General features: G+C 35.4%; 1 protein-coding gene across 2 annotated transcripts; it reads right to left on the bottom strand.

Annotated features, from left to right (window-relative positions):
* Positions 1-14,265: 14,265 nt before the first annotated feature.
* On the bottom strand, positions 14,266-71,812 carry Slain2 (SLAIN motif family member 2). 2 transcript variants are annotated; one of them, XM_046458524.2, is made up of 9 exons: positions 71,220-71,812; positions 52,532-52,680; positions 45,629-45,793; positions 43,756-43,917; positions 40,565-40,924; positions 39,963-40,100; positions 31,634-31,711; positions 18,558-18,870; positions 14,266-17,243 (listed from the first exon to the last, which is right to left on the bottom strand). In XM_046458524.2, the coding sequence occupies exons 1-9, from the start codon at positions 71,606-71,608 to the stop codon at positions 17,177-17,179; spliced, it is 1,821 nt and encodes a 606-aa protein (XP_046314480.1). In that variant the 5' UTR covers positions 71,609-71,812; the 3' UTR covers positions 14,266-17,176. The 2 variants fall into 2 exon arrangements, with proteins under 2 accessions (XP_046314480.1, XP_046314549.1); XM_046458593.2 differs by lacking the exon at positions 31,634-31,711 and having other exon boundaries at positions 71,220-71,804.
* Positions 71,813-72,089: the final 277 nt, after the last annotated feature.

The raw sequence follows: 72,089 nt of genomic DNA, 5'->3' as shown, positions 1-72,089 counted from the left end.
AGAAATAGGAGGTGTATATAGAGAAAGGTTTATTTTTAAGGAATTGGCTCATGTGATTATGGAGACTGGCAAGTCCAGGCCTGCAGGGTGGGTCTGCAGACTAGAGACCCAGAGAGAGACAGTGTTGCAGTTCAAGTCTGAAAGCTGCCTGGTAGCAGAAGTTTCTCTTGCCCAGGGAGGTCATTCTGCTCTAGTCAGGCCTTGAACTGACTGGAACAGGATGACCCAAACTGTGGAAGGCAATCTGCTTTACTCTAAATCCACCTCTATACATGTTAATCTCACCCCAAAACACCCTCGCAGAAATTTCCAGAAAAATGTTTAACCATATATCTGGTATTGTGACCCAGCCAAGGTGACACATAAAATTAGCCATCACAGCTGGGTTCAGTGGTGCATGCCTGTAATCCCAGTGGCTTGGGAGGCTGGGGCAGGCGGGTGCAAGTTCAAAGCCAGCCTCAGCAACACCAAGGTGCTAAGCAACTCAGTGAGACCCTGTCCCAGTACAAAATAGGGCTGCAGATGTGGCTCAGTGGTTGAGTGCCCTGAGTTCAATCCCTGACACTACCCCCCAAAATATTAGCCATCACAGCAAGGGAAGAAGAGAATAGCTTTAAACTCTCAAGGAAGGCCTCCTTCAAAGGCTACCTCCTATGTGTCCTCTCCTGTCTACAAGCCACTTAGGGATTTTCAGCCAAATGAGGAGTAAACTAAGAAAGAGAGAAAACACAGATCTAGGAGAAGGTGCTAACATGGGCAAGTTTCAGGACAACAGCTCTGCAGAAGGCCCTGGAAACAGCCTGGGGCAGATGAGAACCTGCACTATGGAAAAAGAAGGAAAGGAAAGGTTGTCTGGTAGTTTTAATTGCTTTTTCTTTGGGAGTCTCTAAGGACAGGTTGTCAAAAGCACAGGCTCTGGAGCCACGCTTCTGGGGTTAAATCCCTATCCCACTACTGTGTAGCTAGGGGATATTGGGCAAAGTACTTAATCTCCCAGTGCCTCAGTTTCTTCAAGTGTAAAATGGGGGAAAATTATAGTATATTTTGCTTGGAAAGAGGTAGGTGGGCTTTATGATAGTCAGGATGAGCTAGGTTATGCTGTGGTAAATAACAATCCTACAATCTCCATGCTTAGAACCATGTAAAAAATAAAAATTTGGTATTTAGATTTCTATCAGCAGAGGAAATGAAGCAGGAAGAGGCTGTCAGCACAGAGGCCATGGAAACACGCTTGTGGGCTGGGAGTGGGCTCCACATAGTCCTCACTCAAGCGTGGAAGCTGATAGGGTCTGTACCACCTGGAATGGTGGTGGGAGGAGGGAAGGTGGGGAGTTACCCACTCTCAAAGGCTTTGGCCCTGGGTGTGGTTTCTGCTTATGCTCTTTTCCTGAGGCCAGGGAATGGTTAGGATGTTCATCTGACCTTCTGCCCATGGGAAGAGAATTAGAAGTAGGTGGACACCCTGATGACTACCCCCCAAATATCAAGTTTTCATTTTTTTACATTTAAGTATTTTAAATGCATCTTAACCTATTTAATTAGTTCACTTAGCACAGGTTTTTTTTTTTTTTCTACTAATCAACTTGTCTTACATTATAGTCTTGTCAAAGTATTTTTCATGGTTCCAAAAAGAGGTAAGATGGAAATTAGGTTCTTTACTCATTTTTAAATTTAATTTTATTTTATGAATCTACATATGTATGTGTTTATTTTTTGTGCTGCTGGGAATCTACCACAGAGCCACTGCCTCACTATTTTTTTTTTTTTTTGAGATAGTGTCTAAGCTGCTTAGGTTTGCCTCGGACTTGCGATTCTCCTGCCTTACCCTCCTGAGTTGCTGAGATCACATATATGCACTGCTATGTCTAGCTTAAAATTTATTTTTTTAAATAAACTTTTTATTTTTAGACTTAGAGAAAAACTACAAAGATAAATTTAAGTACAGAGATTTCCTACATACTCTGTACCCATTCACCCCAACTGTTAACATCTTGCATTAGTATATTTGTCAAAACTAATGAACCAATGTTGATAAAATTTTTATTAATCAAATGTCATACTTCATTTAGATTTCCTTAGTTTTTACCTACTGCCCTTTTTTTGTTCCAAGGTTCTGACCAAGATACCACATTTAATAATCACCTATCCTCATTTTATCTAGGTAAATATGAAAATCTCACACTGCTTCTCTTCTATGGAAAAGAAAACAAATTGAATTCAGAGCAAGCAGAGGGAGAATTGAGATTTAATACATTTCAAGAGCAAACAAGGTCTCCCTCTAGTGTTCTGAGTAGATAATAGCACTTAAGCATCAGTTTGCTGAAGAACAAAGATGGAAAAATCTATATATAGATTAATAATGTCAACATGGATTCTTTACTTACTCCTTTATTCATACTCCTTTCTAAGAGAATATTTGTATACTAAAATAAACACATACAGCGTGCCTGAAGACCAGCAGAAGCAAATACACCTCTCAGGAGGCTCTCCCACTCCCTCCTCTTCACGATTTTCTCCTAATTAAAAACCCTATCCCACCCATGCTATGTAAACCACCTTAAATAGATTTTGGAACAAAATGGGCTATAAAAAAGAAAGTCAGTTGCAACCAAGTAGAATTAAACTTTCAATTGCATCATGAATAGAGTTAAACTTTCTGGTAGGAGGGGCAAACCCACAAATGTGATAAAGCCTATATTAGGCTTTGTATCTGAGAGGGGCCTTCCGTTAGTTCAAGAGAGACAATGATCTTCCAGAGTCGGAATCCTCCAAAACGTCTCACAAGGGTCTTTTTTTAATATTTATTTTTTAGAAGTAGTTGGACACAATTTAATTAATTATTTATTTATTTTTATGTTTATTTATTTTTATTTATTTTTAGGTGCTGAGGATGGAACCCAGGGCCTCAAACATGCTAGAAGATTGCTCTATCTCTGAGCCACAATCCCAGCCCCTCACAAGGGTCTTTGTACACAGGATTTTGAGCTATGTAGTCAACAAAGCTCCTGGTAATTTTATACAAGAGGCAGAGCAGGTATTGTTCCTCATAAAACCCTCAATAAAGCCAAAAGAATAATATTAAAGTAAATTTTATGAAAATACTTTTTTGTGGCCCAACCATATAAACTTAAGATAACTGAGAAGGTTAAAACAATAGAGTGTGTCCCACAGACTAGATTCTGCTCATTTCATTAAGACTGGTTTTTAGGGGGGCAATGAAGTGAGGGGTTATTTCTCTTTACTTTTTTGAAAAAGCAGTGCGTGTATTTGTGAACACGGTAAAGAATTCAAGTGGCACAAAACCACTCAGCTAGAAGCCAGTCTCTTTCCTACTGTTAACCTGGTTTCCCACTCCCCTCTCCATGGCTAACCTGATAGCAGTTGCTTTTGCATTCCTCCAGAGATAATCATGGCTAATCAAGCAAATAAGACACATGAATTTGGGGATGGAACTCAGGACCTCATGCACACTAACCAGTCTCTCTACCGCTGAGCTACATCCTCAGCCCCACACAAATCTTTTTATTTCATAAATGACATTGACATCTTTTTTTTTTTAACAATGTATCTTGGGTGTCATTCCACATCATTACATGTAAAGCTATTTCACTTGCTTTTCCTAATGGCTGCAGACTATTTTAGTGAGTAATGATCATAATTGAAACAGTTTCCTATGGATGGCCATTTAAGTCCATCTTTGGCCACAAATAACACTATGACATATATTCGTATGTACAGGAGCACATGTACAGGCATATTACAAGGTAAATTCTTTTTTAAAAAAAATATTTATTTTTTAGTTTTCGGCAGACACAACATCTTTGTTTGTATGTGGTGCTGAGGATCGAACCCGGGCCGCATGCATGCCAGGCGAGCGCATTACCGCTTGAGCCACATCCCCAGCCCCCAAGGTAAATTCTTAAAAAATGAAATCATTGGATCCAAAGATACATTTTAAATTGTATGAGTATTTCAAATCATTCTCTAAAGAGACTCCCCCCAGCAACAGTTTCAATGAGAAAAAATTAAGTGTCTACCACATGCAGGCACTGTTCTAAGCACTTATGATACATGGATAAAATGATCTTTGCCCTGTAAGGCTTATGTGTGTATGTCCATGCACCAGCACTCATGAATGGAGAGGAGAAAGTGGGCATAATCGTGAGCTGATTCTATGGAATGCTAGAAGGAGATGGGTGCTGTGGGAGAACAAAGAGCTTGGTTAAAAAAAAGATGAGGGGGAGGGGAGGGCAAAGTTAGCATTTTCACTGAGGTGACCTGGAACAGGCTGAAGCAGGTGATGGAGCACCATGTAGATATCTGCATGCAAAGAGAGTCTCTGCAGAAAATAAGGCAATGTTTTCTTTGCCTTCTGGTGGGACAGTGCTGGGAGTTTGGCAAGAACAGGGAAGCCAAGTGGAGAGGAAGGAGATGACAGCAGAGAAAGAAGAGGAGTAGAACACACTTGGGCTTTTACCCAGAATAAATGGGAGAGGCCCTGAAGGGCTTTGAGATGAAATTTATAGGATTGAACTGCATTTTAAAGGACCACTGTGGCGGTGGGGATGAGGGTTGAAGCAGGGGAGCTTCTGGGTATATTTTGGATGGAACCAAAAAAGAGTTATTAATAGATTGTGAGGTGTTTGTATGGGGAGGGAGGGAAGGGAAAGGAAGAGATTGGGATGTGTTGGGGGAGAGGGAGGAAATGTTCAATAATGACTCCAACATTTGCCATCAGCGGAGACTGGGGATGCAGTTGTGCAAGATTGGAAGTCTGTTTTCACACATGTACATTTTTTTTTTTGGTGGGGGGGATGAGTACTTGGGATTGAATTCAGGGCCAGTTGACCACTGAGCCATGTCTCCAACTCTATTTTGTATTTTATTTAGTAACAGGGTCTCACTGAGTTGCTTAGCACCTCGCCATTGTTGAGGCTGACTTTGAACTCATGATCCTCCTGCCTCAGCCTCTGGAGCTGCTGGGATTATAGGCATGCACCACTGTTTGGCCACACTTGTACATCTTGAGGTGACTATTGATATTGAATATAAAGATTTTGAGTAGGTAGCTGGGTGTGAACAAGAAGTCTCCTGGCATAGGAGAATAGAAAGGCACCAAATAAATATCCTAACTTTAGATATCACAATCCTGGAAGAAGAAGAACAAATTAACAATCAAAAGCAGTAGAAGACAGGAAATGATTAAAATCAGAGCTGAAATTAATGAATTTGTAACAAACAAAAATAAATTCAAAAAGCCAATGAAACAAAAAGTTGGTTCTTTGAAAAAATAAATAACATTGACAAACCATTAGCCAAACCAACAAAGAGAAAGAGAGAGAAATCTCAAATTACCAAACTTCATGAAGAAAAAGGAAATATCAGCATGGATGCCACTGAAATACTGATGGTAATCAGAAACTATTTTGAAAATCTATACTCCAATAAAATAGAAAATCATTAAGACATTGACAAATTTCTAGAGTCATATGACCCACCCAAATTGAATCAAGAGGACATAGAAAATTTAAAGAAATCAATTTCAAGTAATGAAATTGAAAATGCCATCAAAAGCCTACTAACAAATAAAAGCCCAGGACTAGATAGCTTCTCAGCTGAGTTCTACCAGACCTTCAAAGAAGAACCAACACTAAGGGCCGGGGTTGTGGCTCAGTGGCAGAGTGCTTGCCTAGCATGTGTGAGGCCCTGGGTTCAATTCTCAGCACCACATATAAACAAACAAATAAATAAAGGTCCATAAATAACTAATAAAAATATTGAAAAAAAAAAAAGAAACAACACCAATCCTCTTCAAATTATTCCATGAAATAGAAAAGGAGGGAATGCTTCCAAACTCATTCTATGAGGCTAGTATCACTTTGATACCCAAACTAGACAAAGACACATCAAGGAAAGAAAATTTCAGACCAATATTCCTGATGAACATAAATGCAAAAATTCTTAATAAAATTCTGGCAAATCACATATAAAAACATTTTAAGAAGATAGTGCACTGTGATCAAGTGGAGTTCATTCCAGGGATGCAAAGCTGGTTCAACATACAGAAATCAATAAACGTAATAGACTTAAGGACAAGAATCACATGATTATCTCAATAGATGCAGAAAAAGCATTTGACAAAATTCAGTATCCATGCATGCTCAAAACACTAGAAAAACTAGAGATAGTAGAAACATACCTCAATATTGTAAAAGCTACATATGCTAAACCCAAGGCCAACATCATTCTAAATGAAGAAACATTGAAAACATTCCCTCTAAAACCTGGAACAAAACAGGAATGCCCTCTTTCACCACTTCTATTTAACATAGTACTTGAAGCTCTAGCCAGAACAATTAGAGAGAAGAAAGAAATTAAAGGGATAAGAATAGGAAGAGAGGGCTGGGGTTATAGCTCAGCTGTAGAGTGCTTGCCTCACATGCATTAGGCACTGGGTTTGATCCTCAGCACCACATAAAAATAAACTATTGTGTTCATCTACAACTAAAAAAATAAAAATAAAAAAAGAATAGAAAAAGAACTCAAATTATCCCTATCGGCTGATGACATTCTATATTTAGAAGACCCAAATAACTCCACCAGAAAACTTCTAGAATTCAGAAATGAATTCAGCAAAGTAACAGGGTATAAAATTAGCACCCATAAATCAATTGTGTTCCTATACACCAGTGATGAATCAAATGAAAGAGAAATTAGGAAAAATATCCCATTCACAATAGCCTCAAAAAAAATTTGGGGAATCAGTCTAATAAAAGAAGTGAAAGACCTCTACAATGAAAACTACAGAACACTAAAGAAAGAAATTGAAGAAGACCTTAGAAGATGGAAAGATCTCCCATGTTCTTGGATAGGCAGAATTAATATTGTCAAAATTATCATACTACCAAAAGCGCTATACAGATTTAATGCAATTTCTGTTAAAATTCCAATGGTGTTCTTCATAGAAATAGAAAAAGCAGTCATGAAATTCATTTGGAAAAATAAGAGGCCCAGAATAGCTAAAGCAATCCTCAGCGAGAAAAGTGAAACAGAAGGTGTCACAATACCAGACCTTAAATTATACTACAGAGCCATAGTAACAAAAACGGCATGGTATTGGCATCAAAACAGACATGTAGACCAAGGGTACAGAATAGAAGACACAGAGACAAACCCATATAAATACAGTTATCTTATATTAGACAAAGGTGCCATAAACATACATTAGAGAAAACATAGCCTCTTCAACAAATGGTGCTGGGAAAACTGGAAATTCATATGTAGCAACATGAAATTAAACCCCTATCTCTCACCCTGCACAAAACTCAACTTAAAGTGGACCATGGACCTATGCATTAGACTAGAAACCCTGTGCCTACCAGAAGAAAAAGTAGGCCCAAATCTCCATCGTGTGAGTATAGGAACTGACTTCAACAAGAATCCCAAAGTGCAAGAAGTAAAGAATCAATAAATGGGATGGTATCAAACTAAAAAGCTTCTTCACAGCAAAGGATGCAATCAAGAATGTGAAGAGAGAGCCTACAGAATTGGAGAAAATCTGTACCACTGGCACCTCAGATAGAGGATTAATCTCCAGCATATATAAAAAATTAAAAAAACTTAACACCAAAAACCCAAATAACCCAATCAATCAATAAATGGGCAAAGGAACTGAACAGGCTCTTCACAGAAGAAGAAATATGAATGGTCAGTAAATACATGAAAAAATAAAAACAACACTGAGATTCCATCTCACTTAAGTCAGAATGACAATTATCAAGAATGTTGGTGAGGCACACTCATACATTGCTGGTGGGACTGCAAATTGGTGCAATTACTCTGGAAAGCAGTATGGAGGTTCCTCAGAAAACTTGGAATAGAACCACAATTTGACCCGGTTATCCCAATCCTCAGTTTATATCCAAAGGACTAAAATCAACATACACAAGTGATGCAGTCACATCAATGTTTATAGCAGCTCGATTCAGAATAGCCAAGCTATGGAACCAACCTACAACAGATGAATGGATCAAGAAAATTTGGTATATATACACAATGGAATATTTCTCAGCCATAAAGAAGAATGAAAATATGGCATTTGCTGGTAAACGGGTGGAACTGGAGAATATCATGATGAGTGAAATAAGCCAGTCCCCAAAACCAAAGGACAAATGTTCTGATACATGGGTGCTAACCCATAACAAGGGAGGGTAGAGATGGGAAGATTAGAAGTTTATTGGATTAGACAAAAGAGAATGAATGGAAGAAGGGGGGATAGGAATTGGAAAGACAGTGGAATGAATCAGACTTACTTTCCTGTCCTTATACATGACTACACAACCAGTGAAATTCAACATCATGTACAACCACAAGGATGGGGTTCTAATTAGAATAAGTTATATTTCATGTATGTATAATGTGTCAAAATACACTCTTCTGTCATGTATATCTAAAAAGAACAAATAAAAAATAAAACAGCAAAATGAAAAAAGAAAATCAGGCAACTGATATGAATATAGACTTTATAAAGCAACAATCCAAATAATCAAAAAATGTGAAAAGTACTTAACTATCATAAGTTATCAATGAAATGAAAATTAAAACCACACAAAGATATCACAAAATACTCAGAATTACTAAAATAAAAGGGACTGTCAATACCAAATGTTGACAAGGATGTGGAACATTAGTAGTTGTCATGCAAATTACACAACTTTAGAAACACTTTGGCAAATGGTGAACATATGCACATTGATTTATCCAGAAATTCTTTCAGATATTCAACAGAAATGCTTGCCCATGTCTAAGAAAATACACAGCAGCATTAATGTTGCTTTCACTAATTTTGTTTTGAAATTCACTGATTTATGAATATATCACTTACTGTAAATTTGTTGCTCAATTTTTGATAGGTGCCTTATATATGGGATGATGTGACATAATGAGTTCATTTTTTTTTTTCCTTCAGCTTGTTTTTCTTTTTTCTAGTTTCTTAATGCAGACACTTAGACAATCCGTTTGGGGCCTTCTTTTATTTATTTCCTAATGCTGCTGCAGCAAATTACTACAAACTTAGTGGCCGGAAGTCAGAAATTAGTCTCACTGGGCTATTTCAAGACTTTGGCAGGGCTTTATTCCTTCTGGAACTCTGGAGAATCTGTTTCCTTGCCTTTCTAGCTGCTGGGTGATCTGCACTCCTTGGCTCATGGCCCCATTTCTCCACCCATGTTGATTGTGTCCTTCTTATGTCACCATCTTATTGTGTCTCTCTTTTGCCTCTCTCTTCCAGGTGTATGAATACTCGTGATTATTTGGGGCAGACCTAGATAATTGTCCGTCTCAAAGTAAACTGAGTAGTAACCTTAATTCTCCTTTGCCAAGTAAGCTAATATAGTGATGGGTTCCAGAGATTAGGATGTGGATGTTTTTGAAGGGCCATTATTCTGCTCCTCATGTGTTTTCTCATTAAGCACTTACTACTATACATTTCGTTCTATTCACTTAGTTTCCCCCAAATTGATGCATTGTGCATTCATATTTTTTTTTAGTTATAGGTGGACACAATGTCTTTATTTTATGTGGTACTGAGGATCGAACCCAGTGCCTCACATGTGCTAGGAGAACGCTCTACCTCTGAGCCACAACCCCAGCCCCCTGCACTCATTTTTATTCAGTTCGAAGTATTTCTGATGGTACTTTGTCTCTGATTCACGAGCTATAAGTCATGTTTTAAAATTTCCAAATATTTGTGTTTTCCAGTTATCTTTCTATAATCAATTTCTGCTTTAATTCTTTTAAGGTCACAGTTCACACTTTGTATGATTTCAGTTCTCTTAAATTTGTTAACATTTGCCTTGTGAGCTAATACTTAGGATCCAATATATAATCTATTTCAGAGGATATTCCTCGTGTGCTTAAAGTTATAACAATTACAACAGCTGCCTTGAGGTCTAAAAATTCCAACAGCTGGAATATCTGTGTTGATATCTGTTGTCTTTTTTTTTTCTTAAGAATTTTCACATTTTCCTGGCTCTCTGTATATAAATGCTGGACATTTTTGACATATAGTTTAGACTCCAGGTCTTGTTCAGATGTCCTAGGGAATATGCATTTTTGTTTAACCATCAACCCAGACAGGTTCAGACCAAAAGTTCTGTGACAATCTTCTATAGCTGTGGTTTCAGTATCTATTCACTTTACAAAGGGTTTGTTTAGTAAACCCTATCTTACACATGACTGCTTTGTAGTCTGTGTCTTAAACAGTGGTTTAAAGTGCAGAATTCAGTTTTTAGTCTTTGCCGTGCTCTTTTGGGTGTGTCCAGAATGTGTACAGCTCAGGGGTGAGCTGGGAGCCTGTGCTAATTAAAACAGAATAAGGGGATGCCTCCTTCAGCTGTGTCTGACTTCCCTTCTTGTACCACAAAGTCCCCTTCTCCCTGTCTGCTGGCCAGAAATATGGAGTTTGTCTTGGAATTTTTTGTTCCACCACTACTACTGCACTATTTAGGTAATCCTCAAGGCAAGGAGGAAACAGAAAAATCACCTCCATACTCTTACACTGCAAGGACTCTTTCCCCGTTTCCCCTGTACAGAAAGGGTTCCATCAATTTTAACTGTTGGTACCACTTGCTACCAGGGCTTTCCCGGTGGCTTACCTACCACAAGTCATCAGAGGAGAGAGAAGATAAAAACACTCACTAGTGAGCTTCCAGGAACTTTTTTACTTTTATTTTTTTAATTTTGAGGGTTTTCTTTAGACTTTAACCTGCCAGAGGCGCCACTATGCCATCCTTTGACTCAAGACCAAGAGAGAAAAGCGGGATATTGGGAAATTCACCTTTGCATGAGTCTTCAGCTTTCATAGCCCTCCCCAATTCACTTGCTTCCTCCCACCCCTGCCCCAGTATTCTCAGTTCCCTTTCGTCCAGAAATTTTACTTTATTCAGTGGGAGAGAGCTTTAGTGGCTCAGTCCACTTTGTGTCTAAAAATCCATAGTTGCCTTATTTTTAAGAGCCCCAAACTGGAAACAACCCAACTGTCCTTTAACATTAAAATGGACAAATTTCACTATATCTGTATGTCTGTTATATAATACAGCAACAATGAAAAACTACAGAGACAACAACTTGGGTATATCTTATTTTTGTTGTTTAGTGACAGTCTGAAAATAAACTATTTTCAGCTTTCGATAAAATATACAATTTATATAGTTCTTTTTATATAAAGTGCAAAAGAAGGAGAAGTTATATTCTAATGTTGGAAATGAAGGCAGTTGCTAGAGAAGGAAGAGAAGGAAGAAACTAATGGCATCAGGAGCTTTTGGGGTGCTGTGACCATCCTTTTTTGGGGGGGTACTTGGGATTGAACTCAGGGGCACTAGACCACTTGAGCCACATCCCCAGCCCTATTTTATATTTTATGTAGAGACAGGGTCTCACTGAATTGCTTAGCACCTTGCATTTGCTGAGGCTGCCTCTGAATTCACAATCCTTCTGCCTCAGCCTCTGGAACTGCTGGGGTTACAGGCTTGAGCCGCCATCCTATTTTTCATCTAATATAGATGGAGAACACACATGTACTCACTTAGTAATAATTCTTTGAACTAAACAGTTGTTTTGTGCACTTTTCTGGACTGTGTATGAAGGGGAATTTTTATTTTTTGAGATTGAGGATTGAACCCAGGGGCACTTAATTACTAAGCCACATCCCCAGCCCTTTTTTAGATTTTATTTAGAGACTGGGTTTCACTGAATTGCTAAGTGCCTTGCTAAGTTGCTGAGGCTGCCTCCCTGATCTTCCTGCCTCCGGAGCCGCTGGATTACATCCATGTTCTGCTGTGCCTGGCTGACAGGAGAATTTATAAGGAGGCTATTGAGATGCCTGCTGGAATGGAAGGACAGAGTGATGCTGAGCCTCATGAACAACTGAGCCAAGAGCTCAAAAGCTGTTGGAATCTCCTCACTACAAATGCTTCCTCCAGGATAATATGCCACTGATCTGAAACCATTATATTTTATGCATTCAGGCACTTATGATGTGGATCTACTGTTTTGTTTGTTCAGGATTTGGCCTGCTTATGCAAACATGAAAAATGGCCTACTCCCATTCTGTCCATGTGGTTTTCATGGGTAGCTACTGTGTCATACCTTTAATCCTCTGACTGCACTTAATTAATCTAGTCATGGGCACCTAACCTTAGAAATTTTTAAGTTGGGACAAGAGTTCTGCTTTTTTTTAAAAAAATTTAGTTGTAGGTTGGACATAAAAACTTTATTTTTTACTTATTTTGTGTGTGTGGTGCTGAGGATTGAACCCAGGACATCACACATGCTTGGCAAGCACTCTACCACTGAGCCCCAGCCCCAGCTCATACGATTTCTGCTTTGGAATAAACATTGTTGGGGTGGGACATGGAAATGTTTTCACAACATTACAGGTGATTATAAAGTGGAAGAACTTTAATATAAATGATCTGAATTCTTTATTTGGTTGCCTGTTATATCTTTAAAGTATTTTAAAACTGGCATTATGGAAGCTGGGGGTGCAGCTCAGTGGGAGGGCAATTGCATAGCATGCACAGGCCTTGGATTCAATCCCTAGCACAAAACCAAACCAACACCCCACCCCTTAAAACCTGGCATTGTATTCAACCAATAGTGTCTTTTCTTCTCTTGGAGATTGGGACAGGCACTTCAGCATCAATAAGGGATACTGTATGAAGGACAATGTTAGATTTGTTCAAATTTTGGAATTAATATTTTTATACTTTTTTTTTGGGGGGGGGGTGTTGGGGATTAAATGCAGGGCCTTGGGCATGGAAGGCAAACACTCTACCAACTGAGCTATATCCCCAGCCCTATTTGTAGCAAATTCACCTAAATCATGGCAGTCATCAGTGACTTCAGAGTTAATAGTGTGCTCAGTGGTTTTAGTTTTAAAACACATACACAATGTATGATGATTAAATGAGGGTCTTTAATGTAGCCATCACCTCATTCATCATGCCTTTATGATGAGTTCATTCAAAATAACCCTTCTAGTTATTCTGAAATACACATTATTGTAAATTATTTTCATTGTACTATGCAACAAAACACTAGATCTTCTTCCTTCTAACTGTAATTTTGTACTTGTTGACCAATCATTCCCAATCTACCTTCCTCTTTGGTACTGGGGATTGAATCCAGGGGTGCTTTATCATTGAACCATGTCCCCAGCCCTTTGTGTTTTGAGTCTGGGTCTCACTAAGTTACTTAGGGCCTCGCTAAGTTGCTGAGGCTGGCCTGGAACTTGGGATCCTGCGACAACCTCCCGAGTCACTGCAGTTATAGGCTTGCATCACCACATCTGGTCATCTTTCTTAAGGACCAGATGTGTATTTAAAGAAAGAACTGGTTTGAAATTGGCATGTTTAAAGTGAGTTGTAGTAAATAAGGCTGGAGTGTGATATCTACTCCATTTTCAGACTGGTAACCAGACGGCCACTGAGCTCATCCAAACTTCTATTTAGGATCATTCAAAATGCGTGCAAATTGGTTACACGCAAGCTTTTACTCCATTCCACCAGTTACTTTCTCTAAAAAATCTCTTAACATTTATTCTGCTTTTGTATCTCAAAGTAAACTTTGACATGGCAAATATTTTACAAAACCTCCATGTGAGTTTTCCTGCTTCACTGGATATATAGTAAATTTAGGTAAACTTCTAATTTATTGACTTACAAGTATACTGAAATTTAATTATTATTAAATGGTTCAAGTTTTTTGGTTGGCTTGGAGAAAAATTCAAGCATAAGGGTGTTAGTTTTGTCTGAGAGAGACTGTAAAATGAGGCATAGCAAATACTTCTCCTAAAGCAACATGTAGAAACTCTTTAAACCATGTACAAGTTTTAGTTTTTCCACCTATAAAAGATGTATTTATATTTGGTTTGAATTTTCCCTCTTGGAAACTTAGTTCTTTTTTTTTCTTATTTAATATAATGCTAGATTTTTCTAACTAGACACCAATTCATAGCATCTGAAAAAGTTCCCAGAAAACCAAACTACAAATTTACTCCAAATAATCCACATACGAAATAACCTAGGATAGAGAGAATATGATATAATTCAACATCAAGAAGGCTAAAACTGAAAGGGCAATAAAATTGGGGTTGTGTATTTAAAAAAAAAAAACAACTGAGAAATTAAAATCAGTTGCAGGAATTTGGGGGAAGAAGAAATCTTACCATATCCAGAAATTAATAAAACACGTGAAAAACAAATATAAATTTAATAATAAACATTATGGTCAGGCTGTTTATTAAGGAGCAACCACACATACAAGTTCAGCTATAGAAATGTTTGCAAATCAAACTTCATGTGATCTAAAAGGACCATGCGTAATGTCAAAAATGGACACCTGTACAGTCAATAGAAAGTTAATTTAAACATACATAGTCTAGATCATCCTAGAGTTATACAAACATCTGGGGCCACATATGTATCTCATTTTCTTTCAAAAAAACTTTTTTTTTCTATAAAAGTGATGTTTTGAAATAATTTTAAAAAGTATCTGACAATTATGAATGGTCCCCAGTTTTACAAAATGTGATTTCCAGGGTATGAAAACTGAAAAAAGTCAACTCTTCAGAGAGCGTTTTATATTATACAAACAAGTTTTATAGAAAAATGATCCAGCAAATGCTCGAGTTAAGAATATTTATATTTTTTTCCAATTCTTTACACTTTTATTAACACACTTACAAAAAATAACATTCAAACACTGAGAAAATTAAATAACTTTGGAAGCAGAGTTCATAGCTTTCTGCTTACATATAAATGACAATTCTGGGATGTTGGCACAAAATAATCAACATTCATAAACCCTTACTACTATATATCAAACATAAGTTAAAATCATAGGCACTAGTTTATCAAATCCACATTTCTTCTGTAAGACTAACCACAGTAAATCCTTAGATTTTCCCAAACAGAAAAACTGGCAATACACAAAGGCTCTCTAGTAAAAAGGCATTTTTTTTTTCTCTTTAGGAAACTAAAAGCCAAAAATCTGTGGTAGTACAATAGCAGGTAAAATAATACTTTACCAAACTCAGATCCAAAATATGTTTTTAACAAGTGATGAAACTGTTTAATTAAAAAAAAATAGACTTTTTTTTTTTTTTCTGATGCAGCCATTTAAAAACAAAGTTAAATAACCTGAATATTCCTTTTGAAACTGATTATCTAACTAAAAAGGTAATGGATGTTTCATAACAGGGTTAAAGTTCCTTTTAATTATTAGATTGCAGCATATATTTTTTGAAATGTTGCACTGAAAATGGAGACCTGTTTTGTTTTTTTTATGGATGGTATTTTTAAATGAGACAGTGGCTAATTCTTTATTTACTTAGATTTACATGAGATAACCCCCCTCACCAAAGCAGATGCTTTATTTTCCTCTGAAAAAGCAACATTTTCCAGTTCATTAGCATGTAGAATTCTGGCATCATTCTTCCCAGACCCACCCCATCACCTTCAATTCAAGGATACAATTTCTTCCTTGCAATATACGCCATACTGGCAGTTTAAATCTGCAGCTGCTTGTGCTAACCCAATGCCTTCCTAATGGTCAAGCTATTAGGTGTCAGTCACAGCAATATGGGAGTCTTGGTTTTATTACTCTTTTAACCTATCAACCTCAATGCTGTTCTGAATATTGTCTTCCATTTCTCTCTCAATTTCCTTTGCCAACTTATAGAATGTCTTTAATAGGAAATAAACTTATGATTAAATCTCTAAAATCTTTTAGGTGACCCAACTGCCAATATTTTAGAGCTGTTTAAGTACTTAAAAACAGACCTGATGTCAAAAATGAGAAGTCTGCTACAGAAGAAGTTTTAGTTTGGTAATAATCTGATAAAACAAAAACAGGTGATTTCAAGGATGGTATATAAGAGCCATTAGAAAGCAAGTATTTATTTAACAGATTAGAGTCAGGTACAGTAGGTTTGTTACCAAAAATGCAAAAATTGATGTAAGGCAGAATTTAAGTCAAAAGGGACAGTATTTTCAAAAGATTTTATACAGTTACCCAGTATAAAGTGAATCAACCTAAGTAGGATTTAGCAGGCTATATTTCCTACCACATAATAGACAGTTATGCCATTTAATAGCAATAATTCAACCGTCACCACCAGAGACTTTGTAGGTTAAGTGCATAGATTTTTTTCCCCCTCTCTCACTGTATGGTTTTGTTCCAGGTTGTAAGCACTGAGGTGCTGTATCAAGAATAAAGACACACACTTGTTCTTTCCCATCATGGAAAACCTGCCGATATAAATGAGATATCTTAATTCTGTGACAGATAACAGCATGTGAAGAAGTTGGCTTCAGTAGCAAAGGCCATCTTCCTGAGCCAGGAAGTATAAAGTTTAGAAAGATTGTACAACTGATATTGAGCCCTTTTGGCAATCAAAACAAACACAGATAAGTCTGATGTGTCAATGCAACATGATGGATGCACACTGTAACACTATCTGGTGGTGCTGATGTGAGCTATGTCCAAAATTTAAGATTAAAAAATTTTTCCAATAAATCTGAAAAAAATAATCCATAGATTCTTTTAAGTGTATGTACCATATTTTAATCTCTAGTCTGGATTTCTTCCTCCCATTCTCCTCCCAACCCCAAATCTTAACCTCGTTTTATGGAGAATTCAATCACTTTAGATAATTAGTCAGAATATTAGTTCTCATTAACACAAATATTTATTGATACCATTTATACAGTAAATTAGGTTGAATGCGAAGTTTTAGGTAGCCTAAATTCACCATTTTCTTATGCACAAAGGTACTCTCTCATTTACAAATGGGCATTTCTCTTTGGCATCCATTAGGTATTTGCCCAGATATTGGCCTTTGACAAATATTTAAAAATCAACCAAGGTTCTATTAAACAAAACTAAAAGTGATTCCATGTAGAGTGATTGTATGATTACCAAACACATCAGATGTTAAATGTCATTAAAGTGCTGCTTGATCATCTCTGTCGGTTTGTGCTAATAAGACAGAGAGGGCTGGGATTTTATAAATCCCAAGAGTCTTATCGGAACAGTCTGCATATAAAAGTTGTTTATTAGCTTGGTGAAGGGGTATCCATGAAACCGTGGATCTCTGCATTCTTGTCTTTGCTGGTCAATAACAGCCATCTTTCCAACTGTCATCTTTCATGCTACCATAGGTTTTAGGAGCTGGCAAGGATCTGAAATAAAGCAATTTTATAATGATTTGCATGTCTTTACAAAACACTACCACACTATCTCTCACATATATTATTTTTGAGGTGGCATCCCTTTCAGAAAGCTCTACATAGCTATTTGTACAACCTTTCTTCATTCTGCCTTTTCATAACTTTCAAGTTTCACAGTGACTTCTGTAGCCTCTTTGTTAACATAGCTACTCACTTAAGATAAGGGAAAGATTGTTTCACCTTTTCCACTACATGGATAATGAACCTTTTGTTTTGAGAGGTAGAATGATGATTGTAATATTAGAGGCTCTGTGTTGCGATCCCTAGAGATGCAGTATGGGATAGTGGCTAAAAGGACTTTAAAGTCAGACATACTTCGAACTAAAGGCCCCATAATTTGTGTGGCTGCAGGTAAAATATTTTATCTCATTAGATTTCAATATCTTCGTCTAAAAAATAGAAATAATAAGAGTACCTATTCATTACTGTGAAGATTAAACAAAGTGTAAGTTATTAGCACAGTGCAGAGAGCATAAAAAGCCACTGCACACTACTACTGAATTTGGAAATGTAAACTGTTTACATTAGAATTAAAGTACAGGTAATACAGTTTAAATACTTAGAGAATAAAAGCCTTTTCATAAGCAAATAAATATTTGAAGTTTAATTGTAATTGATACGTAAATTTATTGATGGTGATAATCCTATTCTTGAATGGTAAAAATTAGAATCATGGGTCCCATCCTGGTTGGGATGAGAATCACCTGACGATTAAACGAACACACAAAACAAAGAAACAAAAAAAAACCACATACACAGATTTTGGGCCTCATGTCAGATCAACTAAGTCAGCCTCTGTGGGGGTAAATTTAGGCCTTTACATTTATTAAAAAAAAAAAAAAATCCACAGAAAATTCTGAATTGTGCCAGTGTTTGAAAATTGTACTAGGCTTATAAGTTGTACTAAGACTTGGTAGCTGCAAGTTTTATCTTAAATATCACTCTAGAGTCTATCACATTTTTATTATCTTTATTAAATATAGTTATATTCAAAATGAACAAATATCACAACCAAATTGAGTTGTAATTTTTTTCTAGAAGTCTTTTTGAACATATTAGGAATCTGAATAAATTTAATGTGTACCAAACTGATATCGTGTTCCAAATGAGGATTTCATCAGAGCAATGAAGTAACGTTTTATTTCATATACGAAGATGCTAGTGGGAACCTACTATGGTTCTCTAAGTTCACTATCAAATTTAAGTAAGGCTAACTCCAGCCTACCTCCTTTCATGTGCTCAGGAATGCTGAAACAAGTCACTTACCTGCGAACGGGCTGTGCAAGTTTGCTGCGAGGCACTGGTATACCCCCAGCAGAAGGGGCACTGGGTCTGGGCAATCCACTTCTCATTGCCGTTGTCCCTGCAGGTCTGGTTAACGTAGTGCTGTTGATATTGCTGGGAGGATTTGCTGGAACTGTATTTTGAACCATAGGAGGCCCAGGTGAGGAGGTGGTTTGTGTGAACTGTGTTGTTTCTTGGCTACCAGGAGAACCATGGTTACTAAATGCTTTCACTGGTTGCCGAAGAGCCAAAGGAGATGGTGCTGCAGGGGAGCGGAATTTGCCTGGAGAAGGTACTGTGGAATGGTAAAGAGAAACCAATGATTTGAGTGGAAACCAAGTATAAGTGAAACCACTGCTTTATATTATAGTTGATGATTGGGGACTAGTATGTCCGTATTTACGAAACTTCACTCTAACATATGTGCAAGGAATAAAGAATATTTCTGGGCTAATAAAAGGAAAAAAGATAACTGGTTCCAAATAACCAAGTCCTCACTTGGAAGGTTACAAATTTCCTTAAAAAAATGTTTTAACCAAGCTGGGTGCGGTAGCATATGCCTGTAATCCCAGCAGCTCAGGAGGCTGAGGCTGGAGGATTGCGAGTTCAAAGCCAGCCTCAGCAAAAGTGAGGTGCTAAGAAACTCAGTGAGACCCCGTCTCTAAATAAACTACAAAATAGGGTTGGGGATGTGGCTTAATGGTCAAGTTCAACCTGAGTTCAACTCCCAGTATTCCCCTTCTCTCCCCCCAAAAAAGTTTTAACTAGGCCAGCTTAGAACCCACAATATCAGAAGAGAAATGGCTCTATAGGATTCTGTTTCACTGTAGCAACTAACTAGGGCCACATGAGAACATTTTAGAGGTGTGGGGTAAGGCTGACTATCAGAGTATTGTCTAGAATTTGAAACTCATTTCTCTCCTCAAAGAAACATTCATGTAAACAAATATATCAGGCTGGGGATATAGCTCAGTTGGTAGAGTACTAGCCTCACATGCACAAGGCCTTGGGTTCAATCTCCATCACCCAAACAAAAAAACCCCAATATATCTGGTGGTTGTATCTCCAAAGTCTTCTATCAAAATATAACTAAAAATTTAGGAACTAAGAATTAAACAAACAAAAAATCTCCTAGTGCTGTACCTCACAAAGCAAGGAATTTATGAATCTAGGGGCTTATAAAGAGGTCCGTCTGTGAAGTTACAGAATAAAAATGGTATATTTTTCTGGAATGTCAATTCTACTAAGTAAAACGTTTATATCAAAACAAATACCAATACACAAAAGAATAAAATGTACAATGTACATTGATTTCTAAACCAAAACAAGTCTTTAAAATAAATTTTATTGTTTCAATTGGTTGCTCTGCAATGTACGTTCAGGTTTTCTGGGGTACACATTCATCTTTCTCTGCTTACTTCATGTTTAGATAACTTGCCTCTGACAGGGCACCAGTTTTAGTTTCCTCACATGCCCAAAGGTGGCTACACACAATATAACATGCTTTATCCAAGGAAGAACTCTGGAGTAGGGAATCAGAGAGAATGAAGGAGAGAGGGTGGTAGAGGGAAAAGGGATCAGAAGTAGAAAGATAACTACTTTCACTTTACCTCCATTAGTTTGAGTAGCACATGAATGGAGGTTAAACCTGGGCCATAGAAATGTATTATTCTACACATTTTCATCTTCCTCACTTCTACCAATCCATCTATATGCCAAAAGTGGCAATAAGGTCTATCACAACAATGGCAGGAGACAATGAGTCTGGACACTAATTTCATCTGGTCTTTGGGAGAGAGAATGAACCTTGGCTTCAAAACTTCAAAATAGGAAAAATCCATCTCCTATTTCCCTTTCAATAGTTTTTGTTCATAGCCCTCTTCCCTCCTAGCTGATCTTGCCTGTTCTCTGTGTGACTAAAGTTCCAAGTGTCAGCACCATTGTGTTGAATATATACTAGACCCCACTGCATGATGTACTCAAATTATATCTGTTTGGCTCCAAAACCCGTATAACCATGACTTTCAAACTTGTCTGTGCCTCAGAATCTTAAGCAGCTTTTGAAAAAATATATGGCAGCTCAGATACCACTTTCACAGAAATAAGTCTGAAATGGAATTTAAATATGTATGTATTTAAAAACTAGGATCTTTTACCGAGATAGAGAAATGGGGAAGGAACTTACCTGATAAAAACACCTACAAAACTGGACAAAATATATTAAAGACATTAAAATGCTGGACAACAGGGAATATAAGAACATGATCTCTGTAAGAAGGAAAACAAATAAGACATAGAGTCCCATGGTCTACCTGACTATTTCCCTCCCTCCCCTGAGACATTTTATGGCTATAGATCAGAGAGGAGTATCCTACTGTTAAGTCAGTTTTTTTTTTTTTTTTTTTTTTTTGGTCACTGTGACCAAAATATCTAAGAACAACTCAGAGGAAGAAAAGTTTGTTTGGGGTTCACCAATTCAGAGGTTCATTCCATGGTTGGCCAATTCATTGCTCTGGGCCTGAAGCAAGACAGAACATCATGGCAGAGAGCCAGTGGAGGATGGCTGCTCAGCTTATGGTAACAGAGAAGGAGGCGGGGTAGTGGTGGGTAAGGAGCCAGGGACAAAACAATCTCCTAGGGCATGCCCCCAGTAAACTACTTCCTCCAGGCATACTCCACCTGCCTATAGTTACCACTCAGTAGTCCATTCAAATTATTAATAGATTAATCCACTAATGAGGTTACAGCTTTCATAATCCAATTATTTAATCTCTGAACATTCCTGCATTGGGGACCATGCTTTCAAAACCTTAGCTTTTCAAGGGGCATTTCTAGGTCCAAGCAATAACACCTATACAGATCAAAGCTATCTTGCAGAGTGGAGAAGATAAAAACCAGAATTTGAGGGGCCGAGTACCTTAGAGGAGGGGGCTGAACAGAAGACCTCCTCAGCTCAGAAGTCTGTTTGAATCTTTGGCTGAACTGAATACTAAGCTGGAGAAGTACAGAGTGAAGCTCTGTCAGACTGGGCAAGAAGTCTGGAGCACTGTAAACTGAACAGTTGCCAAAGCTCATACAGAACTACTCCATATTTGGGTTTCAACCTGTTACAGTAACAAGTCCTTGCCAAATATCTATGAGATATTCCAAATGCAGCCAGGAGATATTCCAAAAGGGTCAGGCCTTAAGGGGCGGGGGAGGGGGAAGCGGTAAACTATACGTAAAGGCTACTCTAACAAAGTTAAGAAAAACATGCCTCTAAAGCAGAGTTTAGCAAATTATTGCTGATGAGCAAGTCAACTGTTCTTGTAAATAAAGTTTTATTAGAATACAGCAACACCCATTTCAAAAATATATTGTCTACTTTCAACTATTTTGGCAGAATTAAGCAGTTTTTACAAAGACCATACTGCACACAAGTCTAAAATATGTATTATATGGCCCTTAAGAAAACATTCATTGATCTCTCCTTTTAGAAAAGGTCAAACTAATCTACAAATAATGTGATTACTTGCCACAACAAAGTCTAACACTATTTAAAAGAAGATAAATCTATTACAGAATAATGTAAAATTCTACAATGTCCACTGTTCAATAATTACTAAATAATTAATTCAATAATTACTAAAAGCAGAAAAACAATCATCAACACCAGGAGAAAAATTAGTTATATCAAGAGCCAAATACATGCTATATAAAAGAGACATATTTTAGATACAAAGATGGAGGTTAAAAGGATGGAAAAAGATGCACCATATCAGTACTGATCATGAAAAAGCTAAAATGTCTATAATAATTTTTATCAGAAAAACACTACCACTAGAAACAGACTTTATAATGTTAAAGGAGTCAGAAAAAATGATGTATCAACCCTCAATGTGTGTGTGTGTGTGTGTGTATCTCAAAACAGATAACAACACACATGAAGCAAAGGACATAAGTGAAAAGTGAGGGGAAAGGTCCAAAACTAGAGTTGAGTAATTCAACACCTCTTTCTTAGTAACTGATCAAATAGGTTGAAAGTCAGAAAGGACATAGGCATGAACACTAGTGAGTCAAGTTGCCCTGACATTTATAGAATACTCTGTCAAATAATATATGATTTTCAAGAATAGTAGAACACTCATTCACTAGGCCATACCTGTTGGTATAGAAAAGTCCTAAATATTTGGAAATTTGAAAAACCTCTGTTTTAAACGATGCATGGGTTCATGAAGAAATCATCGGGGAAATTACAAAATATTCCAAACTGAATGAAAATGAAAACAACATAAAATCTTAGGGAATGGACCAAAAGCAGTGTTCAATTTATAGCTTTTAATATACTTTTATTAGAAAAGAAGTCTAAATCAATTAGATAAACTTCTACTTTAAGAAGTGAGTAACAGGGCCTGGGGTTGTGGCTCAGTGGTGTAGCACTTGCCTAGTACATGTGAGGCACTGAGTTTGATCCTCAGCACCACATAAAAATAAATAAATGAAATAAAGGTATTGTGTCTGGATACAACTAAAAAAAAAGTGAGTAACAGTAAATTTAGCCCAAACTTAGTAGAAAGAAGGAAATTATAAAAATAAAAGCAAACATCAATAAGCTATAGAAAAAAACAAAGAAAAGGAGAAAAATGGTAGATCAAATGGTCCTTAAAATGTCAACAAAACTGGTAAAATTTTAGAAAGACCAATGAGGGGAGAGGAATGTTACAAATTACTAGTATCAGGAAGGAAAGAAAGAAATGTTACTGCAGATTTTGACACTGAATATTATACAAATTTTTTTTTCAGATTACAGAGGACACACAGTCCTAAGTCATTGTTATCAGGTCAGCAATGCCCTGATATCAAAGCCAAATAAATAAAAGAACACAGATACAGAAATCCTTAGTAAATGTTACAAAATCAAATCCAAAAACACACAAAAAGATGCCATCATGCCCAAGCAGGGTTTATCCCAGAGATACTAGGTTGTTTAAATACAAGGTTGGTAATAATGGCTGAAAAATCAACCAATGCAATTTTAGACATTAACAGACTAAAAGAAAACCATATGAGCATATGAAACTTTTTAAATGAAATAAAGAAAAACTATGAAAAAACTAAATATATCATCATATATAATGGTAAAGTCAGAAATGACATAGACATTAACACTATGAATTAAGCTGTCCCTGATTAAGGTTGAATGCTTTCATCCTACATGGGGAAGAAGGCAAAGATGTCTATTCTTACTTTCTTCTATTTAACATTGTAGTGAAATACTTAGCCAGTACTGCATGCCGCCCTCTCTTTCAAAAGGCACATATGTTGAAATGGAATGATTATATAATTAGAAATCCAAAGAAATATCAGACATAATAGGCGACTTTAGCAAGATAGCAAGATATAAAGTTTAATAAACATGGTATATATGTATGACACTAAAAAAAAGACATAAAGTTAAAAACAATACTACTTACAATCTAGCATGGAATATAGCTTAGGCATACATTTAACAAAGTATGTTCTAGATCTATATATTTAAAACTATAAAACACTGTTAAGAGAAATTAAAGACAATTTTAAAAAGGAGAGCTGTGTATAGTTCAGGAATCATAAGAAACAACATTGTTGGAATATCAATTATCCCCAAATTTATATATATATTCAGTGAAATCCCAATTCAAACTGCAATAGGGTTTTCAATTATTTTTAATGGTAAACACTGACAAACTAATTCTAACATTATGTGGAAATGCAAAGAACCAAGTATAGGCAGAATAACTTTGAAAAAGCATGAAGCTTAAGGATATATACTACCAGACTTATAAACTTATTATAAAGCTACAGTAATTCAGAGTGTTTGCTATTGTCCTATGGGTAGACCTACAAATCACTGGAACAAAATAAGTCATAAATCACCTGCATGTATATGGTCAATAAATTTTGAATAAATGGGTGAGAATATTTGGAACAGATAGTCTTCTCAATAAATGGTGCAGAACAAGTGGATAGGCATACAAGAAAAAGTGAACCTCAACCTTATTTCACAGCATATACAAAAATTAACTCAGTGCATTACAGACATAAATGTAAAGTATAAAACTATAAATAAATTAGTTGAAACATAGGATAAGAGCTTTATGACCTTGTTGTGTTAGGCAAAGAATTATCAGGCAGGGTACTAACCGTAAAAGAACAGTTATATACTGGACATCATCAAAACCAACAAGAGAAGTAACCACCAAGAAAATGAAAAGACAAATCAGAGTTGAAGGAAATGTTTGCAAAACATGTCTCTTCAGTAGATGAATGGATAAAGAAAATGTGGTGTGTATATATACACAACAGAATATTATTCAGCATTAAAAGAGAATAAAATTATGGCATTTGCAGGTAAATGGATGGAGTAGGAGAATATAATGCTAAGTGAAATTAGCCAATCCCCCTCAAAAACAAATGCTGAATGATTTCTGATTTAAGGATGGTGATTCATAATATGCTGGGGGGGGGATGGGAGGATTAAATGAACTCTAGATAGGGCAAAGGGGAAAAGGAGAGGGAGGAGAAGGGAGGGAGCACAGGGGTAGGAAAAACGGTGGAATGTGATGGTCATCATTACCCTAAGTACATGTATGAAGAAATGAAGGATGTGATTCTACTTTGTGTACAACTATAGATATGAAAAATTGTGGTCTATATGTGTAATATGAATTATAATGCATTCTGTTGTCATATATAACAAATTAAAATACAAAAATTATTAAAATAAATAAGCCTCCCCCCAAAAAAGTGTCTCTCTCTGATGTATATTGTATTCAGAAGGCATAGAACAAGAAAAATTGATTTAAAAAATTGGCAAGAGTTCAACTGCTACTTCATAAAGGAAAATATATGACCGAGAATAAAAAGACACTGAACACCATTAGTCATTAAGAAAATGCATATTAAAACCAGGGTAAGTTATCTACAATAGTTTGAATGCATTCTCCAAAATTCATGTATTGGAAATTTAATCCCTAAAATAACACCTTTGGGGTGGTGGTAGGTCACAAGGGCTCTGCCCTCATGAGCAGATATGGGAGTGGCTTATATGGGAGTGGGTTCTCTTCTCTTCTGCTATTCTGCCATGTAAGCACAGAGAGCTCCTGTCTGCCATCTACCATGTGAGGATGCAGTAAGAAGGTTCACATGAAGACATCAGCACCCTGATCTCAGACTTCTCAGCCTTTAGAACTGTGAGAGAATAAATTTACATTTACTATAAATTACCCAGTCTCAGGTATTGTTATAATAATAGGAAATGGACTAATACACCACTGCATATCTATTCAGAATTTCTAAGATAGAAAAGACTTATGTGACAAGTATTTTTGAGCACTTAGAGAAAAAGGAATTCTCAAACATTGCTGATAAGAATGTAAAATATTATAGCCACTTTGGAAAAATAATCTTGACAGTTTCTTATAAAATATGCTTACAAAAGGATTGAGTGATTTTATGCCAAAGAAAATGAAAACATATGTCCACCCAATGAAAGCACATATCCATACAAATATTTGTATACAACTTTATTAATAACGGCCCCAAACTGAACAAAGCTCAAATATTCATCAGGTGAATGTACAAACAAATCATGTTATATCCATACAATATATACCACTCAACAATAAAAAGGAATAAACTACTGATGTGCACAAGGGTGACTCTCAAAAATTAGGCTGAGTAAAATAAGTGCCAGACACAAAACAGTACATCCTAGAGAATTCCATTCATGTAAAAATGGGATTCTAAAGAGTGGTTGAGTAACCCCTAGGAAGGCGAGAAAAAGAAAGCAGCGAAATTAAAAACAGAAAACAAAAAATAAAATGGCAGATATAAATGGTAGCATCAATAATTGCATAAAATGCAAATGGTGTCATATACCAATTAAAAATCTCAGATTTGCAGAGTGGATTAAAAACTATAACTTCACACTATTCATAAGAAACTTCATGTATAACAACATAGGGAGACTAAAAGTACAGAACATTCTCTTCTGAAAATATATAAGGAAAAGCTATATTAAATAGATTTGGATAATCATAAAAACTGAAAAGATGAAAAGGGATGACCCGTAATGATATAAAGTTCAAACTATCAAGAAGACATACAATCCTAAATGTGTATGTACTAAGCAACAGAGCTGTAAATTCGTGAAGAAAAAAATTGATAGAACTGAATGAGGAGTGGGCAAAACCACCTCTTCATCATCATCTCAACAACTGATAGAACCAGGCAGGAAATTAGCAAGGATACATAAGGACTCAGGAATACCATCAACCATAGCAGCTAATGCACACAGGATCTAACCAGTACTCCACTAACAACAGCACACTGCATACACAATCTTTTCAAGTGCCTACAGGCACTTCCCTGTAGAGAAGTTCAACTCTTCTGCTCTGCTCTTACTTCAGGACCAAGATCTCATCTGAAACTACTCAATACTTCTCTTTTATTCTAGCTCCATTTATTCCTTCTACTACTCCTCCTGGAGTGGTCCCCATCCTAATATCAAGACCATATGCTGAGCCATAAAGCAAATATCAACAATTTAAAAAGAACTGAAGATATAAGAAGTATATTGTTTGATTATAACATAATCAAATTACACACTACAACAAAGAGGTAACAGGAAAATCTTAAACTACTTGTAAATTAGATAATATACTTTTCAATATACTACATAGAACGAAATAAAAAATTAAAATACAACATATGAAAACTTGTGGGATATAATTAGGAAAAAGAAAAGTTTTAAGTCAATAATCTAAGCTCCTACTTCAAGAATCTAAAGAAGAGTAAAATAAACCCAAAGTAAAAAGGAAATAATAAGAAACAGAAATCAATGAAATTGAAAATAGAAAAATAAAGGAAAGAATTTAGTAAAACAAAGTTGGTTCTGTAATATCTATTGCGTTAATAGGGTTTAGGCACTAAGCATCAATGACTACTGACATCATAAAACAAGGAAATTTTACTTTATGTGTTTGCTAAAAACACAAAACTAAATCTAATTAATTGCCTAGATCCAATTACCAATTTCCGAAAAGGAAACTATTAAATGATGCCACAGAAAAGTAAGGAGTAAAATCCAGTCTCTAAGAACCTCTGCAGAACTAATGTCATGGTAAGCAAGCACACAAACAAATGGAAGAAAAGGAATGGAGGGAAACTATATACTAAGAGAAGTTTAAGAAAAGCATATGCTAAAAAGGCAAAACTACACTTATTACTTGGATGATAAAACCAGACAGAAAAGAAATGATTGTCATAAATATTCAGAGGAGTGGCTACTCTTAGTGGAGAGGATAGAAAAGATTTTGGCCTTGGATCTCAGAGGTATTCTCCAATCAAGTTTTACTAGTAATTAAGCAAATATTTAAAATTCTACCTTATATCTCTTGTCTATTTCTCAGCTGACTCAGAGCTTATAGAGGTGGGCTATGTAATGATAATCTCCAAACCACAACAAAACCCAGAGAATATGCAAGCCTGAACTACTTAATAAGAGATTAAACAAAAGAAAATACATATAGGGCCGGGATTGTAGCTCAGTGGTAGAGCACTTGCCTAGCACGTGTGAGGCACTGGGTTCAATCTTCAGCAACACATAAAAGGAAATAAAAATAAAGGTTAATTGTGTCCATCTACAACTAAAAATATAAAAAAATATATAAGAAAACACAATTTTCTCTTCCTTTACTAAGTCAACAAGGAAACTGAAATTCTAGTTCATAGCTAGAGTCTGGGTTGTCTTGTCATCTGATGATCATGGAGGGTAGGCAGTTTGATAACTCAGAGTCATAAAAATAACATAACCCCTCTAAGAAAAACTTTAAGATGTGGCCAGAATTATGGTCTTCTGAACCTAATAGGCATAGTAAAAAAAAATCTTTAAAAATTTGAAGTTATATGAACCTATCTGATTATAAAAAAATACTATGAAGCAGCTTACAAATATAACAGATAAAATTTATATAACGTCACCTACTCAGGCTGGGGTTGTAGCTCAGTGTTAGAACACTGACTTGCCTAGCATGTATGAGGCACTGGGTTTGATCCTCAGTACCACATAAAAATAAATAAATAAGGGGCTGGGGTTGTGGCTCAGTGGTAGAGCACTTGCCTAGCATGTGTGAGGCACTGGGTTCAATTATCAGTACCACATAAAAATAAGTAAAGGCTCATCCACAACTAAAATAAGCAAACAAACAAATAAAAAGGTATTGTGTCCATCTACAACTAAAAAAAAAAAAAAAATGTTTAAAGTCCCCTACTCTCTTGCCTGTTTTAGATATAACAGTTACTTTCCAGTTCATTTTGGTGGGGGTTGGGGGTTGGGGGAGTGCTGGGGATGGAACTCAGTGTCCCACATGATAGCAAACACTCTACCCCTGAGCTGCATACCCAGACTGCTCCTACTCATAGCTAAAGAAGTACTAAAAAATATCTAACAAGTTTCAGAAAAGAAGGTTCTCAAATACTTCTACAAATACCCTGTTTTTTAAAAAAAAATTTATACATATTTATGGGGTAAAATGTGATGTTTTGATTCCTGTATACATAGGGTAATGATCATACCCTTCATCTCATACATTTATCATTTCTTTGTGGTGAGAGCAGTTGAAAAAACTTTGCCTCTAGCTATCTTCAAATATATAATACATCATTGTTAACCAGTCACTCTACTGGGCAACAGACCACCAGAATTTCTTCTTCCTATCCACTTGCAACTTTGTATTCACTAACAAATCTCACTGTTTTTCCTTTCTGTCTCCACTTTTCAGTCTTACATAATCACTATTAGTCTGTTCCATCTCTATGAGATGAACTTTTTGAGAATCCACATGAGATCATACATTATTTGTCTATGCCTGGTTTATTATGTTCCACGTCCTACAGGTTCATTCATGTTGTCCCAAATGATAGGACTTAATCCTTTTTTAATGGCTGAAGAGTATTCCAGATGCCATATTTTAAAAATGCACTCATCTGTTGTTGGACATTTAGGTTGATTCCAAAGCCTGGCTGTTGTGAATAGTGCTGCAATATACATGACAGAGGAGATGACTCTCTGATACACTGATTTCACTTCCTTTGAAAATATACCCAGTAGTGGGATTGCTGAATCCTAAACTCTTTTTTAAGTTTTTTTTTCCTTTTAATATCTACCTCTAAGTTTTCTATATGATAGGTATATATTACTGGCTTGAGTCATCAGTTTTAAACTTTATCTATTGGCTTTCTCATAGATTAAATGAGATCTAACTTTCCTGCTGTCCTTCACTTCCGCTTCCTATCCCCTCTTTCTACAAACATAGCTATGAACATAACTGTTGGTTAAATCTGATTTCAGAGTTTATATTATTATTAGTTTTCGGCGGAGACAACATCTTTGTTTGTATGTGGTGCTGAGGATCAAACCTGGGCCACACGCATGCCAGGCGAACATGCTACCACTTGAGCCACATCCCCAGCCCATAAACATATTATTATACTATGTAAATATTATTCATTACAGAGCCAAAAGGTATACTATAATCATTTATTTTCTTGTAAACTTGTAAATAACACTAAGGTACCCTTTCTTATTAAAGATTCCTAAGAAAGCATCTCCTCTATCAAAAGAACATAATCTATATGGTCTATTATTTCTGTCCATATACCAAAAAATAACCATTTTGGAGAACTATGGTAAACTTTTTATTTTATTTTTTGGTATTGGGTTTTAAACCCAGGGGCGTTTTATCAAGATGTGCTTGAACCACACCTCCAGTGCTTTTTAATATCTATCTATATCTATTTATTTATTTATTTATTTTTGAGACAAGGTCTAAGTTCTGAGGCTGGCTTCCAACTTGTGATCCTCCTGATATAGTATCTTGAGTTGTTGGGATTATAGGTGTGTACCACTGCATCCAGATATAGTAAACTTTTGATACTGAATACACAAACATTCACACATCCTACGTTTCTATTCCCTTCAGATTCTATTCTCAAAAACTAATTTTCAAAATTATATTCAATCCACTAAGTCATTGCTATAACACTCAAAAAGTAATGAATATGCTGAGATATCTATTATAATACTTTTTAAACCATATTAACTAACTTTTTTCAACAAATCAAATCTCAAACTTCTCCCATAATTTTCTTTAGTGTTTATACCCCTTATTTATCTCTGCTATTTATTGTGTTCTAAGACTATCAGGAAACCCACACGTCTTGGATAGAGGAAATATTTTTCTCATTGTTTATTTTTGTTTCATTTTCTCTGAGGTTTCTATTCATTCTTTTTTTTTTTTTAAGTTGTAGTTGGACACAATATCTTTATTTTATTTATTTATTTTTATGTGGTGCTGAGGATGGAACCCAGGGCCTCACTCGTGCTAGGTGAGCGCTCTACCGCTGAGTCATAACTCCAGCCCCTCTGTTCATTCTTATTTCTGCTGATCTACCTAATAATATACTTTTCTCCCAATTCTAATTTCTTCCATCTTTCCATACTCCAATCTCTTGGAACTAATTCCATAGCTTTGATGTACTACTTTCACATATTTCTTCAATATTTAGTTGTTATAAAAGCCACTATTCTATCTACATTCCAAACATATCAACTGACCACAACAATTTGTGTTTTAACTTCAATCAGCTTCTAAAGTAAATATCCCATTTCATCCCACAGGTAAGTAAACAGGTAAGTCTGAGGAAAAAACATTACCATACAGAAATGTCTCATATCTGACACTTTAAAGCACTTTTTATTAGTTCACTCACATTAAAACAATGACATTTGGTTTTAGGTTGGTAAGAAAAATTATCCCTTTTTTTTTAAATCATTTATTCCTTTCAGAAAAGCAATCCAATACATACCTCTGTAGAAAATGCGTTTCTTCTGGGTTTATCCACATGACAGATAAGCAACCCACATTATTTTATTATTAAGGGGAAAAAAGAACAAAATGTGCCTTATGGACATCACTGACTCAGTGATTTAACTACATCATTGTTGCAATTTAAACTTAGTAAGAGGCTGTAGTTACCTCTTTTTGTAGATGAAGTTTGAAGCAACTGTTTGGCTTTGAGGGAAGTACGAGGCAAATTTTTCAGCCTTTGCGAAGCTGTTGAAAAATAAGGAACTGTAATATTTGCCTGAAAGTATAAGATAAAGACTATAGCTTCTGTAAACTTGAATATTTTAATGCAAACTTTAAAATTTATCAAGGAACAGAAACCATAAGGTGAAATGTTAGAATCCTACAAAGCAGAGGAATTTTAAGGTGATGCTTAGTGAATTAAATTGGAAAAGAAAAGGGATGGAAATCTTAGTGCATGGTGCAAACTTTGAGAACTAGTTTCTCGTGGATGAAAAAAAATCTCAAATATATCATCTGTCAAAATAACAAAGAGAAAACAAACCACCAGCAAACATGCCACAGGATGCAAAGAATACAAAGATATAAGTGATGAACACAAGCACACAGTATAGAATAAAATAAATGCAATACTTGTTCAATGCAAAAAAGCGCATTTTGGCAAAGCAGTTACTGTTAGATGAACTGCCCTAAAATGAAACAACGATCTCCATACTCAAAAAGGAGAAGAAAACTCAGAACCAGCAAGTTCTCAGGAAGTCACAATCTGGTGGCTTTAATATGTTTAACATCATCTTATTGTAAAATCCAAGTAATCTGTACCCCAGATTTTGGGCAGAACCGTATCTGGGCTATGCACATATGTATAGGTGGGGTGTGTGTGTGTGTGTGTGTGTGTGTGTGTGTGTGTGTATGTTTTGAGAGGTCTAAATGAGTTGGAGCACATGACATTTAAAGAGATCAGTGAGGAATACTAAACTTGTTTCAAACTTTTATTAGCTACACTGAAACTCTCTAAATTGGCAGATAAGATCCAGATATAGTAAACTTTTGATATTGAACACACAAACATTCACACATCCTACATTTCCAGGGCCATCTAGAGTTAAAAGTGGCTCCACTTATTCCAATATCCAATTATCAGAGTCCTATACCAATCAGTGCAGTCCCCTATTTAAGTGGCTCTGAAATGTCCTTCTATTGATTGGACAGACTTTATATACTTTTAGAATTTATGTGTAAACCAAGACAAAAAACAGACCCAACCTCTACAAGTTTAGTTAGGGCACAAATAATCACTGGGGTGATAAAGGATACTTGACACATCATCAGGGAGAATACAAGGAAGGATTTGTCTTTCCTCTATTGCTTAGCTTTATCAAGCTAAATAACTCATGTTTTTTTTTTTTCAAAGCTAATACACTTTTTTAAAGAAATGTACTTGATTTCCAATTTTATAGCACTCCAAACATTACTATAGCTAAATAATGTTTGATGCTAACTCAAATATTGACAGGCAGACTAGCAAAAATTTCTCATTTAAAAAAAATATCAAACTTTTAATCGGTTACCTTATATCTATCCCACAAAAATTTAGGCTGTTATCATCACTGGATATTCTATTTATTTATATGTTTTCAATCAGTCATATTTTCATCACTCCAACCATTCATTCGTCTATCCCTGTATTCATGCAAATAAGAGAGTTATCTGCTTTCATTCAGGTACTGTTTTGGGTACAATGGTTTCAGTAGCCAACCAGATAGACATAGTTTTTACTTTGATGGAATATTCTAGAAAAGGAGAGACAGACAATAAACAATGTTGTAAAATATAAGGCCTTCCAGATGGTGGCAGGTGCTAAGGAGGAAAATTAAGCAGGAAAGGGGGACAAGAAGTAAGAGATTTAAGTTGCAACTATAAATAGAATGATTGAGAGATTTCCCTAAGATGACATTCACACAAAGATCTGAAGGAAGAAAAGGAGTAAGCCATGTAGATATCTAGAAAAAGCATTCCAGATTGAGGAAAAAGCAATTGTAAAGAATACTGAGATTGGAACACAGTATGTTTAAAGAACAGAAAGGAGGCTCAGAAGGGCAAGGAAACCAACTGAACATATTCTGACAATCTACAATGTTTTTCAGCCATTAAAAATTTTTAATGAGGGCTTAATATCAAATGCCATTTGTAGTAAACCCTTTGGAAAGATCCTATTTGAATTAACAACTACAGTGACTTCAATGGACTTTTTTTTGTTTTTTTAACCTCTTCCATTTCATGGTGACATCACAATGGCATCTACATACAAAGGAAAATTGTCCACCAGGAATTTAAAGAATCAGATTACATACATACAGGATCAGGCAGTAAATAGTAAATCTGCCTGACACAGCATAAAATGAACCATGTTCATAAGATACTACACACATGCATGTTAATCAAATAACAAAACTAAGTTTTTATCTGATTTATCATTCTTAATTTGATCAGTCTTCTAAAGACAAAAATTAATTTTTTTTAAAGTTCTGGGGACTGAATCCAGGGGACCTCTACCACTAGCTACATCCTAGTCCTCCTTTTTTTTTTTTTTTTTTTTTGAGAAAGGATCTTTGTACATGCTGGCCTTCAACTTGTGATCTTCCTGCCTCAGCCTCCAGAGTTGCTGAGATTACAGGTGTGGGCCACTGTGCTTGGTACATCATTTTTTACATAATGAAGTGTTCTAGTTTAAGTGAAATATAATTAAATGTTAACTGTTTGAAAATATTTATGACTTAAGGTTTTCCTTGTTTCCTCATTAAAAAAAAAAAAAATACAAATCTAAACTAGCAAAACCCCTGTGAGAAGCAAGGATGCTACATTAAAACAATTATCCTCCCTACTCCCCCCCCCCCCCGCCTTTTTTGGTGGGAAATGGGAATTGAGCCCAAGGATGCTCCACCTCTGAGCTACATTACCAGTCTGAGGGTCCTTGAACTTGCTCTTCTCCTGCCTCTGTCTCTCAAGTAGCTAGGATAACATGTACATATCACCACCCCTGGCTAACAATTTATTCTTTGATGCTACCGTTATTTAGGTTAATGTCATCTTCCACAAATCAACTCTTCTGAAAACCTCCATTTCTGGGAAACATGTACCATTATTTTAAGTCATTCTAGCTCAAAAATTTGTTACTTAAATTTTATTTATATACCTCCTATAGTTTCTTAGATCAATACCTTCCTTTATATCCTCATGGTCTCCTAAATACTTTCATCGCCCTATTTTTGGATTAGAACAGTGTCCTTTGGGGTCTCCCTACATCTAGTCTTTTTCACTCAATTTATGTACATCAAGGAAATAAGATGAAAGTGCCCAGCACCTGCAGGAAATAAGCAAGTGTATCATCAGAATTCAGAAACAAAATAAAACCAGCTGTTTCTGTTTTTTTTTTTTTTAAACACCTTCATTTTATATGTTTATTTTTATGTGGTGCTGAGGATTGAACCCAAGGCCGCACACATGCGAGGGGAGCACTCTACCACTGAGCCACAACCTGTTTCTGTTTTCTATTATCATGCTCCAGCAATAATAATCAAAGTCAGTGAGAAAAAACACTCTTCCCTGGAGAAAAAAATGGTTTATTGGTCTAAATTATACATAATAGCTATAGAAACTATTGCATTTTAATAACATTATGCTACTTTTAAATTATTATTATTTCATAGTAATCTGAAATCTTTCAAGCTTACTTCAACAGTGTGTGCCTCTTACCCTGTGATACACTATATTACTATATAAGTACACTAGAAACAAACAATGATGATAGAAAGACTATAAAATCAATGAGTTACCTCAATTTTGTCATTACATGTGTCTTTGAACTTGTGTTTAAAATTTTTTAAACTGTGAAGACTTTAAAAAAAATCATTAGACTAGATCTACTCCCTGCCCCCAGCACCACACACACACACACACACACCCCACACACATACACACAAAGCTTAGACAGTATGGCACTTTCTGGAATTTATTGTAAAATGTGATTTTGTGACTCTCTATCCAGCTTAACTTTACACTGAAGATTTTCCGTATACTGCTGTTTGTTGAGATGCAATAGTCAAAGATTAGTTCTGAAGAATCATTGACATTGTTTGAAGAGATAAAGCTGTAATTTTATTACTGTAACAAAGTAATATGTAAAAATATATTTCCTTATTTAGAAAAAGAGTAATGTAATCTTAAATCCCATCATCTTCTTTCTGTACTATAGTATTGATTTTATTATTTTTTACTGACAATTACAAAACACAAAGTTCAATAAAAATATTTCCACTGTTGGCATTTTTTCCTGGCTATTGCTCCTCTAATTAATTTTATTTCATGATTATTATTGAACACAGCTTTATCATTTAGGGGAATGTTAAAAAAGACTCTTCTCCAGGTACTAATACTAGTAAGCATAAGCCACTATGAATGAATTTTAAAGTGAAATACCCTTGGGTTCTCTCACCCATGACATTTTGTTTAAAACCTTTTATTACTTACAAATTCTCATTTAGTCATCCTTTGATGCTGACTCTCCACTTCAGCCTTCTCAGGGCTACCAAGTCGCATATCTTAGATTTATTAAAACAGAAATAACAACACCTAGATTTTATCACTCCTTGTTGAGGTGTCTCCCAAAAACTCAAGTGTGAGACAATGCAATAAAGTTGAGAGGTGAAATGATTGGGTTATGAGAGTCTTAATCAGCTACCCTAACCAGCTGATAGGGATTAATTGTGTGGTAGTAACTATAGGCGGGTAGGGTGTGACTAGAAGAGGTGTGTCCCTGGGGGCACACCTTTGGTTGTATATATTTTGTCTGTGTTAAGGAAAGCTCCCTGTTTCCCAGTAGCTTGTTCCCAGCCACTTTCCTCTACCACACTCTTCTTCCTCACCTCACAGAGCAATGGAGTGGGCCTTTTATGGACTGACACCTCTAAAACTGAGACCCAAATAAACTTCCTCTTCTAAAATTGTTCTTGTCAGGTCTGTTGGTCACAGTAGCAAAAAATTGACTAAAACACTCCCTTCACACACCGCCTTTGTTCAACTCTTCATTTTTGGTCCAGATTATGCAATACCCTTCCAAGTGATTTCTAGTCTCTTCACTTTATTCCTTCTCCATATAATATCAAAATAAAGTTTCCAAGAGAAACCTTGATTAAAAGTCCATCATGACTCCTCATGCTTACAGGGTGAACTCTTTACATGATATTTAAAAACTCTCAGTCTATTTCCTATCTACATGTCTCCTCCCTCATCCATTCAGACCTTATGCTTCAGTCATACAACAAAACACTAGAATCAGGTTGCCACTCTATCGCTTTTCTTGACCGCACTTGGCAACTTTCTTTGGCAACTCATATAAGCTAAGTTGGCTATTTTTTAAATGTCTTTTTTGAAAACTCTTCACACTTTTAATACCTCTCCTCTGTTCTCAAAGAAGTTCCTGCTTATCATTTCCTGCTATTGGAAAGCATTGGCTGTCAAACACATTTATATTTTCAGTGCTAGGAACATAATTTATACCCAGCAACTTCTATTAAATGATTAAGGCACACATAAGTGACTGACTACTGGAGAAAATCTGAGCATTCAAGGTCCTCCACAATTAAGTCCAAATAAGTGATTCTCAAACTTGGATCTGCCCTGAAATCAGCTGAGCCTTTTTTTTTTTTTTTTTTTTTTGGTAATGGGGATGGAACCTAGGGGCACTTAACTACTGAAATACATTCCCCTTTTTAAAAAATTTTGAAAGAGTATCACTAAATTACCCAGGCTGGCTTCAAACTTGCAATTCTCCTGTCCCAGTCTCCCAAGCAGCTGGCATTTCAGGCATGTGCCACTGTGCCTGGCTTCAACTGAGACACTTCTGAAACGAGAGATTCTTGGTCTCCACCTCAAATATATTCAATCAAAATGCCCAGGGGTAAAGCCCAAAACACTACATTTAAAAAATTTTGTGATTTGATAACTGATCCAATATCACTGTACTATTTATTCTTACATTGAAGTTCTAGGAATATTACTCATTCTTAGACTAGCCTGTTAGTTTACTTGTAAAATGATTTATTTCAATTTATGTTTCATAATTATATAAGATTCAAGTGCAACCTTTTAGTGTTTTGTTAATAAATAAAATCTAGAAAGAATTCTCCCCCCTGGGCCTCAGATAAGTCCGGCTATACATAAGCTGAAAACTGCCTTTAGCTCTTACTCTTTACTGAGAGGTTGAGAACAGAATGTTGATTCTATGTTTATTCTCTGGGGGTATACTCTGAATCTTATGTAAAAATATTCTTACACTTTACTCTCTGTGATAATTCAAAATTTATTTACAGTTCAATCTCAAATCATTTCTAATACAGTCATCCAAGAATGTATTCCAAGATGCCTACTCATTTGCAATTAGGTCAGCATGATGTAATCCAAACAATGAGGGGAAGGAAACCAGGAGTCTCAAGGAAGTAATGTGAAGGAGTAATTTGGCCTTAGTTTTGCCACTTTTCTAGTTAATATGACCTTGCATGATTCAAATAATTTATATGGATCTCTGATCCCTTTCTATAAAAATAAGGAATGGATATTTGTGAGATTCATATGAAATAATACATGTCAAAGTACTTTAAACTTTTCAAAATACTAGCCAAATTTTGGATATTTAAAAAAGTCAGTAGATTGTCTTAAGGCTTTCACTCCCCTTCTCCTTATTGTTGAAACAATAATTCCTATATTTTTCTGAAAACCAAACTTTCTGCTAAACCTGTCTCTGGTAGTTTTAGAAAGCAAGGTAAATTAGTCTTTTGGAAAAAAAAAAAAATGCCTCTGCCAAACATTCTTTCCTTTAATTGAAGAAACTGAGAAAATGACCTGAATCCAGGACATGTGCAATGCTCTGGTTTTCTTAAACTTTTTAAGTCATTCATATTTTCCAAATATGAAAGTTGAAAATTGGTAATAACTATAAAAGTTGGAAAACACATTAGAATTCTCATAATACTACATCTGAATGCCAGCATCCACAATAATGCAGCCACAGCAAATAAGCATATAAAAATAGTGATTGGCATAGTAACAAGGCAAAAGAAGTGGTCCCATAGGTGGAAATAAGCAACCTTGCAAAGTTAGCTTCATGCAGACCAGCAAGTAAGAACCAAAGCTCTACCACTTATAGCTGGAAAAATAAATACTTAAAACAAATGCAACATACATTAAATAACTTAAGCTTACATAAAAAAAATATAAAATACCAATTCATTTAATAAAATGCATAAAACTTGCTATATATGCACATAATTACATATCAAAATATAAAAATTTTATATGTAAGACATTTTTATGGAAAGATATATGTAAAATTTCAAGAGAAAACAGATAATTAGGTTTTTGCTTCACAATACACTAACTTTAAACAAAATTCTTCTAAAATCTTTATAAAAGAAATTTAATATTAAGTTTTAGGCTTGCTGATATTCTGGATTTTTTATTTTCCAAATCATTTTGACAATAGTGTAATTCTACACTAACATAAATGTTTGTTGACATTTTTAATTACAAATAAGTTTACTATAGCTAAAAATATAAACAAGTACATGCATACAGGAAAAAAAGGATGATATCAGTCTAAATTCTTCTGTCTGTATATTATTATAATATTGAAATAACATGTTTATGAAACAGCATACATATTTTCCACAAAAGAATAAATTAGTGGGGCTAGAGGTGTAGCTCAGTGGCAGAGCGCCTGACTAGCACATGTGAGGCACTGGGTTCGATCCTCAGCACAATAAAAAAAATTAAAAAGAATACATTAGTAATTAGGATATTCAGATTCCCTATATATTTTCCTTAATTATCAGCTTCTGGGGAAAAAGGAAAAATAATGTGTCTACATATTCAACTTTGATATTGGTTTACTATACTACAAGTATGAAAAATGAATTGTTTATTTTTATTTTGATGTGCTCTAAAATATAATAAACTTTTAGATATTTTATTTTTTGCAGTGTTGGTGATTGAACCTGGGGCCTTGTGCATACTAGGCAATCATTCTACCACTGAGCTATATCTCTGGCCCAAGATATGTAAAAAGTAGAGATTTTTAGAGAAAATTTAAGTACTTATTAAAAAAATGACCTGAATCCTGGACATGTGCAATGTACATTTGGATAGTATATTGGCTACTATTTCTAATTTCTTTAAGTGAAAGCTAAATCTAGTTCCTTTTTTTTTAAAAAAAATCTATTGTCTTAAAAATATACTTCATTTATTTTAAAATTTGGTAGAGACTAAAGTTTCATATAATTATAAGTATTAATAGGAATTAGATATTTCAGGGACAAATTCTAAATTTTAATATAGTATGATTATCTTATAGTAACAGTTTAATAGTCATTCAGCACAAATATCTATAATTTTTATTTTCCATTAATCAATTTATACCCGAAAACATAAGAAAGATACTTACTGGCTGAAGCCTGAGGTTGCATGCGAGGTATTCCTCCATTTGGCACTTGAAAATTTGAGTCACTTCTGCTGCTTTTCACTGAGTCAACTTGTGTATTAGATGTACGGGACAGGTTTGGAAGACTGCGCCTTAGTTTTTCTACAAAAATATGATTTTAATTTTTTAAAAAATGAAACCATTCTTTCAGATGGAGAAAGAATTAAAATATTAATTAGGATTCAAAGGAGATTTACCTAAACATTCTGCCTATTATAAAATAGAATAAAACAGGAAGTACTTATTTAAAAATAAAAACTCAACCCACAGTCTATATAAATTGGTAGGTTAAGAGAATCCTTAAAGGAAACAGCAAATTATATATTGAAATCTACATCTAAACAAAGATCATTTCGTGAGTAAAATAAAGCAAAAGTAACACAATCACCTAAAGTTAAAATGACTTTCTTTTTTTGTATTGATAAACGATGAATAAAGTGGCTCACTTGACTAAACTCTTATTTATTTGAACTACAAAATCTTGGCAAAACCACATTACTTTCACACTGAAATACGAATGATTTTTTTCAGAAGCATTCTAATGAAAAAAATCTGCTACGTTTTACCTTCATTTTTAACATTGCTTGTCTGTAAATCTGTGGGATGGCCTTGAAGTGAAAGGCGCGGCTGCTGTAAGCGGCTAATCATAGGCTGTGGGGACACTCTACTATATTCTATTCCCCGAGCAGGAGATCGTGAACGAGGTGAATTTCTGGGCGACTGCTTAGGTGATGGTCGAGGTGAATTGCGTGGTGATGGTGAAAACCTGTTAACAGCAGGGTATACTGCATGATGCATATTGTCATCTTCATCATCTAAACTTTGTGCATCAAGTTCCTGATCACTAAAAGTACCCCGTCTTGTAGAATTGCAAGATGAACCAGAACTGCGCCGAGAAGTGGTGGCTGCATATTCCTGCCGGAGACCTGGCAACAATGAATATGTTATTTCTTTAACTATATTTTTGATTATTTAAAGATTTTTTTTAAATGTAAAAGTAAAAAATTATCATTGAAAAATTCAAGCAGTATAAAGTAGAAAGGAAAACTCCCTTTCTACTTTTAGACATCCTGCCATTATCAAGATGCATAAACCACATCTGCAGATTATTTTTAAATGAAATGAAAATTTATAAAACCTTTGCCCAATTTCTAGATTTCACTTAAATCTGAAATTACAAGGTAGAAACATAAATTTAAAATACTTCTACCCCTACACATAACAATCCAAATTTGATATTAATATTAAAGGAACACTGAAGGAAAACAATTACTGTGCAAGCAAATAAACTCCTTAGATACTTAATCCTTGAATCAACATTATAATGCAAAAAAATCACAGAATCTAGGTAATTTAAGCAAGTCCTGCTAACTATTGGCAATCCAGTAAAAAAGGATGTCATAGAGTAGTTATATATTTACACACAGAAAATGCTGTTAACAAGTTCCCCAAACTAGTGATTCTTATCTTAGAATCACTCCAGGATATCTTTATAACTACAAATTGTTAGGGATGCAGCTCATTGGTGGAGTGCTTGCCTGGCATGCCTGAGACCCTGGGTTCAATTCTTAGCAATACACACACAAAAAATCCACTAAAAATTCTTGGGGTCCAGTTCACCCTTCGGTCAGACTGAGGAACTGACAGTTTCTCAGTGTCTAGTTATAACAAATATGGCACTAATGTCATCTAACAAAAGACAACAGACCAGTGAAAGAGCATTGTTTTCAGAAAAGAAAAATCCAAACCTCGATGTAGTCTAACAAGAGGATGCTAAGAAAGTCACACTCACAATAGGATTTTGCATTTCTCATTTTAAAAACAAGAAAGCTCAACTAGGTACAATCTAAATCTGCAATTTTGTATCTCTAATTATAATAGAAATCCTGGAAGAATTATGTTGTAAAAAAAGAAACTCATATATTTAAAAAGGGAGAAGGAACGACTTGTTTTTAAGGGAGTATACCATATATTTTTAGCAGTGTCTTTTTTTTTTTTAAATTTACTGAGAAAATAAATATTCATGTATGTGGAAAAAGGATTACTGAAGTACCGAGAGGCTAAAATTCTATTATTTTACCAAAACACAATATAAAAGCTGCACTAAACCGTTGACTGAGCTTTTAACAAAATATTGGTGTCTAAAGTCAGGTTTCAAACAAGAAATGAGTGAGTTTACTCCAAGGTATAGAACTAGATGGCATTCTTTTTTCCTTTCATATCCATGAATAATTAGCTTCTGACTTGTTTAATGCCACAGAATCAGTGAGGAGTTAAAATAAAATTACAGAAGAAATGGCTAACATGTCATTAGTTTTTAGAGCTAACAAGAAATAAAGAATAAGTCAATCTCCTATCTTTCCAGCAGTATTATAAATGGGAACTGAATCAGCAGAGGAAGAAACATTCTACAGTTTCTTAATGTCATAGCTTGATAAAGCTTACTACACATTTAAAGAAAAGATTATGCTCTAAGTAAAACCAAAGGTTTTGAAATAAATTTTAGCAATTCTCATCAGCTAATTGCCAAGACTCTGAAATGTGTATTTCAAGGAGCTTTTCATTGAAAAGGTTAAAGGGATCACTTTACAGATATTTCTTACTTCACAGTTTAGTATATGGCATCTTATGAGATGCACCAGCAAGAACAAAACTACCACAACCACCTTACATTCAAATTAGAGCCAGGACATCCATGAACCTTTGAAATAGTATGAAAAATTTCATGTTTATGTATATTTTGGAGATGATGGAGGCTATAATTTTTACTACATTCTCAAGACAGTTTCTAGACAGTTTCAAGGACCATGCTGAAAGTACCATCACATGCTTCATTTAATTTAATGTCACAAGTTCGGTTTCTTTTTTAAATACACACACACACTTCTAGTTGTGGATGAATCTTTTATTTTTACTTATTTGTTTATATGTGGTGCTGAGAATAGAATCGAACCCAGTGCCTCACACATGTTGGGCAAGTGCTCTACTACTGAGCCACAATCCTAGTCCTCATAGATTTTTTTTTTTTTTTTTTAATAAATTTGTGGTTTCTCAAGAGAGTGATATCTGTCACCAAGAAGAATATCACAATAGCTAGCGGCCCTCATAGTACTTAAATAGAGTGTACAACAGTGATTTTTAAAATTCATGGGGGAGGAGGTAGGTAAAAAGGAAGATCTAAAAGATCTAAAAAGGCTCTTTAGGGGAGCAAGTTTTTTAAAAAAGGTTGAGAAACACTGATTTACAATAAAAGACACACAGTAATAGAGGAATAATCCCACTTCTGAGTGCAGATACAAAGTAACACACAGTTAGTTTGCTAAGCATAATATGCTTTTCTCTGCCTTTCATATAGCAAAACTGCCCTATGTAAAATAAACTCTGAAAATGAATAAACAAGTACATATGTGAACAAGCCTCTGAAGTGTCCATTTAAAAATTTTTACTTTCACTGTATTACTATTCTCACAAGACATATTTAATACCTACAATAAAATCATATAGTAGTAAAAGAAATAAAAAAGCCCCTTTTTTCCCCTCATGTTTTCTGGTACTAGAGATGGAACCCCACGGTGCTTTACAACTAGCTACATCTCATATCTTCTAATTTTTTATGTTAAGACAGGGTCTCTCTAAGTTGGACAGGCTGGCCTCAAACTTGTAATCCTCCTGCCTCAGTCTCCTGAGTAACTAGGATTACAGGCATGTGCCACCATGCCCTGCAAAAATCTCAACTGCTGGCAATTAAAATACTTACTTTCTTCCTGCATCCGGGCTAGAATCTGCACATCAGTTACATCATTTAACTTATAATTGGATCCAATTGAATCTTCATCTAATTCTGAAGCACTTAACTCACTATCTATAGAGGATTGAGGACTGAGCGGAGGATTTCTGTCTGATGAACTTTTGAAGTTACCTTGAGAAAAAAAAATATCAAACTTTAATAAGACCAAAATTGAAAAAATACCTGTTGCAATCAACTAGATATTATATCCTTTGCTGCAGATCATTATTGTTCTGCCCTTTGTTTGCAAAATACTGAACATATAATGAAATTAGAAATGGATCTTATTAAGAAAAATGAGGGCTATAGAAACTCATTTATATACTATGGCATGAACACAAAACTCTTTTTCATTTAATATAATTTATCTATTCCTTTACAGAGAACAATTCAACCCAGTGCCTGGAAAACAGATGTTATCAAATAACTCTAGGCTAGAGGATTTCAACCTTTACAACAAAGTCAATAAAATTGCTCTACAAAGTAGATGAATCTATGATGTAGTATTTTCTTCTCTCAAATTCAATCATTAACAAGAACCATCATATTTTCACTTAATAAAAGCATCTGTTTTTCCTAAACAAGAAAACTCTATAATTTGAGGAAAATTGGATTCCTTAGACATTTAAAAATAAACCAAAAAAAAAAAAAGAACACTAGGCCAATTTCTCCTGTATGATGCCATGTTTACAAAATTCTTCTGGAAAATTTGTAGTGGGGATCCAAGGTGTGCTGAGATTTAGTGGTGAAGCACAAAAGATGGGATGAAGAAAATAACTAGATTTAAAAAAGAGTACTTTATCATTCTAAAGCAAAAGGGAGACAGATCAGAAGAATAAAGAATACATGCTTTTCTAGGCAAATACTTTTATGTGCTCATCAACTTCTATTGTAGAATAATAAAATCCTAACACTGTCACTAATATTTCTAATACAGATTTGAAACACTTGTTTTCCACATTTCTTCACCATAAGAGTCAGTTCCAACATGAAAGGCATGTAAGGAGAGCAGGAAAAATACAAAACAATTAACATTTACATTATCAAGGAAAAAGGAGCAAAGTGCAAATGATAGAAAAAGTACTACAAGATTAGGCTCAAATAATGCCTGAATCAAATTCTTTATAATAATTATTACAGATTAAACTTTTTAATTGTCATAGGAGAAATAACTATCAAATAACTATATACTAAGCAAAGGACAGGGTCAATAAAGTTTAGATTAGAGAACTCACAGGTTGAAAATCTACAGTGGTTAACAATACCTCAATCTTAAAGTAAGGTTACTTAATTAATTAAAGTAAGGTTAATTAATGAGACATAATAATAGCAGTAATAGGAGTAAATGAATGCGTCAGTCATAGAATCAGAGCAGAATATACTTTCTCCAGTTCATTGCAACCTGTCCCTTCCACGTTACTTACAGCACCCATCTCTCTTTTAATACATTCACATATAACCTCATATTATTGCTTATGGTTAATATCAAAGCCTATTAAAACTTCTTTAAAGAGTATTTAACTTTGTAGCTTTTATAACCCACACAGGCCATTTGATAAAGATCTATTGATTAAGAGAGTCAAGGTTCTGACCCCATTTAATTAGACCAGATTTAAAAACTTCTAAGTACATACTAAAGAAAATTACATAGATAGAACACATTGACTTATCTTTGTACTCCTTGTGCCTAGTATAGCTTCTGTTGCAAAGCGGTTCCTCAAAGAGATTTTCTCTAAGCAGTTAAAAAATTCATAAATAAAAGGAACCTGAACTAGTTATTTTCTGAAGTAGGGTAGTGAGTGTAAAACCATTGATTAATAACTCCATTCTATTTTCTCCTTACCTGAATTTCCAGGAAGTATAAGTTGTTTGACTATAGGAGGTCGCACTGGGGTTGAGGATGGAGAATTGAAGCCACTGCTGTATGGGCTACTGGCATTTGGACTGTAAGGACTTGAGTAACTCATAGAGTTGAAAGGATTATTATATAAATTCTGTCTCTTGAGAGCTGCATTTTAATGAGAAGGGGGAAAATCAAATCAATAACTGAGAAAAAGTTAGCATTTTATTAAAAAGTTTTCCTATTAAAAATTCGTTAAATCATTATCTCAGTTTAAATAAACATACTTATAGTAGTAGGAAAACTATAATCCCAACACACTTTCATTAACTGTTATGCAAACAAAACAGTAGCCACATCAAATGATAAGATAATATAGGTAGAACATATTCTAAACAGGCTACTGGCTATGAAATTAATTCACTTCTCTCTTGTTAGAGAAAGTGTTTCTTTAATAACTCTTCCATCAATCCTGTGTGAGCTTTAAAAATAAATATGAAAACACTTGTGCCTAATTTTTCTATAACACACATTATTTTTAAAAACTGCACAAAATATTAAGTTTTTATTTTTATTTTTTGGTGCTGGGGATTGAACTCAAGGGCACTTAACCACTGAGTCATACCCCCAGACCTTTTTATTTTTTGAGACAGGGTCTCACTAAGTTGCTGAGACTGGCTTTGAATTTGTGATCTTTCTGCCTCAGCCTCTCACATTGCTGGGATTACAGGTATGCACTACCATGCCTGGCAAATATTAGGTTTTTAAAATGGCCTTTAGGGTTTTGAAAAAAGAAAGCAATAATGACTGGTTAAATCAGGTCAAAGATTAAAAAAAAAAGGGGGGGGGAGGAGATTTGCCTTTTTAAAAAGAAAGTTTATTCCCACCCAAAATAATACTTTTGTTACAAGAAAATCATGCTTTGTATAAAATTACACAAATAGTACAACAGAAGGACTAAGATATCAAGTGAAATTATATATAAGAAAAATCAATACTTAAACTAATATTTTTCCCTTCCATCCTATCCTAAAATCCACAGCTTATTCAATATTTATTAGGATGGCCAAAGCGTTGTAGAAAACATACAAATATAACATGGTACTTTCTCTTAAAAGGCTTGCTAGTAAAATAGAATTGGCTAAAAAAAAAAAAACAGTAATTGTAAAATAAGTACTACAATAAAGGTGCAGAAGGTTACAGAAATGAACTGAGAAATTTTACAACTGAGAAAATGGGTAATATTTTTTGGAAGAATAGGCACTGAATGGTCTTAAGAGGATGAGTAGTAATCTGATAGGCCACTAAAAGTGGATAAAGTACAAATGTGCTGTGTTTACAATATGAACAAAAGTAGTGTCTTGAAAATGCACAGCATGTTCAGGGAATACACGGAGTAGTAGTCTAGTGTGGAAAAGCATATGGGAGGGACAGCACAGAAAAAGTAGCTGGGAACAAGTCATGGGAGGCCTGGAACACTATGCTCAGGAGTCTTAAACCCATTGAATAGCAAAGATGAAGCGATCAGTAAATTTTAGCAGAAGTGCTGTGATTCAATTTGGGGGAAAACAGAGATGGAAATAGTGATGTTGAATAGGCTAAAGTAGGCAGTATACAGAGACTAGAAAATTAGAAGAAAAAAAGAAAAAGGGCATATGAAAAACTGGAAAGTAAATAAAACAAACAAACAAACAAAAACAGGTGCCTTGTTTCTGGTTTACCTACTGACAGAGTAGCAGTTATGGGAGGAGGAACACATTTTCTGTTGTACCATGTGAGACGAGACACCACATTTTATACATATTTAGTACATAGTATGGAAGCATCAACCCAAGAAGAAACAGGCTTGCAAATTTCTATCTCCTTATTCCTTTACAATCTCCTCTAAAGCTTATTATCTTTTATTTAGTTATTAACCACTATCACTCTATGCCATATTCTTTCTCCTGAGAAATCTCAAACATACACACAACATCAATTATCCTCTATCTGCCAAAGGCTCCCCATTATTTCTACTTCTAATCCTAAATTTCTTCTGTACATCAGTCCAACACACACTACCCATTTAATGTCCCTCTGGAGGTATGGCAAATATATCCCAGAATTGTCCCTCTGGAGGTATGGCAAATATATCCCAAAATTCAAATCAAATTAAACTCATGAACTTCCTGATAAAATCTATTTCTCTTCTAGGGGTCCCTCTCTCAGAATGATAACATTCATCCTGTCATACAAACTGGAAACCTAGAAATCACTGTTGCTCCAGGAACATTGGTGCATGCCTGTAATCCCAGTAGTTCAGAAGACTTGAGGCAGGAGGACTGCAAGTTCAAACCCAGCCTCAGCAATTCAGCAAGGCCCTAAGTAACTTAGTGAGATCTTGTCTCAAAATAATAAAAAGGGCTGGCTCAGTGGTTAAGTGCCTCTGGCTTCAATCCCTGGTACCAAAAACCAAAAATTGTTGGCACTTTTTTTCTCCTTCATTTCCTCATAACTGATTCGCCACATTTTTTCACTTCATCAACTACCATTTGCTTGATGACATATTTTTTGTTTTTCATGTAAAGTTCATGGCTCATAACCCTTTCCCCAAGGCAAGCCAAAAAAAACTAGAAGTTTCTTCTTTAAGATAGGTCACAGAAACTCTAATCTTCCCTGTCTTGAAGCTGGCCATAAAAAAATTCTTTGATCTACCTTGTCTGAAAGATTATAAGACCTCAATTTCAGAAGGTGTTCTGTCCCATACTCACAAGAAAGGAATGCTGAAGAATCTGGAGTTCAGATAGGTTTCCTGGGTTTCCTCACCCAGTCTAGTAGCATTAGATCATACCCTTTTTGTCCAGTAACATTTCAACATGGTTGTCTGTACTTTGGTCATGCCTTTGCAATGTAGTCTCCATAAGCCCCCCCCCCCCCGCCCCCCCCCAAAGAACAGAGTTCTAAGAGTTTCCAGACAGCTGAACATGTACAGATTCCTGGGAGGTGATATGCCTGGAAAGGGCAGATAAGCTCCATGCCCCTTCTCTCATATCTCCATTTATGCATCTCTTCATCTGTGTTCTTTGGATTATTCTTTATAATATATTGGCAAACCTAAGTGTCTCCCTGATTTCTGTGAGCTGCTCCAGCTATGTAATCAATCCTGAAGAGGCACAGTAGAAACCCTAATTATAGCCAGTCAGTTAAAAGCACAGGTTACAACCTTGGACTTGCGATTGGCATTTGAATGGAGCACAGTCTTGTGGGACAGAACTCTCAATCTGTGGGATCTCATGCTAGCTCCAGGTAGACAGTGTTAGAACTTAACTGAATTGGAAGGAGCCCAGCTGATATCTACTGTAAGCTTATTGCTTTCTTCCTGGAGGGGAGATATCCCCAACTTCTGAGATCACAGAGTCTTTTGTGTGTTGATTATTATGGTGTGTAGGTAGAGAAAAAATGTTTTGTTTTTTTTTCCCCTATACTTCCCAACCCACCCAGCTAGCATCATGAAATGTCAAGAGCATCCTACATTCACTCTTGGCCCTCTCCACTCTGCTCTTCATACTACTGCAAGAATGTCTTTTCTAAAGTGCAAATTGGGTAGTATCTTCCAATCCATCATCTTACACTCTTACATAAAACTTCTATATTTTCCCAATGTTCTTAAAATAAAGTTCAGAATACTTAATGTGGCCTATAAGATCTCATGGTCTGGCTCCTATACATTTTTCTGACTATAATTATGTCACATCTCTTCCTTCCTTACTCTTCTCCAGCCACAGTGACTTGTTCCAGTTCCTCATGTAAGCCACTGGCTCTCTTACATTGAGCCTTTGCATATATTCTCTCTATCTGCAATGCCCACCTCCTATTCTCTCCTTCTTCCTTAGTACACTTACATTTTTATAAATTTTTTAGGACTCAGGTTAAAGATCACTTCTTGAGAAAAAACCCTTTGTTTCTCAAAGCCCAAAGCACTGTATATCATTCCTTAATTACACATTATCAATTATAAGGATTATTTTTAAGATTCCTCTGCCAGATAACATACTCCAGGAGTACAGGTACAGTGTTGTGTTTATTTTTCTTTATCCTGCATCTCTCACCTTTTCCTAAAGTCTGATACATAAAAGGCTCTCAAAAAAACTAAGCTGAATATATACAATGAATCAATGAGATTAATTTAAATAGAGATGACACTAGACACCACAGAAGTGGATAGAAACACCAAGAGATGTGAAGCAAAAGACAGGCAGTCAGAGGGTTGGTAGGGGTCATGGGAAGTTATTGTTTAATACAGATACAGAATTTCAGTATAGGATGATGAAAAGTTCTGTACAGATGGACAATGGTGATGGTTTCACATCAGTGTGAATGTACTTAATTAATGCCAATGAACTATACATTCAAAAGGGTGAAAATGGAAAGTTTGTGCAATATTAATTTTACTACAAAACAACAACAATAACACATTGGCAAAAATGGAAGCACCTTCAAAGAAGACAGAAAAGAAAACAGCAGGAGGGGTAAGAGAGGGTAAAAAAGATAATGCAATAGCATAAAAACAAGATGAGTTTAGGATCAAGTGGTACTGCACCTTAGAGAAGTTAAATGGGATGAATAGAAACTGTTCTATAATACAATACCTAAATTCCCAGGAAGACTTACCTTATCAAAAAAAAATTTTAAATACAATCTCCTTGGAAAAAGAGTAGTTTAGGAATGAAAGTTCAAACTTGCAATAGCTAAGTTATTTTTCCTGAAAAATTTTAAATGTATGTATTTAAAACATACATTATGTTTATAGCTATAACTATTATTGTGTGCATATATATACAATTAAGACTTTGTTAAACAGATCTAGTACTTGATTGCACCTAGTTTTAGATCAAGAGAAACTCCTTCACTTACACAAAGCAAAAATCAACTACTCTTTTTGTAGTACAGCAGCTTTGCTTTTCTCTCTCAAATACAGATTACTGGTTAATAGCTGGTAATATTTCCTGTTTTTTAGAATGTGTGAAACCAGGAATTGGTGAACTATAGCCTGCAGGCCAAATCCAAGAGACCACCTGTTTTTGTAAACAAAGTTTTACTGCAACACAACCATACCTATTTATTTACATATTATCTATGGCTGTTAATGTGCTCATAGCAGTAAGAAGACTCACAAAGATTAAACTGACTCTCTACAGAAAAAGTTTATATATTTCCTTATTGCCTGATATTCCAATAAGACTATAAGTTCCATGAAAAAAGGGATTTCTTGATCTATTATTGCTATGTCCTCAGAACTGAGAACAATCTTCAGAACACTAGGCCATTAACATTTACTGTTGAATGGTGAAAAAGTCCTAATTAAGTTGTAAATTATTTTATTTCCAAGGAAAGACATGGTACTCAAAAGTATAAAAAAAACTGATCCTAAGAATTTTTTTTTTGGGGGGGGGGCGGGTACCAGGAGTTGAACTCAAGGGCATTGGACCACTGAGCCATATGCCCAGCCCTATTTTGTATTTTATTTGGAGATAGGGTCTCACTGAGTTGCTTAGCACCTCACTTTTGCTGAGGCTAGCTTTGAACTTGAGATCCTCCTGCCTCAGCCTCCTGAGCTGCTGGGATTATAGGCATGAGACACCACAACTAGCTAAGAATATTTTTAATAAATGTTTAAATAATATCTAACTGCAGTTTGGTCAAAAACTTCCAGTTATTTCAAGTTGTCTACACACTTGCCTACATAGTTAAATTTCTTATGAATATAACTTAAATCAAGCTCCAGAGAATAATTCTAAAAACAAATTGATTTTCAGACAGAACTTTTTTGAAAATTACATTAAGACTACTGTTTTGAAAAACAGAGGGAAAGTAGGACTTTAGTATCAAAGCAATCTCAGATTCAGGAGCTCTATAATCACATCCTGTTAAGTTATTTGTAAATATACCATTTCTCCTTTCATTTTACTATATACCAGTTTAGCTAGTCTTCCCTCTGGTACCCTGACCAATTTCAGCTTAAATGCTAACCAAAGAGCATATATTTCTATAATAATACTAATATACACTATTTAAAGTACACTACTGCTAAGCAAATGCAAAGAAAAATGAAAAACAAAACCTTTTTCCAGGATTAATAATCATGCATCAATTCTTTACCATCTGAGTATTTCAGAAAACAACAGTTTTAAGACTGAGAGAAATGATTACATTTTTCTTACATTTCTACCCACAATGGCATGCTATGTTAAATGTCATAAGTAGACACAGACATATTTTTGTCAGCTTTTTGAATGCTATTAAACAAAAAAGCATAACAGCAATTTAAACCTAAAATGTCAAATAGAAAAAAGAAACCATAATATGAAAAATACATTTACTAAGCACCTACTGTGATCCAAAAAAACATTCCAGCCTCTTTCATATACATTATCATTTAATCCTTAAAAACAACCTTTTAAATCTCATCAGTCTTACAAGAAATCTGAGCTCATAAAAACTAAATAATATGAGGAGTCACACAGCAATTAAGTGCAAAAGTGAGAACAAGGTCTCTTTAGTTGTCTACCTCTATTTTTCTACTTCATTGGTGTTTCCCCAAAGTATGGTATGTGAGATAATTTTAGATGATATGCAACAAATGTTTTATTTTAATAGTTATTGGTTTTAACTTGCATTAGAAAAAAAAATCACATAAAGTTATAATTTCAGGGATTATTCCTAAGGATGAATGAGATTAAATAATAACGAGACTTTTTAAAAAGTTATTAAGTCAATGAAAAAAGAGCCCTCATGATGGTATGCACAATGTGGTTAGAAAAATGTTACTAAGCAAGTGGTGCTTCTGAAGAATGCACCACTCAATGTTTATGTTTTTTGACTTAAAAAAACAAAGAGATAAATTTACCAGTAAAGTTGCAGACATACCTGACATAGTTTGATCAAGTTTGTGGATAAGAGACTTTTTAGCACATTCAACATCAGGACTTGGGTAATCCAAAACTTGCCTGCACCATACTAATGGACTAACCGATTTCTGCATTGGTGTAAGTTTTTTCTTTGGTGATGAATACAGCCTAGAAGAAAACAAAACAAAAAATAAAAACAAAGGGAACATTCATTACTCAGAATAATCTTATAAAGTAGGGATCCTTATGGATAAATCTATTTTAAAATGTTTTATTAGTGTATGGTAGTTACGCATAATATTGGAGCTCATTTTGACATAATCATACATACATGGAATATAATTTATTACATTTCAGTTCTCAATACTTGCTTTTCCTCTCCCTTTGTTCCCCTTCCTCTACTCTACTGGTCTTCCATATATGTGTGAATGATATACATGTGCACTCAAAATACATGTATATAAAGGTGAAACTCACTGTGGTACATAGCATAATTTGACCAATTTCAGTGCTTTCTCCCTTTTCCCATCCCTCCTCTCCTCCACTCTGTCCCCTTCCTCTACTCCACTGATCTCCCTTCTATTTTTATGGGACCACCCCTTCCTTTATTTTTTCTTATTTTGCTCTAGCTTCCACATGAAAGGAAACATTTGATTCTTGACTTTCTAATTCTAGCCCATTTCACTTAGATGGCGTTCTCCATCCATTTACTGGTAAATGTCATATTTAAATGGCAGGAGGGAGTAAAAGTAAAGGAGTATGTTTAAAGTCACCCATATTTACTTAGTGCACAAGAAGAAAATGATACCATAATGATCAACAGAATGCCAAACTCAAGTGCTAAATGAACCCACATGAGGCATTCCTACAATGTACTAAATTTTTCTATTTTCATTATTAGAACTAGGAAGAAACATCTGTCTTTACAACAGTTTATTCTGTTTTCAGTAGTACATGACTAACTCCCTAATACAGGCACATCATCAAGTCTAGTCTAGGAGGCAAAAGGAGGAGCTAAATACTTTGCTCTCTGCTTTCCATCTCCCTTCCCCCCACAAGCTCATAGAAAAATCTACCATAACAGTTGTTAATCTTCTTTTCAAACAATTGTACATCTGGAAAGGCAAGTGTTAAAACCTTAGTAACGTAATGTAAATTAACTTACTATAAAAGAAAAGGACAGTATTTAATAAACCCCTGGGAAAGATGTACCAAAGGGGAAAAGTGAGCAGAAGATATGGGAGAGAGATGTACTTAAATTTCCTACTTTATAGTTTTTACTCAGATTAGTCTAGATTATGTTGTTAATAATTATTTCAAATGTGACTCCACATAAAAAATGTGAATAGTTATTTACTAACTAACCAGGGTGGTTTTCAAATTAAGATATTTTAAGTGATATTTATGAAGTAAACAATTATGCTTTGATATATTTACAGTTTGATATGTCAATAAGACAAGGAGCTAATAATTTACATGTTACATTAATCAAATTAGGGCAATAACACAAAATGCTGGTCTAGTATAAATATTTAAATAAATACATTTCTCTTTTTAAATATTTTTTAGTTGTAGATGGACACAATATCTTTATTTTATTTATTTATTTTTATGTGGTGCTGAGGATCGAACCCAGTGCCTCACACATGCTAGGCAAGCGCTCTGCCACTGAGCCACAGCCCCAGCCCAAATAAATATATCTTTACAGTAGCAGAATAGACAAATTATTTTTAGTAGCAATATGTGGTACCTTTTCCATCCCTTCTCTCTTCTTTATAATTTAGGTCTATTCTTACTCGGCTTGATCAAGATAATCAAGACTAATGCAGTAAATGATAATTTCTTTAGTCCACAATCCATATTCATTTGGACAAGGATATTGAAATAGAATCTCAATAAATAACTCACTAAAAATTCAAAATGAAACTAATGGGGTTTTCTTTCCAACCTAAATACTGTCAACATTCCATGACAGATCTCTATCTCAGCATCTAATCTTTAAAAATGACTATAACTGTTATATACTGATCCTTTATGTTAGCAAACATAAAACAAAGTAAACCTCTATAGATGCATAATAAACATTAATAAAATCACTTTATCTTATCACCATTTTTTTTTCCTGGTACTGGGGATTGAACCCAGGGGCGATCTATCACCGAGGTACATGCCCAGACCTTTTTTTTTTTTTCTGAGACTGGGTCTTGCTAAATTGTCTGGGCTGGCTTCAAATTTACCATTTTCCTGCATCAGTCTCCCAAGTCTCTAGGATTACAGGCTTGTGCCACCAAACCTGACACTATTCAAACTCAAGTGCTAAATGAACCCACATGAGGCATTCCTACAATGTACTAAATTTCTCCATTTTCATTATTAGAACTAGGAGGAAACATCTGTCTTTACAACAGTTTGTTCTGTTTTCAGTAGTACATGACTAACTCCCTAATACAGGCACATTGTCAAGTCTAGTCTAGGAGGCAAGAGGAGGAGCTTAATACTTTCAATTTTTAAGAAAGATTCCCAGGCTAGGGATGTGGCTCAAGCGGTAGCGCGCTCGCCTGGCATGCGTGCGGCCGGGGTTCGATCCTCAGCACCACATACAAACAAAGATGTTGTGTCCGCCGAAAAACTAAAAAATAAATATTAAAAAAATTCTCTCTCTCTCTTTCTCTCTCTCTTAAAAAAAAAAGAAAGAAAGAAAGATTCCCCCTACACTGGCTGGTTTTATATATAATTTACCTACATGACTCATGTGTAGTGCATATGTCATTTACTGTTAGCTATAAAACTCATGTTCAAAAGTGCAAAGAACAAGCCTCAAAAATATTAAGCTCAGTGAAAGAAGCCAGACACAAAAAAGTCACAATTCCCACATCTTAATATTCCATTTATATGAATGTCTAGAAAAGGATATGGAGAAGCAAATAGATCAATGGTTACCCGGGGCTAGAGGCGGGTATGGGGTTTCTTTTTAGGGTGATATAAATATTCTAAAATTAGATGGTATAGTATGGATATGGCAATGATTTGATGGTTGTGAATATACTAAATTAATTGAATTATACAATTCTCTGAATTTTGTAGTATACAAGTGTGGGCAAATTTTATGTACTATAAATTATATCTTTATAAAACTGCTTTTGGAAAGTTACAAAGTGCTTTTAGGATCTTTAAAAACACAGAAACTACTATAAACTAAATGAATAATTCAAAATCAAATTAAAACAGCATCATGACCATGAATCTCCTGTAGCATCTTTCCTGTTTTTGTCAATAGTATTATAATTCTTTCAGTTACAAAAGCTAAAAACTTACAAGGAATTTTGGATTTCCCAATTTTTTTTTTTTACTTCCTATCCTTAGCAATAATCTGTCACCATGTCCTACCTTTATAAACTACCTTTCTGCCCTTTCCTATATTCCCTCCCCAAATTGGGAATAGAGAATGCTTCTCCTCCGACAGTAGATGGAAGTGACTGGAGCAATTTTTCATTCCTACAATGATGAAAAGGAGAATGACTCGACAATCCCTGATACACCAACCATCTCTATCACTCTCCCCTCTTATTTCAGTGTTCCCAACACTACTCCAAGTATAGAAATGAATGTGCCACATAATGTTGGCATAAAATTATTCTTTGGTCAGGAAATCTTTGGTTGAGGTTTCAAAGTATTTCTAAACCTGCCAGAAGACACATGAGCTGGGCTGTTCATGTAACTGGATCTGTCTTTAAGAAGGAAAAATTATGTCCCTGAATTTTAAGGAAAATTCCAAATAAAAATATTTGCAACCACTATACATGTCATCTCCTTTGCTTGTGTCTTTGAAATACACAGACTTCTTCAAAGTAACCATTTTGCCTACTAAAAAATTTTTTTCACTGACCGTTTTGCATTTCTTAAAACCTAATGTATGGTTTGAGCGACACACTTCTGATAGACATAGGCAATTAACTGATGACTCATATAATTCTACTGGTTCATATCTGTCAAGTTTTCACTTGCCTAAAAAACTTGAAACATTACCTCATTATTCTATTACTATTACAATTAAGTCATAGAGCTACAGCGGGGAGCTGAGACTCCATGTGCACAAAGAAGGCATTTGGAAGTAGGGCATGTTGTCTCCCCTTTCCCTACCCTCACCCATGAGTGAGGCCTGAAAAGCAGCTGATGTTACATCCTGTCTGTGAGGAGGTGATGTGAGCCAGTGCTCACTTTTGCTCAGGTAGTATTGGCAGGATCTTGCAGGAAGGTGAAAATTCACCCCAATCTAGATCTACACATAACATTGTAAGGTCATTGTTTGCTAAAAAAAAAAAAAAATGAAGAAATATGTTCAGAATGTGACTGGAAACGACTCTTCATAATGAGAACACAGTTAAAGAAGAACAAAAAACAGAAACAAATATATTAATTAAAAAAAAAAAAACAGCAAAATGACAGCCATAAAACAGACCATATGAGCAATCATATTAAATGTGTATGGGCTAAGCACTCTACTCAAAAAATAGTCAGACTGGATTAAAAAAAATAAGATCCAATGACATTTTGTCTACAAAAGAAACATCTTAGATTCAAAGTCACATGTAGGTTGAAAGTAAAAGGATGGGGAAAAAAGCCATGCAAATAGTAACCATAATAGAGGTGGAATGGTTATGTTAACAAAACAGATAATAAATAATATTATTAGATACAGACATTTCAAAACAGAGAGAGAATACAGCAATTAGAAATGTAAAAACACCTAACAGAAGTGAAAAAAAAATAGAAAATCCAGAAATTTTGTTTGAAATTTTCAATAGTCCACCATCAATAACTAAAAAAAAGGAACTACAAGAAAAAAGTGGGGCTAGGGATGTGGCTCAGCTGTAGAGCACTCACCTAGCATGTGCAAGGCTCAGCACCACATAAAAACAAAATAAAGATACTGTGTCCAACTACAACTAAAAAATGTGTTTAAAAAAATATTAAGGATAGAGAAGATTTGAACATTATTTATGAGCTTTATCTAATATTTATGGGACATTACACATAACAAAAGATACACATTTTTTTTAAGTACACAGGGAACATTCTCTAGTATAAACCATAAACCAAGTCTTACTGAATTTCAAAAAATTGAAATTCATCAAAGTATTATGTTCCAATCAAAATGGAATTAAATTAGAAATCAACAACAGAAAGAAATTTGGTAAATTCTAAATAATTTAAAGATTAAACAATATAATTACAAATGATCATAGGTCAAAGAATATGATATCATGAGGGAAATTAGAAAATATCTGAATTAAGTAAAAACAAAAACACAATATACCTATATGAAGAAGCTAAAGGAGTGCTTTCAGGAAATTTTACAATTTGAAGAAATCTATTAGTAAAGAAAGTAGGTCTAAAATCAATAACCCAAGCTTTAAGATCTAAAAACAAAATTCAACCCAAAGCAATCGGGAAGAAACAGAAAATAGAAATACAATGTAGAATAAAAGATTGAACCAAAGTTGTTTTTTTGTTTGTTTGTTTGTTTCTGTATCAGGGATTGAACTCAGGGGCACTCAACCACTGAGCCACATCCCCAGCCCTTTTTTTGTATTTTATTTAGAGGATCTCCCTGAGTTGCTTAGTGCCTTGCTAAGTGGCTGAGACTGCCTTTGAACTCAGGATCCTCCTGCCTCAGGCTTCAAGCTGCTGGGACTGTGGTGTACACCAGAGAACTCAGCCCAAAGTTGGTTCTTTTGTATTTTTGTTTTTAAAAAAGTTATTTTTTAGTTGTAGGTTGACACAATATCTTTATTATTATTATTATTTTTAATGTGGTGCTGAGGACCAAACCCAATGCCTCATGCATGTTAGGCAAGCGCTCTACCTGTGAGCCACTACCCTAGCCCCAAAGTTGGTTCTTTAGAAAGGAAAAAACAAAACAAAACAAAACAAAAACAAACTTATATATAATAGATTTTTAGATTGACCTAGAAAAAAGACTAATATAGAAAAAAGACCAAAAACCCCACAAATTATAAACACTAGGCATGGGGAGGTGGGGTGGGGGAGGAGGAGAAGGGGTAATTGGTATGTTAAAATAATTATAAGGAAATATTATAAACAATTTTAAGTTTATAAAAAAACTTGTCTGTTTTATCTGACAGACAAATTCTAGAAAGACACAGCTACCAAACAGGAGTCTAGGAGAAATACAGAATCTGGTACACTTATAAAGTAATATTAAATTAAAAATTTAAAAATCTTCCCATAAAGGTCCAGCCAGGTGTTCTCACTTATTAATGATATCAACTATTAAAGAAAAAAGAGCCAATCCTACACAAACTCTTTTAGAAAATCCGGTCTGTAAGTGAAAGTCTGAATGCTTTCTCCCCAAACTGGGAATAAAGTAAGAATAGGCACTTTCATTACTTCTATTAAATGCCATACTGTAGTGTCTATTCAGTAAGGTAAGAAAAAGAAGACATACAGGTTGAAAAGAAAAAATAAAACTAAATTTTTATTTGCAGTTTACATGTTTGACTATACAGAAAATCCTTTGAAGAAATCTATCAAAAAAAAAGTAGTATAAAACTACTGTAACATATATGTTTAGCAAGTTCACAAGATACAAGATACTAAGCAAAAAATCAACTGTATTTCTACATACTATCAATGAAGAATCTGAATATAAAATAAACAATTCAACAAAATAGCATCAAAAAGAATAAAATACTTAGAAATAAATTTAACAAATGTAAAATGTGCAATGCAACTATAAAACATTGCATGTTTATAGACCTGAAATCTCAATATTGTCAAGACATTTATTCCTCCAAACTAATAAAATCCCTAGAAAACTTCAGCAGGTGGACTGGGGTTGTAGCTCAGTGATAAAGCGCTTGCCTAGCATGTGTGACTCGCTAGGTTCCATTCTCAGCACCGCATGTAAATAAATAAAAGGACCATTAACAACTTAAAAAAAAAACAACCTATGTATATATAAGTTCAGCAGGTATATTTTAGAAATCGATAAGTTGATCCTAAAATTTATATGAAAATGCTAAGGCCAAAGAATGGCCAAAACAATTTGAAAAAGAAAAATATTTTCTTAAATTTGAAAAATTTCTGGTTATACTCTTTTTCCATCCATTCTATACACTGCAGACAAAATGTTTTATAAATTGACTCTATTAATACTAAAAATTCTGTCAGTTTCTTTCTCCTCTTGGAGAGTTTCTCCAAAAAATGGTTCCCACCAACCTTGAGACCCTACAAATTATCTGTTATAGCATTTATTTCTTTAGCGTCATTTCTTACCTTCTTCCACCACCCAACTCTAAATAACATCCATACAGAACCAATTTCGATTCCTGGAAAGCCCAATAACTTTTGCTGCTAGGTTATTTGTACATGTTGTTCCTCTAGCTTAAACCAAGTTCAAGTCCCCTCTGCTAACCTCATCTTTCTCTGCTCAATTTTAACTCAGCTCATTTCTACTTTCTACTGAGTCTCAGCTTAAGTGTCAATTCTTCAAGAAAACCTTCCTTGAATATCTCTAGTAAGACTGTTAAGTTCCCCATTAAGTACAACATACTGAACCAGTGTTCAAAGCATCTTTGTAGCCACTTAGATATACCCTATAAAAAAGGAAATTTCACCCCAAGCCCCATTCTAACCTTAACATACTTATTTTATACTTTATTCATTTTTGTCCTATTCAAATTTTTTTGAGTTGGCATTTTGTTATGGTTTAGATATGAGGTGTCCCCCAAAAGTTCATGTGTAAGACAATGTATAAAAATTTAGAGGTGAAATGATCAGGTTGAGGTGTCCCCCAAAAGTTCATGTGTAAGACAATGTATAAAAATTTAGAGGTGAAATGATCAGGTTATGAAAGCCTTACGCCAATCAGTGCATTAATCCACTTGAATGGATTAACTGGGTGGTAACTACAGGTAGGTACTATGTGGCTAAAAGAGGTTAGGTGTCTGAGGGACATGCCTTTAAGCCCTCTATCTACTTCTTTGTTGCCGTGTCCCGAGCTGCTTTCCTCCACCACATTATTCCACCATAATGTTCTGCCTCACCTTGGGCCCACAGCAGTAGAATCGGTCTTTATGGACTGAGACCTCTGAAACTGCCAGCCCCAAATTTTTCCTCCTCTATGTTGTTCTTGTCAGGTCTTTTGGTCACAGTAACAAAAAAGCTGATTAAAACAGTATTTATAATTAGAAAAAAGACACTTTAAAATGTGTTAGAAGCAATAAAAATGCTACAACATTGACATTATGCTAAATGAAAGAAATCAGTCACAAAATGCCACATATTATATGATCAGTATATATGCAATATCTAGAATAGGCAAATCTATCAGAAAAAAAAAAAAGATTCATGGTTGTTTAGGCATGGGAAAGGGGCTAGAATGAGAAGTAACTACTAATAAGTACAAGATTTCTTTTGGGGATGTTGAAAATATGCTATAACTAAATTATAGTATGGTCACATAATTCTGAAAATATAGTGGAAATCACTGAACACTAAAAAAAGTACACTTTAAACAGGTTTCTCTTATGGTATGTAAGTTACATGTGAATAAAACTGTTAAAACTGTTTAGAAATGAATTGGTCTTTCAAGATACCACTTTTCCCCCTAGCATAATTATTACAAAGGAACCAAACATCATATTAAATATAACAAATATGTATAATTTATATATATTATTAAATATTGAAATGTAATTAAGATTCAAATATGAAGCTGTCAAGTCACACACACGTGTGGCACACAAATCTACGTAAACAGAATATAACTATATTTTATATAAAGCATAACAACTTTCAGTAATATAGAAGTATAATTAAAAAGTAATACCTCTTCCCCTTACCAAAGTACTCCCAAAGCTACTTATAGTTTGGAGTAAGTCTGTCCTGACTTTTCTATGCATACATATATAGCAGACATATAATTAAATGATGGAAATAGGAAAGAAGACTGTAGTTAATTTGATGACTTTATATAACTATAGGAATTACTTTTCATAGTGTAGTCAACTGAAAATAGACTACTGAAGGACAACAAAGATCTATCTTTATATAATGTTAAAACAAGTTACATTAAAATGATTATGGAAATAATTTGAGATTGCTGTGGAAATTTTTTTTTTTTTTTTTTTACAGGCCAAAGAAAATAATCAGATTTTAATACTTCAAAATCATGGCTCTCTACCCATTCACTGACTATGATACATTAAAAGCAAAAGATCAGAAACTATATCTTCAAAGATCACTATATAATCTCTGATGCACTTACAGATGTTCAAATATTTGCATCTGAATTAACATTGAATAAAAAACCAGGATGACGCCTGTAATCCCAGTGGATCCAGGGGCTTAGGCAGGAGGATCCAGGATCATCAGCTCAAAGCCAGCCAAAACACCATTTTGTTAAGAGCATTTGAATACTGGAATCGCCTCCAAGACCCACCCCAACCTTCCTAGATTTCACAAGCCATCCACAGTATGGACTCCAATGCAATTATTCAACTTTATTTCTTTAAAAAACTTTTCTAAATTTTTTATTGGAATACAACAATTATACATATTTTTAATTTTATTTCTTAGTCTTTAACAAATTTCACTCTGGATAAGTGTCTTTAAAGGCCTTCTCTCTATCCTACTCAAATTTTTAATATTTATTTTTCCCCCTATGCTTTTTGACTCTGATCTTCAGCAAGAAATACTCTTTCATCTGTACCCAAATCCAAAATCCCAGCTCTCACATTCACATCCATATAAATTTTTCTTTTATGAACTTTTATTTTATTGGTTTCAGAGACAACTGAACTCTTGTGTTCATTCTGCCTCTAAACTCTATTCATCTTGAAAGCTCAGAATCATGCTTTACTCAGTTATTTAAACAAATATTTATGTACCAGCTACCACTTGCCACACATGGTTTTAGACAGGAATTCAAAGATGAACTAAGATAAAACTAAATTATTACATCTCACATAGAGGTTGTTGACTTCTTTCCCTCACAGGTTGCACTGCCATCAAGAAGACTTACAGTACCTGCATATCAAATCTCTAGCTTTGGGTTTTTAAGACTCATCCATTTGAGGTTTTGTTTTAGAATACTCTCCACATCAGCACTGGCCTAAGGATAACCAGTGGCAAACAAAATTTTCATTGTGACAAGTCAGTGTAAGATCCATTATCTAAGATGGGAAATGAGCAGGTCCATTCAAAAGATATATCCACATCCTCAAATTATTGAACTATATTCTTCGTACAGCTTCTAAATAGATATTAACAAAGATATACAATCTAATTTCATTATAATTATCAAATGAGGTACTGATTAGTATCAAATATATACTAAAAACCTTTTCACTAACTTGATAGCACCAATTAAATCTAATTCCTCCCCTTATCAGTCTTTGGTCACTACAGATTCAGCCTGGCCCACTCCTGCTTCTTGTTCACATTTTTCAAACAAAATAACCCTCAACAGTCACACATGATCAGGTGCTCTTTTATTCTCTAAAAGAGATATGAACAGAAGCTATTGAATGAAGCGGTGGAAGGCTATGTGCAAGAGGTTTCCTTCTAGGAAACCGTACAAGTAAAGATGGACTGATATGTCGTCGTCGTGAGATCTGAATCTATTTTTTGTGTATGTGGTGCTAGGGACTGAACTCAGGGCCTTATGCCTACTAAGTAAGTGCTATACTACTGAGCTATACTCCCAGTCCTATATCTCTAATTTTTAACTAAATATTCCCTGCTTCTTCTTATCTTTCCAGATATTTTCAAATTTCATGTCAGTCCTTTAACTTAAAAAAAGTTCACCTTTATTCCAGAATTTAAGGCTTTTCCCAGATCAAAGCAAACTGTTTTGCATTTTTGAGCCACTTCTAGTTTAAAGATGTAGTTTAAAGGTTTCTTCTTAAATAAGCTACCTTGTTCCTAAAGGTGTTCGTTTTCTCCATAATTTAGATCCCCAAATGAAAGAGCCCAGCGGATATAATTTTGAGTAAATGGAATAGACAAAACAAGAACTTATATTACTGAAAGTCTTAAGACCTACAAACTTTTATAAGTTCACTTTTGCTACTAAAAACTAACACAACAGAAGTAAACATGTAGTGTACTTTGGTTAGTACAAATATTAAGAAAAGGGGTAACCCAATGTATTTATGTTAAGACATTACTTAATACTTATATTAATGAAAGTATTAACCAAATAGTCTCTTTTTATAAAGAAATCTGTCAAAATCACATTAATTCACAAATAAAGTTATAGGTATGTTCCTAGCAGAAAGGCAATGAAGCAATGGTTTAAGTAGAGGGAGAAAGTAAATTGCCCTTTGGGCTCCCTGAGTAGTTTAGCATAGGGATTTGCACTCAGCATGGTCCCAAAGGTGAGAATGAGGAGCAATAACACAACCAGTGATCCAGAAGTCTCTAGGGATATGAGTTTTACAACTTATCTGATATTCCTGGAAAATACAGACGTTTCATTTATCTTTTCATGAAAACAAACTACATAGTTTGTTTAGGTAAATCTGACAAACTTTTTAAGTTACATGTGGAATTTCAGGTTTAAAATGCAAAGTGAAAAACAAAACTAAAAGAATCACAAGATCATGTGTATCAGCTGACCCAGGTTCCAGTTTATCAAAAATGCTTGTCTGAACTGATTGGAGCCAAAATTTCTTCATTTATTCTTTTCATTCACCACTAAGGAAAACAGCAATGGCTTTTAATGAATCATGTTATGTTATAACCCCTACATGATCAGAGAGTGATGAAACTGACCTAAATATCATCTACAGGATTTTTTGTTGTTGTTGTTTTTCATTCTAAAAGCAATTCATGTTCCCAACAGAAAAATTGGCAATCACAAAAATGTACAAAGAAGTTTAAAACAAAATGCATCTGTAATCCTACCAACAATAGCCATGTCATTATTTTGGTTAATTTTAAAGTTGATTTTTAACATCAAACACTCTACCTAGACAGTATTTTCTTCTTTAATTCATAATGGGAGAATATAGACAGACATCTGCTAAAAACTTTACCTTGTATATCTAAATAGAACACCTAAGAAATTCTTGATTTGCCTCAGTAATTTAACTTCTCAAAAACAACTGAGGGAGAAATGAGGACTGAATCTGTTCTGATCATCACTTAACTGGGGACATGAAAATGACTAAAATGTAGTTGCTGTGGAAAATGTAAAAATTAAACAGAGAACTATCATTCAGCCTTAACCAAAAAGGAAGTTCTGTTACATGCTACAACAAGAATAAACCTTGAGAACATTAAGCTCAAAGCAATAAACCAGTCAAAAAATAAATAAATGATTCCACTTATATCATGTGTCTGGAGTAGGCAAATTAATAGACACTGAAAGGAGAAAGGTGGTTGCCAGGGATTGGAAGCAGGAGAAACAGGGAGTTACTGTTTGTAGTTTCAGAGTTTCACTTTCAGAAAAAGTTCTGGAAATGATGGTGATGGTTATACAACAATGTCAATGTACTTAATATCACTGAACTATACATTTAAAAATGGTTAACAGTAAGTTTTATTATATATGTGTGTATATATTTTTATTTATTTCTTTATTTATTTTGGTACCAGCGATTGAACCCAGAAGTGTTTTTACCACTTAGTCATATCCCAAGCCTCTTTTTCTAATTTTTTTATTTTGATAGAGGGTCTCTCTAAGTTGTTTGGGGCCTCGCTGAGTTGCTGAGGCTGATTCTGAACTTGCAATCCTCCTGCCTCAGCTCCCAAACTGCTGGGATTACAGGAGTGTGCCACAAAGTCTGACAGCTATTTATATTTTTTTTAAAAAATGGATCAAAGACCAAATTGTGAAAACCATAATTATAAAACTAGTATGTAAGAGTAAATCTTCATGATCTTGGATTAAGTGGTGATTTCTTAGATATGATATCAAAAGCACAAATAACAAAAGAAAAAATAGATAAGTTGGACTTTGTATTACTAACAACTGTGTTTCAAAGGACTCAATCAATAAAGTGAAAAGGTAGCACAATAAGGGAGAAAACATTCACGAATTACATTCAGAGGGGATTAGTACCCAGTATGTACAAAGAACTCTTACAGTTTATCAATATAAAAATAACCCAGTTAAGAAAATGATCAAAGGGTTTGAATAGACATTTATATAAAGAGGAGATAAAAATAGCCAACAAATACATGAAAAGATGCTCAATATCTTTAGTCATTAAGATCTCAGAACCAAAATGAGATACTAATAGAATGATTACACTAAAAAAGATAGATAATAACAAGTCTTGACAAAGATGCAGAAAAACTAGAACCCTCATACATAGCTCGTGGAAATATAAAATGGTGACACACTATGGAAAACAGTCTGGCAACTTCTCAGAAAGTTAAACATAGAGTTACCAATTGGAGTTACTGCAATCTTAGGAATATACCCCCCCCCCCAAATGAAAACATATATTCACCCAAAACCTTGTAAATATTCACAGAATTATTCATAATAGCCAAAAGGTGGAGGCAATTCAAATGTCCAACAACCGATGAATAAACAAAATGTGCTAAAATTTATAAAATGGAATATTATACACAATATAGCAGGGATGAACCTTGACAATACTGTGCTAAATGAAAGAATAAAGATACAAAAGGTCAGATATGATTTCATTTATATGAAATGACCACAACAGGCAATTTGGTAGACACAGAAAGCAGTTAAATGGAGCTAGGTGTGGTGGCACATGCTCGTAATTCCAGATACTTGGGTGGCTGAGATAGGATTCCAAGTTTTGAGGTTAGTCTGAGAAATTTAGCAAGACTCTGTCCCCAAATAAAAATTTTAAAAAGGGTTAGGGATGTAGCTCAGTGGTAGTGCATTTACCTAGCATGCACAAAGCCCTGAGTTCAATCACCAATACTACAAAACAAAACAAAAAAAAAAACAACAAAAAATACAATGTAGATAAATGGAGATGGAAAGAGGGGAAATAATGATTGAGTTTGGAGTTTCTTTTAGAGATTATAATAATGTTCTGGAATTAGTGGTAATGGTTGCACAACTTTACAAATATACTAAAAGTCACTGAATTATATGCCTTAAAATGGTAAGTTTTATGGTATCAAATTATATCTCAACATGGAAAACTCAAGGAAAAAATTATAGCATTAGCACAAAAAAGGGATAATCTAAAATACTGGAACAAAATATGCAACAATACTAGATGACAGGGAGAGGAAGAAATATCTTTTTTAGCTTTTGAGGTTTTTTTCTGCCATAAACTTTTTCAAGTGGACAGTGCAGAACAAACATTCTTGAAAGGAAATTGAAGTTCAACTGCAGGAAGGTGATAGTATGCTAGAATATAGCTTTAAATGGGTTTACGCCTACTCTTCTGAATGAAGGAAAATAATAGAATTTTTTTCATTGAATCATTATCTATTAGAAATGCTGGTATACAGTTCAGTGGTAGAGTGCTTGCTTAGTAAATGCAAGGCCCTGGTTCCATCCTTCAGCACCATGGGGGGAAAAAAGTCTACATCAGAGGAAATATAATTTCTAAAGAGGAAAAATAAGCAATGTTTAGAAATTCCAGAACAAACAGATTCTTTGCAAAATTCAAAATTGGGTTAAATAGAATGTTTGTGACTTTGAGGAAAAACTGATTCCATAAAATCCAAAACAGTCAGCATGAACAAGACAAACAAATTAACTGTGATTTTTATAACTTTACTTCACTGTAGGCACATTTTGGTTTAATTACAGCAAAGCACTTGACAAAATTTTTCATAATATGCAAACAAAATGTCATATAAGCCTGAAAATTATACATGGGACAAATAGTTACTGAATAACCATAATGTGTGTTGATTAATAGACTGATGTTAATTTGGAGGGAATTAAATTGCACACTTCATAGTAATTCAGTTGTCATTGTAACATTGTTTATTTATGATTTGAATGGAGACCCTGTAGGCATACCTACCAAATATAAAGATAACACTCCAAAAAAATTAGAAATACTTTTAAATGCCTAAATCAAGGCTAACAAAGTGAAATTTGAAAGCCTTATATTTAAACTAAAAACTTCATTTCACAAAAACAGGGTTAAAAAGATTAGTTTAACTACCTAATGTATGAGATATGTGGGATAGAAGTTGACTGTACTGGCTCATATTAAGCCTAAGTAATAGAAGTTAAAATCATCAATGAATGACAGTTTTAAAATATATAACAGCATTATTATAAAAGTAATAGCATTTAGCTCAAGCCAGGTATACCCACCACACTCTCTCTGGTCAACTATCACCTAAAATGCTGAGTACAATTCTGGATACCATGAGTGAGCAACCAGAGTTCAGAAAAACATAACAGGATCAGACAACTATATTATTTAAGAAACTATTAAACAAAGTGGAAAAATTTACTCTGGAGAAGAGTATTCAGAATGTGTGTTGAGGAAAAGAGATCAGTGGGGACATGATAGTAGTCTTCAAATATTTAAAGGGGCCACTCATGGGTTGGGGATGTAGCTCAGTGGCAGAGCACTTGTGACAGGCCCAAGGTTTAATCCCCATAACAGCAAAAAATAAACAATGGGGCCACTCAAGTGAAAAGGTATCATACTTGGAAAAAGCAAAATACAGCAGAAACAGAATAGGCCTTTGTGTATAAATACCTGGATTCTAATTTTGGCTTCATGGTTTACTGTGTATTATTTGATGCTGAGTAAGACATTAATTTTTCTTACCTAGAAAATTATACCAAACTTATAAATGTATAAAAATTAAATGCAAAAATGTTTATAAGCTGCCTGGCACAGCCTGAAACACTGTGATGCACAAAAATGTTAGTTTCCTTCCCTAGACTTTTCTGAGTTATTCTAGAACTGTGTTTTCAAAAGTGAGAGGTGCAAAATCAGTTTAGTAAGTGGTAACTGGCATTACTCCCACCAATGAAACCGAAGACAACAGAAAATATTAGGGTGTACCACTCGTAGTAAAAGTATCCATAGTTTTGTGCAACTTTCATGTTATTAATAACTTGTGTACTAGGTTATGAGGTAAAATGTATTTCATATTATAAAGTTGGATCCCCTACCCTCCCCCACAAAGTGTGACAGGCACAGCTGTAGACTTCTGTTACCTAAATAAAATGTAGTCTATACTATACTAACCAGTTCTATGGGAGTTCAATTAAGTTTAGGAAAAAACCATATCCCTTAGGGATTTAGTGTGTTCAGTGTACAATTGCATCTCAAAGAAGTCCAGCATTAAAGAAATGTTTATTTTTATTGAATCCAGTTTTCCCCACATTTATTTGACCCCAGAACCCACAGTTATTTTTCCCCAAAACGCCTACTGGCACTTTCAGAACTAGCATTTTGTGGCATATATATCTACATGGGGAAAACATTCCTCTAAATAGGGGGAAAATGGTGTGATTGGTAGAATCCACAGATGGCAGGATTTGGGTTTGCCAAGAAAGAAAAAAACTCTTTTGACTCATGAATCTTCTGGCACTGATACCTACCCCCTCCAACTTATACCCATAAAACATACTCCAAAGCATTTTTAATAAAATTTATCCAACTTTCAACTCTTAATTTCCACAAATCTTTTCAGAAAAAGCATATCTATAATATAAAGATAACAAGCCAGATTAAAGCAGCAAGGAGCCATTATCTGGTCAAAAGAAACACCTGGCATAGTATTTAAGAACATTTGCTTTACCTTAACAAATCTTATGCTCAGAAACCAAAGTACTCAAGGACTTAATCAGTTTCTTTAAGTGTAGTCAGTGTGTTCTAATTATAATCTAAAAATGGGCTGATGAGTGCAGCTAATCCTCATTATTACAAGCATCATTATGATCACCACTTGGAAGGGGCAGGTGATATTAGGATGATTTTAGGTTCTTTTTTAAGTGTGTACATACTAAGGATTCCTTTGGGAGGATGCGATTTTATACTTACATGAAAAACTGTCACTACCATAGCCAATTCTAATACTTGTTATCACATGACAATAAAAGGCTTGACATCATATATTTAAGAGTACCTCTGTTATTCATATTTCTAACTAGGAGTTACAAATACCTTTTGTAGTTGTCAGAGCTTACAATGCCATTCCTACTCTTTCCCCGCCCTCAGACTCCAAAGATACCTCCTCCTTAACATTTGTCCAACTACTTTAGACCATTATTTTCCTCGGAGTTTCTGAGCACTGTCAGTACTTCTTGTTCAACTATCATTCTTTCAAAAATTCACTGTATATATCCTACCTTATTTAGTTGCCTAAAACTTAACTCTCAACACGACTGAAATTGCTTTATGAACAGGCAACAACACTTAAGAATTTCCCACGATATCATGGAACAGTTCACCAAATATTTCTTGATTTCAATTATTAGGCCTAAGGGTAACAGTAACTAGTATTGGAGAATTTACTACATGCCAGATCAATGCTAAATTATCTCATTCAATCTTCACAACTCTATGGAGGAAGCAATTATAATATTCTCCATCAAACAGGAAGAAAAGTGAAGTTCAAAGTACTAAAGTGAAGTCCAAGGTCATACAACAAGTAAGTAGCATAGTCAGGGCCTAAATCCAGGCAAAGCTCAGAACACTCCAGTTTCAGCCCTGTTATATAGTGAAGGATTTCCATTTCTCTAAATTAGAAGTTTCAATTTCAACAAAGAATAGAAACATATTAACTAAAAGTTAAAACTTAAAAAAAATGAATTAGTAGAGAGAATTTCCCAGATTCATCTTTATTAGGCAGCAATAAGACTCCAAAGATACCTCCTCCTTAACATTTGTCCCAACTACTTTAGGCAATGTCCTTTCTATTTATGAAAGTGATATTCAGGTGTGGGTCACAATTTCATCAAGAAGTGACTTATGACAATACAGCTTTGGTTTAGATATTTATAAGTAGGGCTCTTTTTCTCTGCCCCTAGGATAACACGGAAATGAAAACTGGGTTTGATAACTGTCGCTCCACAACTCAAAAAAATGCCAGATCCAATTCTTTAAAATTTAAGAGCCAGTTGCTCTTGTTCTACCCTTGACTCTTCACACAAAGCATCACCATCCTCTGCCCTCTTCACACAAAGCAAGCTTTACCCCACTGCCCAAAGGGCAGTGCTGATTCACACGGCTTCTCCATCTCCACCAGAAATATGCCCATTTCACCCACCTCACTGGCCCAGAACACTGACCACTACACTGACACAGAAGACGACTCTGGTGAACCCTCCCCCCCATCCGGTGATACTTCAACAAGCAGACCCCTCCCTGACATCTCAAATGCTCAGGCCACCATCCGAAAGCTGGTATATTCACACAAAGCAGGATTCCTTCCGTGGAAGCAGCTTCCCTTCTCCGACTCCTCCAAGCGCGCAGACCTACTCAAGGTGAGCCAACCCATAGACCCCACCTGAGTCCAGCAACCCCAGAGGGTTCACCACCCAGAGGAGAGCTGGCTACATGCCTCTTTCCTTGCGCACACCTCGAATCCCCAACCCTAGCTGACCTTCCAATAGCCAAAGCAAGAAAACCACTAGTCCCCTGCAGAGAACGGACCCTGCTACACAAAGCGCGGCGTCCTACCGGAGGGACCCTCGCAGGACGCTCCTCCGCCCACGGCCGGTCCCCGCCCAACCCCGGCAGGAGCCCCGCGCTCACCAGCTCTCCTCCTCCTCCTCCCAGCCTGACAGGCGCTCCAGTTCGTCGGGCCGCAGCGGCTCCACCTCGTCCAGCAAGCCGCCCTCGCCAGATGCCAGCAAGGAGGTCGCGTCCCGCAGCTCCTCACTACTCGTCCGTCTCGGGCCCGATCCGGCCCCGCTGCCCGACTTGGTGCTGAGGCCCAAAGGGAAGCCCCGAGGGGACGCCGAGCCAGAGGAGGGAGTGGACACGCCGGCCCGAACCGGACTGCCGGGCCCAAGGGGGCCTGCGCCCTGCACGGCCCCCGAGCGGCTCCTCAGCTGCTCGTTCTGCTTCTCCAGCTTCTTCACCAGCTCCTGCAGCTTCCGCACCTCCTGGTCCGCGTTCACGTTGGAGTTAACGTCCTCCATCCCGACCCCGCCGCCGGCCACCCGCTCGGACTCACAGCCACAGGGAACCGGCCGGAGGAAAGAGGCGTCGCCGCCGCTGCCGCCGCTCACTCTAGCCGAGGCGCCGGCATAGAGCAGGGACAGGCCCCACCGCCAGGGTCCCTCCAGCTCGGGTTCCGAAGCGCCGCTGGCCCCAGCCGAGCCGCCTCATCTGCGCCGGCTCCGGGATTGGGGGAGGCGGCGCCAATATCCGGCCTCTGCCGCCATCTTCCCTCCGTCCCTCCGCCCCCCGCAGTCCGGCTCTGTTGGTGACCTCAGAGCGTCGGGGGTGGACGTGTCCGCCGGCTGGCGCTGAAAGGACCAGGCGCCGAGCTCGCGGCGGGGAGGGGTCGTGGGCGGGGCCGGCGAGACGACCGTGGGCGAGAGGGGCGGTGCTTCAACCGGAAGGGGCGTGGCGGGAGCGTCGGCGAAGGTGGGACCCGGCCCGGTGGGCTGGGCTCTG

This window comes from Marmota monax, unplaced genomic scaffold (assembly GCF_021218885.2).
Source record: "Marmota monax isolate L192 unplaced genomic scaffold, Marmota_monax_Labrador192_F-V1.1 WCK01_AAM20220418_F8-fsc00025, whole genome shotgun sequence".
Classification (NCBI taxonomy): Eukaryota; Metazoa; Chordata; class Mammalia; order Rodentia; family Sciuridae; genus Marmota; species Marmota monax.
The sequence above is the reverse complement of the archived record's forward strand: the minus strand, read 5'-3'. Positions and strand labels throughout refer to the sequence as shown.

Bases quoted from the DNA above. Each gene is read 5' to 3' on its own strand.
- Slain2 (XM_046458524.2), bottom strand. From the start codon at position 71,608: ATGGAGGACGTTAACTCCAACGTGAACGCGGACCAGGAGGTGCGGAAG. The intron at 43,918-45,628 runs GTAAGGAGAAAA...TTTTTTCTCAAG, and splicing joins TATACTTCCTGGAAATTCAG to GTAACTTCAAAAGTTCATCA. The intron at 40,925-43,755 runs GTAAGTATTTTA...CATTGTTGCCAG, and splicing joins AGCCCGGATGCAGGAAGAAA to GTCTCCGGCAGGAATATGCA.